Genomic DNA, 72089 nt, shown 5'->3' on the forward strand with positions numbered 1-72089 from the left:
AATTGAACCACTAAGTAAAGCCTCGAAGACCCACTTCAGTTCAAACAATGAAAAAACCGAGGCATCTCATTGGTGGGGAACAGTGGCACAGGTTCATGGGTAGTGAATTCTCCATCATCAATACTGCCTTTAATGATGGGGAAACTCATTAGAAAATACTGCCAGAGGTCTCCTGGGAAACTCATCAGAAGTGAAGAATGAGTCAGGCATGATGTGCGGCCTCAACATGGAAGGAACATTTTGTTTCCAACTAATAGTATTATGTTAGCATGGAGTTCATCGGATACCAGTCACTGCTTGCCTAACTAAGTTGTACCTCTGAGAGGAAACATGTAGGACTGAGCAAAGCTTACTAACCATGTTAGAAGTCTTTAAGATTTAGCTTAAAGAATCCCTCCTTGTAAAGTTAAAAACAAAGTTTGTTTTCATTTCTTTCATCAATTATGTGGATCCCTGACCATGAAGAGGGGTGATATTTATAACAGCTTCTTCTGGCATTGGGCACCCCAGCATCATGATACAGAGATGGAGTTCCATATAGCAGTAGCCTTCAAAACAATTGCAGCTTGAAGTAGGACCACTGTGAAGCTGGTCTTGACTCAGTCTTAAAGCTTGATTGATCCCACAGTGAGAGAGAGCAGGGCTGATTAGTTAATGAGTGTAATATTTCTGGTGATATCCAATAAATGCCATGATGGAATCTATGAGATTGGCTTTCTGCAGACAGGTAATACTGTGAGAGTCAGTGTAGCTTGGAGAATCCCCTGTCTTTCTGTCATTCAGGTCTGTGTGATTGTGATCTTATCCAAGCTGAGTTTCCATAGCTTCAATACCAGTTTGTTTCCGCAGCCTCATGAGCAGCCTCAGTTGGGTTTATATTGCAGTTCTCTGGGAACAGTGGGTAGAAGTTTCCATTTGAAAAGCTAATGACTTAGATGCTTGGAAAGATTGGGAAGGGGTGTGTGTGTGTGTGTGTGTGTGTGTGTGTGTGTGTGTGTTAGAGGGCCTTCTCTCCACTATAGAGAAATGCTTCTATTTGTGTTTTGCATATTAGAATTTTAAGGTAATTACTTCCCTTTTGCACAGTGGGCCTATCGTTGATCACCAGGTTTGTAAGGCTCTTTCCCTGGGACAGCGATAACATTCTGACAGACCGAAGCACCATGATCCATTCTTATCCTTGATGTGTGTGTGATATGTTGTCTTCATTATCAAAATGCAAACTCTGAAGTGAGTTTTACCTGCTTGCGTTTGGATCGGGGACTAACACAGTGTTAATGCAATACAGGTTTTGATGGAGGTGCGACGTTCTAAGGGAATGGCGGTAGTGACATGATCACATATCAATCTTGACTTTTATATAGTATATGCTACTCGTAGAGACCACTGATCCCTCCCATGTAATTTCAGTAGCATTTATGGAGGGACCATACTTAGCAATGACAGACATTTGGAAAATGCACATGCAAACACACACACACACACACACACACACACAAGGAGAGAGAGAGATATTTCTAGCAACACATTACTCTCTCTTCATAACTCTGTATGTGTGTGTGTGTGTGTATGAGAGAGAGAGAGAGAGAGAGAGAGAGAGAGAGAGAGAGAGAATGCCCTGTGCTTGAAGCCCTGTGCTGGGCAGCTGTGAAATGATTAAGGGCCTGTTTGTCTCATACTGACTTTGGCCCAGCTCTTTTGAGTCCAGTCTTTTCATCCTTCCCTAGCCAAACTCTATTTCTTGGAAAGCCTTCACATGCTCTGGATTAGGTGGCAGAAAAGATTAAATGACAGCATTGCTTATACAAAGCTGTTTATAGTTTTAAAAGGAACAAAGCTTCTGCTCATTGTGAACTGAAGGACTAGGACTCTACTTGTGTCATGTCACATTAAAGAAGTCAGAAAGGTGACAAGAAACTATAGCCACAGACCACAGAGTGACTCGCAGAGGAGGCTGAGATCAGAGAGCCATGCCCAGTTCCGGGCAGGTATAAAAAGCATGTTCAAGGAATCACTAAACTCAGACCGGTCTAGCATATGCCCTAGTGACAAGAAACTATACAGGGTGCACCTGCACAGAATTCAGTATTCTGGTGGGAACTTTGGAATTACCCATGAAACTCAAGAGAAGACAGTGAGAGCTTGCTGGCTCTTGAGGAAGCAGTTTGAAAGCAAATATTGTTCAAATGAGTGCTTCTCTCACTGAACATGTGCACACTTGGTGAACTACACTGTATGAACAGAGATAAACAAAGAGAATGTACTTTGGGGGTGGGGGTGTCGCTTGTCAGCTGTTTGAAATTTAAAATGGGGAGAAGTATGAATTTATGCCCAATCCCTTGAATTCTCCCACCATGAGGAAAGATTCTATTATTTCAACATGAAGATACTTGCATGATCTCCAACGTTGGGGAACTTCTCTGGAAGCTATTGATGTTTCCAAAAACTGGGGCAGTCTGCAGCGCTCTGTACAGAAGGCATATTGTGAATGGCGAGAGATCTCGGAATCTCCCTGGAGAATGGAAAGGCTGACGTGCTGTGTTCTCGAACCCTCAATACTTCATTTCCTCATTCCTGTGGTCCGCCTGATGAGCCCCCAAGCAGTGCTGATGGATTAGCAAGTCTCTTCTCCTGACTTCAATGGTCCATCATGGTTAGCTATGCTCAGCCTTACTGTCTTTTTAGTGACTGTGTGTTTGCTTCCCTTTCCCCCCATCTTTTATGCATGCCTCCATGTGACACTTATTGATATCACTGTTGCTGAATTTGGGCAAGCTTCCAGAGAAGCTTGGAGTCGCTCTTACTTTTTCGTCCAATAAATTCATCTGTTAAGCATTGGGAGAAGAATTCTGGAAACTCCATCACTCGCTGGCAACCCTCACATTTCTTAGGAGAAGAAAAATCTTCAATCTAGTTGAAACCATATTTCTAATGTTGGAATGGGTTTAGGATAAAAATACATTGCACATTTGGGCACAGACCTTGATTTTTCAACATACATCTTTTGTGTGTTAGAGACTGGTGATGCACATTGCCCCTCCTGGGGATCCACCTTTTTTTAAGGCATTAAATTGCCTGCTCAGATGAATAACATATCCCACCTTGAATGGATGAGCTCATTAGCAATGACAAAATTTATGTGTGTGACATGGAGAAGGAAGGGGAAATTAAAACCTTATTTCACGCATATATTTTATGTTTACAAAAAGGAAAGAGAGACTCCCTTTGTTTGTCTAGCTGATAATTCAGAGAGGAAAGGGAGGTGAACTCTGGTTTGGGGCAGGTACAGCTCCATGCCATGTATTCCACACTGACAGTTCTTGCACCATTCAGTGTATAAGCCGCTGAGAAATTTCATGGTTTGTCTTGGTTCTTTCTTGGGTCTTTTAACTTTCCTGTGCCCACTGCTAGTCTCATTTATCTTGGAAGTTATTATCACCAGGCAATTCTTTAGCTTGAGGAACTCCAATTACTGTCTGTTCTTTTAACATTTCCCTTTCCTAGCTTGAGGGTCCTTAAAATGAAATCCCTACACCAGCATCGGTGCTGGAGCCTGTTCAAGATGCACAGGTATGGGGGGGGGGGCACTGTACAGCTAATGGGTGAAACAGTCTGGGATGAGCCAGCAATGTGTTTTAAACAGCACTCAGGGGGTTCTGACAGACACCCTGCTAGAAAAAAGACCCGAGGCTGTTCTTTGCCCTTGTTCAAAATAGTGAAGAAGAAACCACAGAACAGATCCAACCAGCCAACTAGAGATGGTGCCTCCATCCCAAAGGTCAACAATCAACAGTTTCTCTCCAGAAACTGCTCCAGGACACCAGCCAGTCACCAAACACTCCCACTCTGCTGCCACCAAACACCGTCTCCCCTCATTCTCCTTATGCCACCACATCTTGCTTTAATCAGAAAATTTCCTGAGGTTTGTAACAGGAACTCTTCATTGCTTTGAAAGCTATGAATTTCAGGTATTTTTTCATATATATGATTAAATTTTCAGTAGAATGATCATCATAAACTTGGGGCAGGTCAGCCTTTTTTTATTAAGAGAAGCTTTGCCTGTGTTGTCAATGCTTCTGTGGGAGAGAACTTTGAGGGTCAAAGTCTGTCCTATCCAAGATAAGAACCAAATATGGTTTAGAGTATTTATTTTATACTAAAATGGTAAAAAGAATTAAAAAGCACTTATCTATTAGAGTACATCAGTAGCTAGACTTTAACTATAAAGAGTTGTTGTCTGGTACTATCAAAAGAATATGGAGAGAACTGAAGGCATGGTATGGCATCCTTGCTAAATCATAGTCTTCTACAGAGGAATCAAGGGGACAAAAACAAGATGGAATTGAAAATAAAGATTCATGGGGCCCCAATGGACATTGGTTAGCTTTTAATGAAACTGAAGAAGGACTTGCTTGAGCACACAGCTTGTGATTGCAAATGTTATTGATGAAGAGTTCAAGCCCCATCAGAAAAGATTGGACGTTATTTCATTACAGTTCCAAAGAGAAGGGAACTAATTGTGACAATGATGGTGGTGGTGAGAAAATGTTGCAAAGAATCATGGGACTCAAACCATCTAAGGGTAAGCAGTCGTCTCTTAGACTAAAAAGAAAGGAGATCTCATAGCATATAATACATAGACAGGTTGAAGAGGGAAAGGAATTGGGAAAATACTTTTGGGGAACTTGTCAGAGTGAAAATAATTTGGAGTTGGGATCTTTAATACCATGACCAGGAGGTTAGATGGATTCCCAAGGATCCAGTGTTGGCTTCAGTGTCCTGGTGTAAGTCTTAGATACAAGAACCTACCTTTGTTGGTCCTAAGAGTAACAAACTGGGTACTAACTTGTGCCCACTTTTTCAATTCATAATATATAAGGCTCTTAGACTCACTGTTACCACATCTGAACTAAAGAATCAGCCAGGTGAAGGAGACTGTGAGGTGAGACTATTGTTTTGCTAAGGAGAACCACAGGTCTTCCTTCCTCTCTCTGGCCACTGATGACAGAGAAGCCCACCATCTGTGAGGCAGAAAGCAAGCCCCAACCAGAAGCAGAACCCTGAATGAACTTTGAGCTTAGATTTCCCAGCCTTCAGGACAGAGAGAAAATAAGTTCCTGTTATTTCCGATAGCCAGACTAAGGTACTTTGCTATGATAGCCTGAGAATTCAAGCAGTGTTGGTAGCATCTGGGTTGGAACAACCATTTGTCATGAGGGTCCCATAAACTGCAGGTTACTTCGTGTGGCTTATTTACAATTAAGAAATGCCAGTAAGATCATTCTGTCATATGTTAACCATTTTCTCTCATTTCTCTAAATGTGTCTTAAGGTGAACAAGTTCTTTCTGTCTCAGTAGAAGGTGCAAAATAAGCCGGTAAGCAGACAATTCCCTGTTGTTTCTGGTATCCTAGTGACTGTTGGGGATGGTTTATACTTGCTGTGGGTCAGGAATGTTCTACAACAACAATCTCAATCTTCTTGCCAAGAAACCACAGCATTGGAATAGGGTCTTTGTAGGAAGCGAAATCCCTTGTCTTGTCACCAATTGACTATGGCACTGTGTGTCATTGAGAAGAGCAAGAAGCACCATGATGGTGGCACACACAGTGAGTTCAAAGGCTGCCTGAGCTGCACAGTCAGAAACTCTCCCAAATGCCAGGGGCTAGTATCTGGCTCAGTGGGACAGACCTTGCTCAGCGTGCACAAGGATGTGGGTTCTATCCTAGAGGGCTTGCATCCTGAGATAAAACAAAACAAAACACAAGGAAAGTCACTAAAGGGACATTTTGGTTAGTACTTGTCAAATCAATAGAGCCCTTTTATTTCTGATGTTGCTAACTACTTAGGAAAAATAATCCCTACATTTTACTATTATGAGTGTGGCAGATTTATGATGAACCCTCATATGTGTTATTTTCTAAGGGAGCTGTTTTTCTCACCTTGGAAGGGCTGTGTTAAAGCCCCGGACACTTAATGGAGCTTCCCTGACCCGCAAATGGAAGCTGCATTCTTTATTTTGTTGCTCTGGAGAATCTACATCTTTGCTTTGTACTGTCAGACTTTAATTTTACCCACTTTAAGTGGTTTCCGTATGTAATCCCTGGCAATGGGTACATTTATACATTTATTCACTTAGTAACCTGTATTTTTTTTTCTGTTTTATGATTTGTGTCACTTTTTGTAAATTGTACTTTCTTAAAGGAATTGGTCCAGTTGATGTAATTGACTACCTCTCCCAAGATCTCTTTTTGCGAGATGTTTGTTGTTTGATCTGTCTGGCACAGAAGGAATGTTTATTTGCTGTTTGGGATAATGAAGGCACAGCCCCCTCTGCAGAGGCAAAGGCCCGGAAGGTTGGTTTGAAGTGCCTAGGGTCTCTTAGGCCTAAACTCAACTCTGATACAACAGGCGCCTGCCCAGATGTCACCATGGAACATGAAGATTCACAGGAGATGAGTGCCACAGAAGCCTTGTGTAATCTGCCTAGCACACATGGGGCAGGCAGATGAGCTTGTGAGCCTAACTGGTCAGACCCTCCACAGTTCCTAAGAACCAGCAGAAGGTGCTGCCAAAACAGAAATGACACCTGCACCCGCAGATGTCCTGATGTGGATGGAGTGGGACTGGAGCTCGTGGGACCTCATGTAGATAAAGAACTACAGACAACAAGGGGTGCTGAGAGCTGGGCAAACAGTCTTCCTCAAGACCACATCAACTGGTCATCCAGTACAAAATCGTCAGTCTTGAAACATACATATAAGTAATGTCATAGGTACTGAGCACATTGCATTTGTATAATAGACCACACACACACACACACACACACACACACACACACACACACACATGTGCGTAGCAACAATTGGGGAAAGGAGTTTGAAAGAAAGCAAGTGAATACACAGGAAAGTTTAGGGGGAGGAAAGAGAAGGGGAAAATAATGTAATCAATTTATAACCTCCAAAAATCAAAAGAATGGAAACAAGAAATCAATGCCTTTGAGTGAACATTTTTTAAAAAGTTGCAGCTAGAATCCCTCTATCTTTTACACTTGTAGAGCTGAAGTGACATATCTTGCCACACCCCTGTCCATCCCCCTCCTCCATCCCCTCCCACTCTATCCTCCTCTCCTCTCTTTGATCAGTCATTTTTTAAAAATTACTTTATTGTAATGAACTCACAAATTAAATCATGACAGGGCTAGATCAAGGTAGCCACTCAACCAAACACACATTTGTTCCTGGACTCTGAATTTCAATGAACTTGTGTCCACCCAGGATGGCCATCCTAAAGCCATGGGTTTCACACTTGCACTTTCAAGTACATTTTCATACATTTGTCCACCACAGGTGGTGGAGCCATTGACAAAGTTGTAACAACAACAACAACAACAAAAGCCGCATGCTTATTTCCTCCTTCAGGGCTCATGAATCCTTTCCTTGCATCCCTCCCATTATCATCTAATGTTAGCCCTTTCTTGTTATAGCAAGCCCACACTCACAACTGTTTGCATGTAAGCATGCTCATTACAGGCTAGGGCTGGCACAAGAGGTCTCTCTTAGTCTTCATTGCCTCCCCTAATGCTATATATTCTTCGGTCTGATGTGCTGAGTATTGGTAAATTGTAATGATTCTCTTTTAAATGATAGCTATTGACTATTGATCTTTTAGCTGCCTGTTTCTGGCGTCTGGAGTCACTCATTCTGCTCTGATATTACTTCTATCTTTTGCTCTGGATTTTTTGTTTCCTCTTCTTATCCCGGCTTCTTCAGCATATCCTATGTCACCACAGCTGGTGTGCTTCTGGCTTCTGGAAAGCAAGTCAGATTATTGATGGATCACACCATTCTCATTTCCTAACAGAGATATTATTGTTTTTTTTTTTTTAAGGTTCTCTCTCCTTTTAAAAACTATTTATTTATTTCACATAGGAGTCCTCTATCTGCATGTACACCTACATACCAGAAGAGGGCATCAGATCACACTATAGATGGTTATGAGCCACCATGTGATCGCTGGGGATTGAACTCAGGACCTCTGGATGAGCAGACAGTGCTCTTAACCGCTGAGCCATCTCTCCAGCCCCTAATAGAGATATTAAAGCAATGAATTGCACTCAGGCACACACTGCTATCACATTCCTCTCAATGCTTGATATTATGTTTTCATTACTATTCACTTCATATTTTTAATGTTCTCTTTGACCCCTTGACTGTTTTGATGTATGGAGTTAATTTCCAAGTATTTGAAGATTTCTAACATGTTTTGCTATGACCCACATTTAATCTTATATTATTATAGTCTGAGAACATATATCTTATATCCACCTTGGCAAGTGCTTACACATTTGAAAATAATCCATGTGTTTGATGTTGTAGACATTGGATATTTTTCTGAAAGGCCAACTAGTGATGTCATTAATAATATTCACACTTTTTGATATCATTTCTGATTTCTCTGTGTTATCAATTACTCAGACAGGTGCCAAACTTATCAAATTTCTGGCTTTTAAGATATTTTTCTTTTATTTGTTTGGTTCTTGCCTTTCTAATTTTGAAATACTCTCTTTTTTATTTTATGTGTTTTCATTTATTTTTAATCTATTCTTCTCTTATATGTTGAGCCACGATCTCAGTTTCCCCTCCCTCCATGCTTTCCAAGCCATCTCCCCCAGAATCCACTGCTCCTCTGTTTCCCTTCAGAAAAGAGCAGGCCTCCCAGGGATATCAACTGGACATGGAAAAACAAGATGCAATAAAATAAAACTAAGCACATGCCCTCATGTCAATGCTGGATGAGACCACCCAGAAAGAGAACATGGGTCTCAAGAGCAGGCAAAAGAGTCAGAAATACCCCCTCTCCGTCTGTTAGGAGGTCCCACACTCTCATACCAGGCGTACACCCAGGAGAAACCTATTACGCATTCTGGATAATGATCTTTTATCACTTTTTATAACTCTTGATCTCCAAATATTATTTGAGTGATATTACTCTAGCCATACAACCTTTGTATCTCTAGTGCTTAAATGTTTTATCTTCCTGTATGTGTTTCTGTGCTATTATCTGTCCAGTCTACTTCCAGATCTCTCTAAGATGGGGGAGGCAGGAAAGTGAAGAGATTAGAAAATGGCTCTCTTGACCAACAGTATTTGTATTTGGTATTTGTGTTCCCTTTCAAGTGCATGAGTGCCTGCATGCCTACTGTGCTTTGTGTGTATGTGCACATGTGTATGTATTCTGATTACATCAGAGTTCTTTCAAGGATTTGTTTACATTACCCTGACTGTCAGTGAATCTCTGACTTCTGCATGAAGATAGACCCATCTCTATGATGAATGGCCTCTATGCTGCCTTTAGCACTTACCCATCTGCTGGTGTCTGCTGCCTCAGCCTTTCCAAGATGGGTTCTTCCATCCTTTCCTTTTAAGGAGAAATTAAAAGACATTTTATACATTTTGCTTGGGATTCTCACCCAAAGCCAAAGAAATACTTATTTACATCTCCTTTGTTCTAACAATGCTGAAAGAGTTAATTTTCAAGGAACTGCCTCTAGTTACCTTCAGTGCAGCTAAGCAAATATGCCCCCACCATTCAGCTTTCTAGATGGGCTTAATGGATTCCAAATTCCAATGGAACATTACAAAACCTTCAAGAATATTTATGTTGAGGTCTCTTTCTTTGTCATGACACAGAGGTTATGGACACTCAGTGCTCCCTATAGAGAGATGGGGTTCACTGATGCTCCAAATGTTCCTATCTCCAGATCCCACCCTGATGATATCTAAAGAATCAACCGCATGGCAAGCCTTGCATTCCCTTTGTACAATACCTGATTATTCATCTCGCTTTGAGATGAACCGTTCTCAGTTATGTAATCACACACACAGAAAGAGAGAGAGAGAGAGAGAGAGAGAGAGAGAGAGAGAGAGAGAGAGAGAGAGAGAGAGAGTCAGAGACATAGAGAGACGAAAATCCCGAGTTTTAGGGCATAATGATGCAATAGCCTGCCTCTCTTCTCTACAAAAAACAATAAGATTATCCATAATTTACTGATGTGAAATGATCTGTCCTATAATACCAAGAGGAAAGAACAGATGTTGCTAATTTTCAAAAGATGGACATAGAAAAAGCATTTTTTTTCTTCATGTGTATGTGTGTGTGAAGGCCAGAAGTTAACATTGGGTGTCTTCCTCAATCACTTTGCTTAATGAAGCAGGGTTTCTTTCTCTTGTTGAACCCAGAGTTTGCAGACATAGCTACTATAGTCATATTGCCCTAAGAGTTCCCCTGTCTCTGCCTGCAGAGCATTGAGATTACACGTGGGCTGCCACACCCATCTGGCTTTTACATAGGTGCTGGAAATCTCAACTCTGGTCCTCACATATGCTTAGCAAGTACTCTATCCACTGACAGGTCTCCCCAGCTCCTCCCATATACTTTTGTTTGTATTCAGTAAAACACAGGAACTGGTTGGCTGCTTTTGAAGATAGCCAGGGATAGATTATGGTACATTTTTTGTATTTATGAGTGCACTGTAACTGTCTTCAGACACTCCAGAAGAGGGAATCAGAGGGTTGTAAGCCACTATGTGGTTGCTGGAAATTAAACTCAGGACCTTTGGAAGAGCAGTTGGTGCTCTTAACCACTGAGCCATCTCTCCAGGCCTGGTACATTTTTAATTTACAACTATACTTCCAAAGAAGACTTAAACACACACACACACACACACACACACACACACACACACACATACACACACACACATGGGAGGGAAAGCAGATGAAAGCTCTGCTTTCACAGAGCTTGAAGAGAGAAAAGACGAGCGATTGGTTGCTGTTCTGGATTCAAGATGGAGGGAGATGCTTCATGGTCTTTCTGTCAGGGTCGTGGCTATTCCATATTTTGGCTGAGATACCCTTCTCACTCTAGATTTTTATTGACACCCACAGATTTGTTTACAAGAGGCTGAGGACCTGCCTTAGAAACTTTGAGCTGTAGCCACAAATGGGTTCAGACATAGGACATGACTACTTGGTGAGATTTGTAAAGACCAAGGATTGCCTCTGACATAGCATGGAGAGGTTGTGTGTGGGGAGATGTGTGTGTGTGTGTGTGTGTGTGTGTGTGAAAGAGAGAGAGAGAGAGAGAAAAGTATTTGTGTTTGGTGTGTTTTTCATGCAGAAAATCGTGTGTGCCATATTCCCTGGGTTTGTGCCAAGCGTGAGGCTTGCTGAGGCCATGTTTGCTGTAGGGTTTTTTAATGAAGAGAAAAGCAGGGGAAAAGAGCCCTGACTTTCTCCTCTGTCTGCACTGCTCAGTTTTCCAGGCACACAAAGGTGGAGATCAATGGACAGTCCAGCAGGAGATGGGGAGTACTGGTGGCCAGTCATCAGCATGACTCTCCTGACAAAGCCTGGAGCCCTAGCTTAGTTAGAGAGAAGCAGCCCATGAGGACTGCTCCACTGGGATCTTCACAGGCAAGAGTGCAAGTGGTGAACGATGGACCCGCACCGTGGGGCACAGAGGACTAGTGTGGCCTGGAAGAGGCTGGTGGCTAGGGAGGCACCTGTAGCAAGCAGCCATCTTAGGTTTTTCCATGAACACATGGCCCACTTTCCTTTGGGAATCCCAGATAATTAGATGCAGGTGTGGGTGTGGGTTGAGTCAGAACCTACAATGTTCAGGATAACATTTGTAATCTCTTGTGTTATCAGTCATCATTATTATTACTTAACATGGAAGCTAATGGAGCCTGGAAATCTAATTACTTGCATGTTTTATTGTTGTTTTTTTTGTTTTGTTTTTAGTTGGCTTTGTTTTGTTTTGTTTGTATGAGAGAAATTTATATCTTAGCAGAGTAGTTAAGAGGAAAAAGTTTTAAGAAGTTGTGGAGAAAACAAGGACAGGTTGTGAAGTTCCTGGTCCCAAATGAGCAACAGGGACCAGGTGGGGAGACAGAATGCAAAGAAAGGTAACTTTCTTCTGAGGGAAGGGGCTGAAATGAAGAGCGATTCTCACGTATGGACTAGGCTCCTTCACTATAGTCGGAGGCTGTCCTCAGCTAAGAGACAATTAGGATAAATGAAAACAATGTGAGCAGTGGTCTAAGGAGGCCAATGGTGTGTCCATCCTTTTGGAGCTGACTCCAGAGCTACAAAGGGCTTATTGAATCATGCAAAGGGCTTCACTGACATTGAAGACCATGACTGATGAAGTAGCAGAGTCTTCCATGGCTTCCTAAGTCCTGATCTCAGGAGCCCTCCATTGGACTTCCTTGGCACTCAGTGCTCCCCCTCTAATTATTTTAATCATGTTGTGGTCCATTTTTGAATTCTATTCTTCCTACCACCAGTCAATCTCTGGGCCCTGAGAAGACGCTGCTCTCACTCATGTTGGTTAGGGTTAGGGCGAATTGGAAACTTAAGGGTTCTTTGGGAAGTCGGTTGGATGGTGTTTCGCTGGAGCAAACACATGAAGGAACATTTAGCTGAAGTAGATACAGGTGAAAGGATGTTCTGCAAAAGCAAGCATGTGAAAGGACACTTGATGAAGGATTCTTTTCTAACAACACACATGTATTGGTCTGCCTTACATTGTGTAATTGAGCTGCATTAGTCAGGACTCCATAGACAGAAGCATGTCTATGGAGTGTGCTGCAGTTTCTTGCTGCATTCTCAGACTCAGGCTGACTAGCAGTAATGTCAGCTGAGGCAGATACATGCTGAGGCAAGACATGTGGAGAACACGTGATGTTTGGCAAATATAAATAGGACTCCAGACAGTGACAGGGGCTGAGCTTGGCTTGCTGATACAGCTAACTGTGCAATGCTTGTGGGTCTCAAGTCTTTAATGATCTTCACTTCTCTAAGAGAGGCACAGCCAGGAACTTCTCTTGACATTCTTCTTGGTCCCTCCTGCTAACTTGAGCCAAGGCTGAGGCCTGGCTGTCTCTGCTAGGTAGTGCCACCACTGCTGATCTGTGTTTGCTATCCTGACTCTATTGAACTGTACTGCTGGTATATCCATGAAGTTTGTGAGTGAATCCAACTGTCACTGCTGACCTGTGAAAAGAACTGCTGATTTCCAGACACTACAGATAGGAGTTGTTCCAAAGGACCTATCTAAACAGGTTCATTTTCCCTGTATCCTTTCTTTCCCACTACCACTGGTGGGTGGTGGGATAAAAGGGAAGGTAAAGAGTTTAAGAACCATCATTAACAATAGGCATTGAAAAAATTAGTTCCATTAGGGTCCTTTCAAGTTAAGACGTGCTGTCCAAGGAAGGAGAGAGGCTCATGAGATGCAGTAGTCTCACACACTTCATAAGCCCAGGAAGTTCCTGAAGCAAGACTCATAGGCCACTGCAGGGTTGGGTAACAGTAAGTGAGAAGAAGAGAGTCTTGAATTCAGCTAACTGCAAAGCATGCAGGAAACTCTGGGGTGCAGCTTTTGTAAGTTGTCACTATAATGGGGAGAGCTTTTCAGTGAGGAACTGCCTTTGGGCCATCCACACTGCTTTAAGTAACCCAGATAAACTCAGTGGTTCACCAAACTGGTCTGGTAGAATTGTTGTTGGCTCTTTTGTTGGTTCCCCATCTAGGGTTGACAGACATGGCTCAGATCTCCCTGAGAGAAGTTTCTTGAGCACCAACGATGTCCTTCTGGGTTTGTTTCTTCTATTATTTATAGTCCAAAGTATATTGGGTACTCTGTGAATGCTGGATAGAAATGCATCAAAAACTATTCATGTGGCAGTTGTGAGCTGTCTTCTATGGATCACAGAAGCCCGGGGAGAGAAGCCGAGAGGAGATGATGTAGATGACCCAAGGTTATTTGTGGATTTGCAGGGAGGGTGTGACAGGAGGTGAAGGGTGGGAGCTGTGAAGGGTGTTGACCAGAGCCTGTTGACAAGATGCTCCAGTAGGGCTGGGTTGGGCAGCATGTGAAAGGTGGCCCTAATCCAGGAGGAGCCAGGCTGGGGTGAGGCCTTGGGAGGGAAGGGCTAACAGGAAGTGTTAGGGTTGAAGCAGGGATGAAGTATGACCTCTGGCTGGCCCAGTGTCCCCTGGTCCCTGAGCTCTGCTTCTAATGAATTCCTCACAATCCAATGGGCACTCCCATAGTCCAGGGCGAGGAGAGGAAAGATCTAGATAGTGAATAGATTCTATTTGGAAAACAGTCTTGTAAGACACAAGAAACAGGCATTAGAAATTGGCTGTCAAACTACAACATTGACATTAAAGTTTTACAGAAAACTTTTCTCTAAAGCAGTTGTTGTGGTTTAAATGTAATGTGTTCCCTACAGGTTCTTGTGTCTGAACTGGTCCTCAGCTGGTGCACTCTTTGGGAGAATTGTGGAACATTTTGGCCATGAAGTCTTGGCTTGTAGATAGAGAGCTACAGGATCCGAGCTTACGGGTTATGGTCAGCCCAGCCCCAGTTTCTGGTTCTCCCTTTCCCCCAGTCTTGTGTGTATGTATGTATGTATGTATGTATGTATGTATGTGTGTATGTGTTTATGCACATATGATGTGTACGTGCAAGTGTGTGTGTATGCATTCGCATACATGACACATGTGACAACCATGTGCATGCATTCGCATACACACACACATGCATGCACATGGTTGTCACATGTGTGTGGAGCCCATATGTAGACAGTGTCTTCCTCAGTCATTACAGCTGGCAAGTTCTGCTTGCCCCAGTATGATGTAACCAGCCACCCTATATACTGCTGCAATGGTGTCCCTGGGGTGAGCTGTTCCAGCCATGCTTTCCCTACCATAATGGACTGTGCTCTCAACCTACAAGCAATGATAAATCTTCCCTTCCTTAAGCCACTTCTTTCAAGTATTTTATCACAGCAATGAGAAAATAACTAACACAGTAGTTGAGAGACATTTACATAATCCTGCGGTTAAACTGTGCAATTCTTATAGCTTTTGCCCACAATCATTATATTGATTTTGAATATAGGTACACACTGAAGTCATCATTGTCAGTCTAGGACTTGGCACACAGAGGTGCTGTCCAGCAGGCTGACAAGTTCCAAATCATTCCCGAGCCTTGAGCTCATTAGTTTAGTAATAATTAGAACTCATTTCCACTGACATCTTAATCAGTGAAATTTATACACTTGCTCTAATGGCTTCCTCATGGTGCAGGTTTTGGGGTACCATTAACTGAATCCACCTCATTCAGATTCCTGAGATGTCTTACGGTGTGTTCATTTAGTTCTCCTATCAATTCCTTCCTGACGAGAATCTATCGTCGTGCTGTAATTCTGATTGCTGCCAGGAAAGACAGTGAGAGGTTGGAAATGGACCACAGAAGCCATGGCATATATGCCACGAGCAAACTAAAACACTGTCTGTTCTCTCTCTCTCTCTCTCTCTCTCTCTCTCTCTCTCTCTCTCTCTCTCTCTGTGTGTGATCATCTTTGATCTATTTCTAAACTGTGCACATTGCAGAAAATAAACAGTAATCCAAATGCTTCTTTGCCATAGAAATACAAATGAAGGGTGCTCAGTGGAATGCACTGGGCTCATTTCGTATCTGTTTGTAAATTCACTTCAAAGCCTCCTATTGCCTATATACATGTGGCTCTTTGATTTCTCCTTTGAAGTGGTTGTAACATCTCCTTGGCTCTTTCACTAATTGATGCAGTAAAGAAAAGCTTTGATCCATGACCATTTTATCTGAGTCTCAAGTTTTCGGTTTTTCTGTCTTTCTTTCTTATTATTTTTTTTAACCTAAGATCCTTTTACAACATCTAATTAAGCTTCACCTAGCACTGGACCAGAGATATAAGGAATGCGTGGCTTGAACATGTGAGGAACAGTTGTAAGCTATGTACGAATCAGGCCAATGGGTAGATATAATACCAGAGAGCCCAGGTGGCCATTGGATCAGAGGGGAAATAAGAGTTGGAATGAATGACAGAGATGATCAACTATAACTCTTGCCAACAAAAGGAAGCATTGAATCTGAGGAAAGCTATGGCGGGAGTCAGCATGACCTGTTTAGAGTTGTTTACTCTCCCAAAGCCTAGATGAGAAAAACTCCATGGTTAAACTTTATTCAGCTCAGTGCGATGAAGCCAGGGGTTCTTATACTCAGCCACCTGTTAAAAACAGCTAAGGAAATATAAGAAATACTGATTTCAGGGACCAACCCCAGGAACTCAGCTAGAATTGGTCTGAGGAGTAGGGAAACAGAGAAAGCTCCTCAAAAGATTCTAAAATGAGACAAGTTAGGGAACTCTCGAGCTGTGGAATGTGTAACCTGGCTTGCTGTAACCCTCCTGCTGGTGTTATGAGAGGAGTTTCACCCTTGTTTTACAGACCAGGGCACAGAGGCGTGGTGGGAACAAATGATTTCTCTAGAAGGGCGTCTGTGACTTGCTGGTGAGAAAATTCAACGGACAGAAAGCTGGATTAGTGCTAAAGGGTTTGTGGGTAATTTCTAACAATGGCATTATGATTATGGAAATAGAGCTAACTCATGCAGCAAATGTTTACCAGGTGCTATGCCAGACTCTGTCGGGGGGGTGGGGGGGACTGAGAAATGAAATGGTGTTCAAGGCAGTCTGTAGCATTGCTCTAATGAACTCAGGCTGGCATGAGGATGGGGGGGGGAACTCTTCTGTTTCCTCAAAGAAAAAATATGTAAATAGGAGAGTCATTTAGTGGTGGAGCCTGGGTTCTGTCCCGAGTCCAAAAAAAAGAAAAGAAAAGAAAAAAAAAAAAAAACAAAACAAGATATAAAGCAGAAGGGCTCCACCCTGAGAGAATAGTGAGTATAGTGATAAAATATATATATTATTATATGTTATATCATATATAATGTATTATATATGAGCTATTATATATGATATTATACATTATATCATATATCATGTATCATATGTCACATATCACATTTATGTTATGTTATATGTTAACTATCCTGTATCCTATATTTTGTATTATATATCATATACCATATACTATATCATATATTGCACATATATGTAGTTTTATATATGAAGGTGTGGTGGTATATGCTTGTAAGCCCAGTGTTAGAAGACAGAGAGAGGAGGAAACCTGGGGACTCAGTGGTCAGCCAGTCTAACCTACTTGGCAAATCCCAGGACAATGAAAAACTCTGTCTCAAAAACACAAGGTATATGGCATTTGAGGAATGTCAGCCGAGGTTGTCCTCTGATCAGTGCATTCATGCAGGTGTGCCTGCACAAACATGCACAAGCCCAGGCATACATGCAAGAATGGACACACAAATGTTAAATCTCAGGATAGAGTCTGATAGTCTACCCAGGACCTGGGGATGCAGAGCTAGTCTACCTATGTATGAATTCTAGAGCTTAGATCTTAACGAGTTGCTTCCCTTATTGCTGTGACAAAGTACCTTGAGCTAGGTAACTTACAGACAACATAAATTTACTGCTCACAGGTTCAGAGGCTGGAAAATTGAAGATCAGAGAGCCAGCAGATTCCACATGTGGGGAGAGATGGAATTCTCTGTTCCAAAGATGGCACCTTCTTCCTGAGTCCACATGTGACAGAAGAGGCAAGCACACCCCCCAACTACTTTTTTATCATATTCCAGAAGGTTTTGCTTCCATGACCCGATCACACCCCTGCCAACTGCCCCATTTCCTAGCACCTTTGCATTGAGGATTTTTAGACTAGGAATTTGGGGGTGGGTGGAGACACAAACAATCAGCCAATTTTGGTAACAGCTCTGCCAGCCTTACTGAGAACTCCACAGCTTATTTTAAGTGAAGGGAGCTCAGGGCGGGGGTGGGGGTGTCAACAGAAACAGGCAGTGCATAGGAAAGAGCAGAGGATGCTCACCCGCCATGCCCAGAAATAGAAGCAGCAAGCTTGTGATATCTGTGTCATCTCAGGGTGTGCAGTTGAACTTCTTGAGTGTGTTTGTGTTTATTATTAAAGCCCATAATGGTTTCGACAGCAGTTATTTTTCTGTGTATAAAATTAATGGGAGTCTCATTTTCTCTCCTTTTATAGAAATCATTTTAGAGATTATAGGGTAAATTTGCAGAAAAGGGAGTATATGAATTACATCAGATTAAGGGTATTTTTATAGAAAAAAGTCAATTATGCTGGAGGGGGCTGTTACTTAATAAACAGAGCTAAGATGAAGTAGAGCATACATGGCTGATTTTAGTAGCTAATGTCTAGCTCATTCCAAATACACACTGCATTTAAAATCTTTCTCTCTCCCTTTCCTTCTCCCCCTGCCTTTTTTCTTTCCCTCCACCCTCTTTCTGTGTTTGCATTGTGAGCATGTGTGTGTGTGTGTGTGTGTGTGTGTGTGTGTGTGTGTGTGCATGCGCGCATGTGTGAGTGTGTTTGGGAGCCCCCAACCATTCTCCCATTTTTAGGAAAAAACAATCTTCAGATGAACACTAAAGTAAGTTCTATAGTGATGAAGAAGAAAGCAGATCCAGCAATCTGCCCTGGGGAGTTTGGTTTTTCCTTTCTGTATTGTGTGGTCTCTTGTTGGAATTACCCTTCGTGGACCCATAATCCAATTGCAGCCCATTGTTATTAGTGTCGGGATAATTATACCATGCACGGCGATGGTTTCCCAGTCTTTGGAGGGCTTTCCCCTGCATTATTCCTTATAATTTACTCCACAAATACAAGTGTGAAGCAAGACAAGAATAATTTCCTTTTCTTTATGAAGGAAGACAGGTGAAACTTGCCACAAATCACATGGCTGATGAGATGGCAGAAGCAGAATGAGAGGCCAGGGCCTGCGATTCCTAACCTGGGGCCTCTCCTTTGTGCTTGCCCTATCTCATACTGTACTGAGATTCTGACCATGCATACCTGTCAAAATCTGTAATGACCCTGCTGCATATATCAACAAAAATAAGACATATGGGACAATAAACCTGGAGCAAAATTAAGAAGAAGGAAGAAAATCTGTAGTTGGGATGTCTTTCTGTTAAGCACCTAAATGATGGACAGAAGCAGAGCCCCGGAATGATAATCTTTATCAAGCTTTCTAAGGGGCAGCATCTTGTGCAGTGAGGCAGAAGTGTTTCATTGGAAAGCTAGGTGGTGGCTGATGCTGACTGAAATACTGTCCAGCTGGGAAAGTGATGGAAATGTGCCCAGTGGCTGATTTCCGGTGATTGCCTTTACTGCTGTTCCATGCCCAGGCAGATTGCTGAGGGGCCTGTAGAACAGCCAACCTCCTCTGGGAATCTCCCCAGCTTCCTGTGCTCCGCCTCTCCATTGTTCTCTTGGGAGTACACACTTCTTCCCTGAAACTCCTTCTTTCTGATGATCCCAAAAGAAGATATTGTCAAGGACCAGGGAAGGACCAAAATCTATCTACACCAAAAGGTCGACGGCTTTGCCCATGCCACATGGAAACTGGAAAAACTAGGGCAAGTGAGAAGTGACTTGGTGAACATTTTTTCTTGTCTTTTCTTGTTTTCCTTTTCTTTCTTAAGCCAACTAGTGTGGTATGCTACTTAGTTAGCATATGACTTTCTGTAGCTCGTTGGCTGTGGTTTGAAAGCCTTGGCCATATCGAATGATCTCAGTTATTTCCAAACTTCAGTTTTATTTCTGCATATAATCATCTACAAAGTCCACAGAGGTTCTTGTAACTCCTGGTGAGTTATATTCATTAATTTTTCCCCTTGTCCTAACCTCTGGCTGGTGTGTTGACTAGATCATGGGAGAGGCGGATGCCAAGAAAGTATTTAACATGGAAAAGACTTATAATGGGTAGGGTGGTTAAAATCATTATAAAAGATGATGAACAGAGAGCTGGAGGAAGGTGGAAAAAGAGAACCTATCTGTAATGCAGATGTGTCAGCTGTGACAGAGAAGAAGAAAAGACAATGGGGTAGTAAGTATCCTGGCTAGTGTTTTTGTTAACTTGATACAAGTTTAGAGCCATCTGGAGAAAGTAACATCAATTAAGAAATGACTTATGCTGGATAGTTTTGTGTCGATTTGACACAAGTTAGAGTCATCAGAGAGGAAGAAGCATCAATTGAGAAAATGCCTCCATAAGATTAAGCTGTATTAAGTCTAGAGGGCTTTTCATTAATTGGTGCTCGATGAAAAAAGTCCCACCCTATTGTGGGTGGTATCATCCCCACCCCTGAGCTGGTGGTCCCGGGTTCTATAAGAAAGCTGGCTGAGCAAGCCATGAGGAGCAAGCCAATAAGTAGCGCCCATCCATGTCCTCTGCACCAGCTCCTGCCTCCAGGTCCCTGTCCTGCTCGAGTTCTTGTACCAACTTCCTTTGTTGATTAACAGTAATATGGAAGTGTAAGCCAATTAAATATTTTTTCCCAAACTTGCTTTTTTGGTCATGGTGTTTCATTGCAGCAATAGAAACCCTAACTAAGATATGCCTCTATTAGACTGGCCTATGGGCAAGTCCATGGCGGGAGGGACCTTTTCTTGATTAATGATGAATATGGGAGGGCCCAGCCCACTGTGGCAATTCCACTCCTGGGAAGGTAATTCTGGATTATATTAAAAAGGTAGCTGAGAAAGCCAGCAAGCAGAGATCTTTTATGGTCTTGATTTTTAGTTCCTGCCTCCAGAATCTTGTCTTGACTTCTCCCTAAGACTTCCCTCAGTGATGGACTGGGACATGGAACTGTAAGATGAAATAAACCCTTTCCTCCCCGAGATGCTTTTGGCTATGGTGTTTATCACTGCAACAGAAATTTAACTAGGACATAAGGTTATTAAGGCCTCCCAGCTGTGGCTTGGCCCCAAGAAGATGGATCCTAGAGCTGTCTGCATTGGTAGCTGCCACGGTGAAGCCCTGTCACACCCTGTGCTCAGTCATCATTTCGGGCTATCCATGCCCTACACATCCTCAGCCTGAATCCTGATTCAGATTCTCAAGACTGCCATAGCCAGAGACCAGAAACAGTTTCTCTCTTGACCATGGATTTGAGTTACACACTGCTTAGCAGTTGGGAGAACAAAATGGACCCTGGTAGCAAGGTAAAAACTCACCTTCATATGTACTCATAGAGGTTCAAGCCTCTCTGACAAGAGCAGAGATACTGATTTCCCCATGCACCTGTCTGTCCATCCATTCTTCTGTTCATTTGATGCTTTAGATAATAGAATCAAACCTATTGAAAGTGAGCTCATCTGTCTGAGCCTGAGCCCCTAACCACAAACAACAGAGAGCCTGCCATAGTTCCTGCTTGATTCTTGCTAGTGCTTTGTGTTACTGTCAAACACATGTTCTAACCTCTTTGATTCCATATTCTGGGCACAGTAAATAATGAGCTTTAGCACAATGTCCTTGTGTTCAGGGTCAAAGATAGCAACTAAGTTGTGGCAGAGGTGGCCAGCTGACTTGGCTATGTGCCTTCTAATTCCTAAGTCACTGAAGCTGTTGGCTTTCAAAATAACCCTGGCCTTTGGTAATAATATTTCATATCAGCTTCTCTCCAACTTATATGGCAACCTGCCATGCATTGTAGAGTTCAAAGAAATCACAGACATTATTTCAAGAGCACATTATTTTGGGGGAATAGAGATGTTGGAAATATTTAGGGTTTGGCAGATAATAAAAATAGTTGGTTTTTATTATTATTTATTATTATTAACAAACATTTCTATCGATTATAATATAGTACTCCCTTAAATCAGGTGTTTGTAAACCCCTTTCATTTCTTTCATTCCATTATTTAGTCAACCAAAGAACACATATCTGCACAGTAGGGACCAATCTTCCCACCACACATATATCCATTCCCCCCAACAGTGTTTGTATTTTGGCAGGCTTTCTCTCGTGAGGCTTAAAGAATCACATGTGTTTGTAGGCATTTTATCAAGTAGTTTAAAGAGCATAAAACTTGCAGTCATAATTTTGGAAGTAAATTTTATTGTTATGGCTTTAAAACACAATCAAATAAAAGCAAGAATTCCATTAGTAGTTGAATATTGTGATAATAGAGTTGAGAATAAATTTTATTGCTATAGGAACTATAAAACAGCAATAATAAAAACACTATTATTGTGAATAAATTGTATTGAGATGACTAACTAGAAAGCTATAAAACACGATGATAAGGGGTAATCTAATCACCAGGAAAGACGTGATAATAATTCACCCTTGTTAGCAAGGAGCCTGAGGTTCCAGCTCATTGGCCTTGAGGCTCTGGGTTACTGCCTGCATTCCATAAGGTTACAGAAAGATAATCTTTGGCCAGTGGGGTTGGCAGGAGACCACATATTACAGTAAAATTGGACATGGGGATTCGGGAAAATCCAATTATCAGTGAGTGTTAGGAAAAGCCTGTGTAGTAATGCCAAATGCCTTCACGAGACATTTGGGGTGGGAGAATGTTTACAGAGTTTTCCTGACAGTTTTTATGTATTATTTGACTGTGTGCTTTCATGTATTTAAAATGTTTTGTTTAGATTATTTCAGAATAACTGAGTAGAATTGCATTTCCATTGAGGGATGTCTGTGAGCTTACCTTTTCTGTGAAATGCCTGTGCACCTCATTGCTAGTTATACATCTGCATTGCATCCCAGTGTGCATCCTCAGTCCTGGACCCATCCATCTGTGGAGGTGAAAGTCCCATTGGCACCTGTATTCCAGCATTCACAACACCAAGGATCCTGCCCCCATCTCTTCCTTCAGGCGAGAGGAAGAGTATTGTGGGTAAAATGTTTTTCACTATTTAAAAAGATATATGAGCCTGTGATGGCATTTATGACATCAGCACTCAAATCTGTTCTTGCTGACATGTCCTCTGATGTACCTTATCTTGACTTTCTAAACCAATATCATAACACACTATCAACAACAATGATAAACTGGATGGACAGGGGCTCTGAATTTTCTTTATCTTCTTGCAGAACAATGGAGCTTCTATTCTGGACCCTTTGCCTTTTGAGTCTGCGGCTCCTGTGACCATGATAGGTGGGTGGGATATGAGAAGATGGACCAACTTGTGGTTTCAGTTGTTTAAATAAAAATATTTAATTTTCTTTATTATCAGTGGAGCTGGTCCCTACCTCCTTCCTATTTATGTGTATCACCTTGAAATGGTAATAGCTGAGGATACTAAAGTTTTATCATTGAAAATTACTCTTGGAATCCTTGAATAAATTTCTAACAAGTATTTCCTCACCACTAGATATGTTATGTTTTATGAGTGGGAAAAGGAAATTATAATAAAACTTTTATCTCTCTTATTTTCATAGTGCCTCAATTAGTAAATCATATTGCTCTAGTTAGTAAGAAAAATGTTTAAAATCATCAAATAATTTCACTTAGAGACAATCACTGTTAATGTTCCTGATAGATAGCTAATTATGTTTAGAATACTATTGCTAAGATTACAGTTAAATCACGGTAATTTTCCTATGATATTCGTGATTCATTTATAACATATTGCAATTGTTAATAATATCCCATCATTTTGGTTAACTTTTATTTTTATAATTTTACAAATAATGTCATGATGATCAGTCAGGCAATTTCTTTCAAATTTTTGAATGGTATACTCTAATGTAAGTTATAGGATGTGCAATTATAGGGTTAGGAAAATACATTTAAGCATCGTACTACAAAATGGCTTGATTAAAGGCTGTACCAGTGCATATATTTAACAGCTACGTAGGAAAGCATTTTATTTAAGCATTTGCCAACTTGATAAGTAAAAACTCCCCACTCTTTACATTTTTTGCATTTCAATGCTTTATGATAAGGTTAAATGCTTTATCTCCCTTATTTCTCACTTTCTGCTTTATGTATTGCCTGCTCATGCCATTTACCTACCTTTCTGTGATCTTTTCTATTCTTAAAGGATCATAACTTCTCTAAACGTATAATATACATCCTACTGTGTGTGATTGTGTACAGTTTTCTTATAAGGTACATCTTAACCTTGTTCATCCATGGCTCATCACTTCCCTCATTGGTGCGTCTTTTGTGAAATATGCTTTAAGGGCTGTTTTTACTTTTGCTTCATGGCTAAAACAAATCTGCTTCTCACTGACTAGAAAGATCCACTTTGAGTTTCACTCCAAGCTGATTGCCTGGCATAGGCCACCCCTTGTCCTTAGAGCCTGATTTTAAGTATATAGAGAGTATCTGTATGTTGTTAAACAACCTGTGTAGAACAGTTTAGAAATTTCTTTCTTATCCTTTCCTTTTGATTGTGTGGTTCAATGAAATGCAAGTAGCTAATTTATCTTCCTTTCTGAGATTCTTGATCCATAAATTAGGGACATAGACACATACATATTTTACAGGTGACATATGGAATAAGGAGGCTGCTGAAAAAAACATTGATAGGACTGGGGAAATGGCTCAGGAGGGTGCTGCTCGAGCTTGAGGACCTGAGTTAGGACTACCCAATGCTCATGTAAAAAGCTGGGTGTGGCAGCGTGTGCATGTGGGTGTGGCAATGTGTGTTTGTGGTCTTGGGGATCACAGGGGGGATCTCTGGATGTCAATAGTTACCAAGCCTAGCTGAATTGGCACACTCCAGGTTCTATGAGAGACTCTGTCTCAAAAACTAAGCAGAGTCCTCACCTGTCATCAAGGAACAGTCTTGATGCATCATAGGAGACCATTACAGAAAATCACAACCAATCAAAAGCAGAGTTGTAGAGACTAGTCCCAATGGATACATTTACAAAACACACTCACATCTAAGGCTTAGTGCACACTGAAGAAAAGGAAGCAGAAAGACTGTAAGAGCCAGAGAAGAGAGTTTGTTGTAAGATTGTGTCTCTTGGTAAAGCTAAAAGCTACACCATAAAATCTCACCAACATGACTACCTAGAAATGAGCTGAACGAGGACAACACCAATGGATATGACAAAGTGGAAGAAGGAAAGCCCACGAGGCCTCAACCCTATACAAAAACCAACCAAACAAAAAACCTATAGACAGCTAAGGGATTCTGAGAGTAGGAAAAAAATCTAGTTTTCCCCAGGTATGAACACACCGATTGGTTATCCAATATCAACTACTCGGCCATGAAATCATGCATGTGAGTAACATTATACAGTCTGAGAACATTATATTTAGAAATACCTGTGTGCATACATATATGCACGTAACAACAATTAATGAAAAAGAGACCATATGTTTGAAAGAGAGGAAGGAAAAGTATATGGTAGGGTTAATAGGGGAAAAGGGAAGGGAGCGGTGATGTAATTATACTATAATCAAAAAAAAGGAAAAATAAGGCGGAGAGAAATAGAAAAAGGCAGTTTATATGAATATCTGACCTCTACACACACATAAACATAGACATGTGCACACATACCTACATGCATATCTTCATACACACATATAAACCCCATATACCCCAAGCAAACATAGATAATGATAGATGATAGATAGATAGATAGATAGATAGATAGATAGATAGATAAATAGATAGATAGATAGAGATACATACATACATACATGCATACATACATGTGATAGATGATAGATAGAGATACATACATACATACATACAAACATACATACATACATACAATACATAGATACATGTGATAGATAGATGATAGGCAAATAAATGACAGATTTAGAGTCTTGGCTCTTACACATCTTTTGACAAAGGATTCCTGCTTCTAGAAAACTATACTGAGAAAATGAAGTGTGGAATTGTTTTATACATTGGAATAATCTTTATTTACAATATAAATGTTATAGCATTGTGAAATCAGTGTTCCATACCAGGTTATATAAATATTCATGTGTAATGAATGATACTTGGATATTGTGATAGTTAATTTTTATTAACTTGCCTGAATTAAAGTCATCATGGAATCATGCCTCTGAGTGTATCTATGTGTTTCTAGAAATGTTTATGGAAGGAAAGGTTACCCTTTGAATGTGTCTGATACCACACCATAGCTGGGGACCTGGAACATATACAGGGAAGAGCCCACTTAAGCACCAGAATATATTTGTTTCTGCTTCCTGAGAGTGGCTGCAATGTGACCAGCCACCTTACTCTCCTACCATCATGCTTTACCCTTCATAATGAACTGTATACACAAACTCTGGGTCAAAATAAAGCTGTCTTTCTTTCACTTGCTTTTTGCCAGGTGTTTTGCCACAACGATAAGAAAAACAAGATATTTACTCATTAAAATAGTAACTATGAAGAAGTTAATTAGGCACAGGTAGCAAACTGTGAGGGTATTTGTGGCCAGTAGTTGGATCTTATGACTGCATTTGAGGAAAGCATTCCAAAGCCTCCTGACCTTATCCTTTAGTGTATCTTTATTTTGATTATTACTTGCTAGTCTGAATTATTATTTGCAAATGGGACATGATGGTGCAGTCCTGCAATACCAACATTCAGAAGACTGATCTTAGAAGATTACATATTTAAGGTCACCCTGGGCTGCACAACCAGACCATCTGGACAAAACGCTTTTCTAACACTTGTATCAAATCTTTGAGACTTTCATAGAATATGTTTTGATCATATTCACCCTCTCCCATACCTATTCTCATTTTACCACCCACCCACCCAACTTTTAGTTGATCTCCCTTTTTTTCCCCCATTGAGTTCAGTTTATGTTGATCAACCAGCATTGGGAGCAAGGCCTACCCTGGCATGTGGTCAACCTATGAGGGCTCATACCATTAAAGAAAACTAACTTTGCAAATGCTATCAAATGCCAATATCTCCTTAGCTAGTAGTATGATTCCATGCCTACCTCCCCCCGTATACTGGGGTTTTTTCTGGATTGAGCTTGCCCAAGCCTTGTGGATGCTATCACAATCATTGTGAATTTATATGGGCAGCTACTGTTTCCTTGAAATTACATACGTCCTCTGTTTCTTACAATGTCCCCTCTTTATGAGATTGCAAAGCTTTTGAAGGTGTAATATATATGCCCCATTAGAGCCAACCATTTTACAATCTCTTATTCCCTGCACAATGACCAACTGAAGGTCCCGTGTTAGTTACCCTCTACTGCAAGAAGGAGCTCCTCTGGATACAGGTAAAAAATACATTGATCTATAGGAGTCATTAGGAGTCATTTTAATACTATGCCAATTTAGCAAGATAATAGTATTAGGAACCATGACCTTACTATCCATAGGTTCTTGGCCCTATTAACTGTGCCAAGAGTGCATTTTATCTCAAGGACTAGATCATCAACTCAACCAGAAAGCGATTGGTTTCTTCCATATTTGCACTACCATTTCACCAGTGGGCATATGGTGTCAGACCAGTCATTACTATAGCTTGCAGTTTTCATAACGGAGGGAGACTATTGTCTTCTTTCTTCTTCAGTGGTGTGAGTTGCACCTCCAGCCCTGTGAAATCTACTCAGAGGGGATGAAGCTTCCAAGTCAATACAAGCCTGATTTCTCCATATTCTTTGATTCAGGTGTGTGGTGTCATCAGCAATAGGCCCAAGTTCTTGGGGGTGACCAAGAACATTGCCAATAGCCTATAACCTTTAGGTGTCTGTGGGACCACACTGGACAACTCAAAATGAGAAAACTCACTCCAGGTACAGGGCTGTGCCTTGTTGTAATCTTCAACTAAATGTGTGTTTTTGTCTGATTTAGGTTGTTTTTTTTGTTTTGTTTTGTTTTGTTTCTAGAAATTTTCTTTTCCAAGAAATTTTTAGAATTTGACTTACTGATTCAAAACATAGACTAGTATAATTTTAAAGCTCTCTTCTCTAGAATACACTAAACATCAGTTTAAAATTCCTAATGTTAAATCTTCAAGCATCACACACACACACACACACGCACGCTTCCTCTCAAAAGTGTGCGTCTATATATATCATTTGGATTTTGGTATTTAAACCAAATGGCTTGAAAGTATTCTTCCTCTTTGACCTCACTCTTCTTCCTGGGATGTGCACAAGGAAATCCTCAGAAATGAGAACAGACATTTACATAAGAAGTTATTCACCATAGAATTACTTACAATAGCTCCCACCCACTCACCACACCCACAAAGAGAAACTGTTCTATCCAGCACAGAAGAATTTCAATAAATAATAGTACATAATAGATACTTATTTTAAAGTATCATATTGCCATTGAAATTACTATTTTAAAAGGTTTTGTTGATATAAAAAAGGTATCTGGTATGATATAGAATATAATGGAGTGACTACAAAAGTTATAATGTTTGTAATGGGTTGAAATAGGTAGAGAGACAAAAGATTGAAAGAAAATGTACCAAAAGGTCAGCACTGGTTAGCTTGGGAGCATTGAGAATTATTCTATCCTTTTAAAAAAATATATTTTTCTGCTCCCTTTTCTCTATACTTTCTAATTTCTCTATTTTAAATATATGTTAATTTTATAAGAAAAAAACCTCTGAAAATACTTTACTGCATGAAATATTCATGCTTACTGTTTCTCCACTAAGTATTTAAAGTATGAAATTTGCCTCAACATTTGTTATTTTTACCTCTTTATACATTCCAGTCAAAACTTCATCAACCTCTCTTTGATCGTCTGCGCTTATTAATAATGTACCCCAAAGGAGCGTTTTCTCTGTTAAGCATTTGGTGAATGTCTGTTCAGAAAGAATACACAAATCATGATTTCATTTGCTCAGTGAGATGAGAGTGGCGATAACTTGGAGGGTTGACCAACCTTCCCCTTCTCTGTTCACACATGTTATGTGTCACCCAAAAAACTCAGAACTTCTAAGTTCATTGTTAACATTCACTTGAACTCCCTGTTAGAGATTTTGAGCTTTAAGTATTGAGTTTTCATTTCTTTCTCATAAAAATCAGAATAGCTATCAATCAGACACTTTCATTGAGATCCAAGACTATTAGGTTTTACATATTAGATAAACCCACCTGTTCAATGCTGGATTCCAGAAGCAATAGATATTTGCTGAACTTGGCTAGTTTGCTGTCAACTTGACACATGTTGAAATTATTTGGAAGAGGGAATCTCAACTGAGAGAATGCTCCCACAGGATTGATCTGTGGCACATTTTCTTGATTGATGATTGATGTTGGAAGGTCCAGGTCACTGTGGCTGGTGCTTCTGCACTGGTGGTCCTGGGTTTGATAGGAAAGCAGGCTGAGCAAGCCATGGGAAGCAAGCCAGTAAGCAGCACCTCTTTATAGCCTTGCCTTAGCTCCTACTTCCAGGTTCCTGCCTGAGCTCCTGTCCTAATATCCCTGGATGATGGACTATAAACTGTTAGATGAGATACGAAATAAACCCTTTTATCCTCAAGTTGCTTTTGGTCACGGTGTTTTCACACCACAATAGAAACCCTACCTTAGGACATCCATAAGAGAAAATTTCCTTTACACTAAACATATCTAAAAAGGAGCAGCACAGTATAAACTTTTTACACTGTATTTGGTGTTGGAGGAAATCTAAAGATGAGTTTAAGTGTTCAGGAGAAGGTGGGTGGGTTATATGAAGGCACAATAGCATCATACAAGATGCTTCTGCAACTAATCTCCATGGATACCCAGGGACAGACTCCTCTCCTACTCCCAAACTGTGACAAGGGAAAGCTCAGACCTTTGTTGAACCATCTGAAGGGAGGCTGGCTAGCCACCACCCATATGCCTGCTGCAGTTGGAAAAGCATCCTCGGGGGGCCTCCTTTCCTGGTGGGGCTTCACACACAGGGTGCACGATGCAAGGAACAAGGGAGAGGAGGCCTGCAAGTACCCCCCTTCACTTGCCTCTCTCCTCCCCATTCTAGACAAGAGTTCCATTTTTTCGATAACTCCCTTGATACCGATATTTACTGTTGATCTCTTTGGTATCCACATCAGCTGCAGCTACTAGAAAATGCCTAATCTATGTAACTAAGTCTTCAGGAAAAATAAGCCATAGGTAGCAATTCTTCCAAAGATCATTGTTATCTCCAGGAAATAAATAGCATGCATATGAATATCGAATTCCCAAAACAGCCCCAGCCTGCATGATTGCTACTGAGGTGTTGATTACTGCTAGTTCAGCCAGGATTGAGTTCAGATTCTCCCTTTCTGGGCTTTAATATACTTTGAATGCCGTTAAGCTGGCAATCAGTCACTAGATTATCACAGCTCACATTTTGTAATTTAAAGGCTCTGTCACTGGACTTTTAATATGTTCCTTTATTAAAGATATTTTTAAGATCAGGAAATAAATCTTTTTATTACTATCATCTATTACTATTATCTATTACTGTGTTGTATAAAGTGGGTGAATAGATATGTAAAATACCACAAGATGATAGCATGGATTGTTCAATAAGGATTAATTAGTGCTGTTACAGATGATATTTGCTGACTTGTTAATAACATCATAGATTGTGTTTCTGAAAATGTATATATATATATAAACACACTAAGGGATATTTGTATTTTTCTTTATAATATGATAATATGTTCCATAAAGCATTCATTCTCCATGTATTACTGGTACCAATATACATTTTATACTGAAAATTTTACTCTGAGACATTACTGTTTATGAAAAATACAATGCACAGTAAATATTCTAAAATAACTTGAAGAAATATATTGGTCCCCATCTATCAGAATTTAAGTAACATTTGTTTCTTCTAGTTACTTCTAAACTTCATTTCCATTGTTTTGGGTAATTCTTTAAATAAACTTCTTTTTTAAAAAATTAGATGTTTTCTTAATTTACATTTCAAATGCTATCCCCTTTTCCAGTTTCCTCTCTGAAAATCCCCTATACTCTCCCTCTTCCCCCTGCTCCCCAACCTACCCACTTCCACTTCCTGGCCCTGGCATTTCCCTATACTGGAGCATAGCATAGAATGTTCCCAAGACCAAGGACCCCTCCTCCCATTGATGGCTGACTAGGCCATCCTCTGCTACATATGCAGCTAGAGACACAAGCTCTGATGGTACTGGTTAGATCATATTGGTGTTCCTCCTATAGGGCTGCAGAGCCCTTCAGCTCCTTGGATGCTTTCTCTAGCTCCTTCATTGGGCACCCTGTGTTCCATCCAATAGATGACTGTGAGCATCCACTTCTGTATTTGGCAGGCACTTGCATAGCCTCACAGGAGACATCTATATCAGGGTCCTGTCAGCAAAATCTTGTTGGCATATGCAATAATGTCTGGTTTGGTGGTTGTTTATGGGATGGATCCCCGGGTGGGGCAGTCTCTGGATGGTCATTCTTTCAGTCTCAGCACCAAACTTTGTCTCTGTAACTCCTCCCACGGGTATTTTGTTTCCCCTTCTAAGAAGGAACAAAGTATCCACACTTTGGTCTTCCTTCTTCTTGAGTTTCATGAGTTTTACAAATTGTATCTTTGGTATTCTAAGTTTCTGGGCTAAAATAGCGAGAAGCTGGAAAGAACCCAGATGTCCCTCAACAGAAGAATGGATACAGAAAATGTGGTACATTTACACAATGGAGTACTACTTGGCTATTAAAAACAATGAATTTATGAAGTTCTTAGGCAAATGGATGGATCTGGAGGATATCATCCTGAGTGAGCTAAGCCAATCACAAAAGAACTCACATGATATGTACTCACTGATAAGTGGATATTAGCCCATAAACAAACTTCTAAGATTCCCACTTGTTCTAAATAAATATGACAAAAATCCAAATCTAATAAAACATTTAAATTTTGAAGTCAAGAAACAATTAAATTCAAATTATTAGTAGTTATAATGTTAATAATTAATGATAACAATGTGACTACATTTTTTAAATAATGTAAGTTGGTCATAAAACTGATTTCTATTTGAGTAGTTGATTGTTAATAGATGATCCGAAATGGATATTAGCTTTATTTGTTTGTTTATTTATCTTTGTTACTTTTTATTTTGATTCAAGCTTTTACTAGATAGCCCATGTTGGCCATGAACTTGTGATCCTCCTGCCTCAGTCTCGTGAGTGCTGAAATCATAGGTGTATGCTTACCAGTTTGGTTCTCAGGACCTAGCTAAAAATGCACCAACTTGAAATTCTTGCTTTAGTTAATCTAGGATCTGTAGTAGGGAGTGGTGGTGAAGATAGGCAGATTTCTATGAGTTTAAGGCCAGCCTGCCCTACACAGTGAGTTCCAGAGCAGCCAGGATCGTTTAGAGAGAACTTGTCTAAAAAAAAAATTTTAAAATTGATTTTGCATTGATTAAGAATACCAGATGAATGCTTAAATTAGTCTTTGTCTTTTAATACTATTGCAACTAAATAAAGTATTTGTTGTGTTTGATTTGAATTGCTGTGCTTTACTGGTGGTTAGGAGTTAACTACAAATAGGAGAGTGTTCTCATTGTTGAGCATGAATTGACTCATTTAATTCTCATAAGGATCCTTTGAAAAGGTGCTATTATTCTACTTCTCACTTTACAAATAAAGAAATGAAGGCTCAAGAAAGAAAATACATAATACCATAGATGTCCAGAAATGTGGGGAAATGATGAAAATCCCTGGAATACTAGTTAATTAGCTGTCCAGCAAGTTTCCATGCTATCTCTGTGCAGAAATTTGCATCACAGCATCTCCTAAAGCTGACACACCCGTGCCATCAACTAAGTATTTCCCCGTGCATATTTATTAGATTAATGGATTATCAGAATGATCTTCAATTGATATTCACACTCCCTATTTTTTGCTAACTAAAGCCTTTTAGCTAGGAACATTTACCAAATGTTTGTGTGGCGCTGAGTACCACTAACTCTATGATTTATGAGCTACATAACTCTTTGCAAGCCACTTTCTTCTCCTGGTATGTTTCTTGTTTGTAGAATATGGATCATATTCTGCAGGATTAAGATGAGAACTGAGTTATAAACTACATGTGTCTGGCTTCTTAGGTATGGGCATAATGCATTAGATAGTATTAGTAAACTCTTTGCTGAAAGATATATCCTAAGTAGATAGTTAAAACAATAGTTTAGCTGTTACAGAAACTGAAGCTATGATCAACCCATGGCAGAAGACAGCAGCCCAGGGGCATCTTACTGGTTTGTATCAAACATTAAAGGCAGAAATTATGCTTGCTCTCCACAGTTCTTTCTAGACATTAGAGAAAGAGAGAATACCCCTAACCCAGCCTACAGCATTTATCTAATACCCAAGTCAGACAAAGACACTACAAAGAAAGAAAATTACAGACTGATAGCCCTCATAAACTCAGAAGAACCCTAAAAATATATTGGCAAATATGGTCTAGCTTTGGAAAAAAAAAAGAACTGTATGTCCTTGGGGTTTATCCCAGGCATACATAACATTCCAACACATTATCTCAGTTTTACATAACATCCCATCACATCCACAGGCCGAAGAAGGGACGCTATAGCATCCTACCAGTAGATCTACGAAAGGATTTCACAGCATCCAACATACAGCTATGGTTAAGAAAAAGAAACTTCCTCAGGGTGATGAATTCGGTGTAAAGCTGCTACAGCTAACATCTTCCTTAGCCACAAGAACCTGGAGGGTTTCCCAGGATGATCACTTACCTCAACACTGTCAGTTTTCAATACAATTCTTGCAGGCCTAGCTAACGCAATAAAACAAGAAAAGATAATAAGCGGCTATAGTTTAGGACTGTATAAACCAAACTGTCTGCCTTTAAAGGGGAAATGAGTATACAGGTAGGAAAACAGAATCAACAACAATCCTGGAACTAAGAATGCATCAGGGCAAACTGGCTGACAGGGGAAAGGCCACTGACTTCCTACACATAGCAAAGAGCGAGTTGAATTTGAAAATAAAAAAAAAATGCTAGTGTGCCTGAAATGAAGTATTTGTAACACATCTCTTCAGGGAAACATATGGAGCACAAATGGAAGACACCAAAAAACTGAATGGCTGGGGAGATATTTCTGTTCACAGACGAAAGACTCAATATTGTCAGGATATCGGCCCTTCTGAAGTTTATTTATAGACACAATGCAACCCCAAACAAAATCCTAGGGAGTTATTTTGTGGTTATTGACAAACTGATTCTAAAGATTTGTGGACAAATAAAAGAAACTGAATAGCCAACACAGTTTTGAAGGAGAATAGGGTCAGAGGAGCGTCATCACCTTATTTCAGATTTACTATAGCCTTACAGTTACCAGACAGTGTGGTATTGGCAAAAGAATAAACAAATAGATCAGTATAAGAGAATATGGGGCCCAGAAATAGGCCCACATGCACATAGTCTATTGATTTGGACAAAGGAGAAAAAATATTCTTTGCAGCAGATAGTGCTGGAATGACTAGAAACTCACAGACAAAACAGAGAAAGCACAGATATTAACTCAAAATCATATATCACTGTGGCACGGGAGGGCTGGCACAGTCTGTAAAGTGCTTATTATGCATGAGGACCTCAGTTTGATCTTCAGAATATAGTCCAAAATACTGGGATGGTGGCAAGTCCCTGTCATCCCAGCTCCGGAAAACAGACACAGACACATCATTGGGCTTGCCTGCCAGCCTATTCGTCCTGGGTGGTAATCTTTAGGCCAATGACAGACCTTTCTCATCTCAGAGGAGGTGGACAGCATTATTGAGGATGACAGCAAGGTTGACCTCTCTGGTATCCATGCACATGTGTCTTAGTTAGGGCTTTACTGCTGTGAACACACACCATGATCAAGGCAACCCTCATAAAGGACAATATTTAATTGGGGCTGGCTTATAGGTTCAGTGGTTCAGTCTGTTATCATCAAGGTGGAAGGATGGCAGCATCCAGGCAGACATGGGGCTGGAAGAACTGAAAGTTGTATATCTTCATCCAAAGGCAGACAGGAGAAAACTGGCTTCCGGGAAGTTAGGAGGAAGCCCTCTCAAAGCACCCCCCTCCACAGTGACACACTTCCTCCAACTATGCCACACCTACTCTAACAAGTCCACACCCACTTCAACAAGGTCACAACTCCTAATAGTGCCACTCTCTGGGCCAAGCATATTCAACCACCACAATATGTATGCACACACACACACACACACACACACACACACACACACACACACAAATTCTCATCTCATCTATAAGAACAAACATGCATGCATTCATACATACATACAAAAGCCCTTTACCCAAATGTTAAATATAAAACTATACAATTCAAGAATATGGGTTAGAAAGCCTAGATGATTCTGAGTATAACATTGACATTTTAGATATACCAGGAAAGGCTCAATCCATTAAAAAAAATGATATGCCAAAATTTAATAAATGTATAAACTTCTAACTCTTTGAAAGAAAACGTCAAGAAAACCAGATAATAGAAACTGAGATAAAATGTTTATGAAAGGCACATCTGAAATAAGAGTGTGATCCAAAATATACAAAGAACCCTGAAACTCAAACATTAATCAAAGGACTTGATAGGTATAATGTGGGCAGAGGACCCAAATGGATGCCTCACCAAAGAAAACACAAGCAGATGCAGAACCTAGGAAAAGGTCACCAGAAAACTGCAAATTAAAACTCCCAGCTGTGCCACAGTCGGCTGCAGCAGCCCACGTCTGGATGATCAACAGCAAAGGCCAATGAGCGGGCAGAGCAACCGGAACTTATTTGTTGCTGGTGGACATGCAGAACTGTCTTGACCAATTTTGGAAAGTGGTTTGTCAATTTATTACGGAACAAAACATGTGTTTATCATATGATTCAACAAAAGCACTCTTTGGTTCTCACCCATATGAACTAGGAACATGTCTGCACGAAATCATTCACATGTGTGCTTGTGACAGTTTAATTTATAACTGCCCATATAGAAAATAACCAAGGTGTCTTTCCACATATGAATGGGTGAGCTTTGGCAGAGCCATTGAACAGAGTATTACCCAGCAATGAAAACAGAGCTGCTGAGCTGTGAGAAGACATGGAAGAAATGTAAACATATTGCGGTGGTTTGAATGAGAGTGGTCCCAGCGTCTCATATATGTGAATGCCTGTTTCCTGGTTGGTGGAATGGTTTGAGAAAGATTAAAGACCACTCCAGTTGGCTCACTTCCTGTCTCATGCTTATTGTTTAAACACGTAAGCTCTCAGTTACTGCTCCAGCACCATGCCTGCCTGCTTGCTTCCATAATGGTCATGGACTCACCCTCTGAAACTGTAAGCAGGTGACCAATTAAATGTTTTCTTTTAAAAGTTGCCTTGGTCACAATAGCTCCTCATAGAAAAAAACCCAAGACACATATTAATAAGTGAAAGAAGCCAACCTGAGAAGGCTGTACAGTGTGACCACAGCTATATAATACTCTGGGAAAGGTCGGACTATGTAGATTGGGTGGTTATTACCATGGGTTTGAAAATGGAAGAACGGATGAGCAGAGCCCAGAGGACAGTTAGGCCACTAAAATTAATACTAGACTGGTTTATATGGACCATCAACTGTCTTTCAAATTCCATAGAATATACATCACTAGGAATGAATCCTACATGACTCTGGGTGACGATGTCTCAATGTGTTGTCATTGTTTGCATCTGCCGCACAGGGATTAGTTCTCACCAGGCGATTACGGTTGTGGTTAATATTAGAGTCTCTTCAGGCAGCTTGCCAGGGTTCAGGTCTAATAACACTTTCCCTGTGATCTGGTTTCTTCATCTCTGAAATAGAGATAAAGAGAATTCTGTCTCAACATTTTAGAGAGGAGTAAATGAGATTTAAATTACGTAGAATAGTGTCTGTCTCGTAAAAAGTTTCAGCTCAATAAATCTTAGCTATTACATCTTTTACAAACTTATACGCACTTTTATCCACAGTGCCTTATTGAGTTATTCTAGCCTCCCTGCTAGGCTGACATGATTGCCTTCATTCTGTAGACAAAGAAATCACATCTCCCAGTGGCTAAATACTTTCCCTCAGTATCATAGTAGGTAAACCACAGAGTTATTTCAAAACTGGCTTTGGGACTTCAAATCCTGTGTGCACTGCCTTCTATGACCTTTGAAATTTTATTTATATTTTAACTGTGTTTAGTGTGTGTGTGTGTGTGTCAAGTGCTCATGGAAACCAGAAGAGAGTATCACATTGTCTAGCAGTGGAGTTACAAGGAAACTCTGAGCTATCTGACATGAGTGCTGGCAACTGAACTCTGGTCTTTTGCAAGAGAATTAAATACTTCTAACCTTATAGCCGTCTCTCCATCCCCTTTGTGACCTTTTAAATCATCCTTCTATTCTTCAGGATGTCCTGATGCCTTCACTATTTTATGTCTTTCTTTCCATTCCAGATCCCCCAGCACAGCACAGACAAGAGCTTGTCAGTCCACAGGGGAGCTTTGAGACCTATTCCTATGACAGATACCATCCCATGGGAGAGGTGAGTTAGGACACACAGTATGAAGGATGGTGTTGCTGGAGGTCACAGCCTGTTTTAGGATATACCAGGGATGGCCATACTGTTAATGTTAATATTCACAAACCAGATTGGCTCAGACTGTGAGGTGAAGGCTTGCTAAGTTGAAGGAGCTTCCAAACACCTCCTCCACCACTAGCACCACCATGGAAACTACAGAACCCGGTAATGTGAAATAAAAAGACAAATTAATAGCACAAAGAAAGGGGAAGAGGGCAGCTTCGTGTGAACTGGGACAGTAATTAACACTTCTTTGGCTTTGTCATATCCTCAGGAAGATTTGAGAAGCACAGGGTTGGTGGTTGTGTGAGTGTGAGGCACAAGGAGTTGTGTTTGGCTGAAAATGTAGGGTTTTGGTTTTTTTCCTTGCTGGATTCATGGGCTCAGCAGTAGTTCTCTGAGGGAAAAGCCTTTTGCAGAGAAGCATTTGTAATGCTATGAAGATGCTCAGTGGCTTCCAAAAGTAGGTAGTGAAAAAATAGCTCTTGTGTGTATGTCTGTGTGATACCAGATACCACACTCGGTTTTTTTTAAGGTGTAAACTTCTAAAACTAGAGTGGCTACGTTCAAGGAGATACACATCTAAATGTCGTAGATAAATGGACAAATTGCCTTGAAAATAGGCGTTACCAATTTGTACTCTCCACACCTGACGATAGAGTATCATTTTTCCAGAATATTTTTTTTTTCAGAATGCCAGGAAGAATTTGAGCCTTCCTCTGTAAAAGTTAACCTCAAAGAACTGTTGGCTCCCTGGCTTTGAAGATGATGTCAGGGGACCCCTGAGAATCTGCTGTAATGGTCAATGTTGACAATTTGACAAGAGCCATGTCACCTGTAAGGGACACCTGTGAGGGACTGTCTTGATTGGGTTATTAAGGTGGGAGGCTCCACTTTAAAGAAAGACTTGGGTACCAGACTGCAGGAAACAGGAAGCTAGTTAAGCCCACACTTTCATCACCCTCTTCTTCCTGATTCTGGACACAGTGTAGCCAGATACCAAGTTCCAACCTTCAGTACTTCTCCATCACAACAGAATGTACTTTCAGACTGTGAGCTGAACTTAGTCCTTTATCCTTCAAACTGCATTTGTCAGAGGATTGTTATCACAGTGGCCTACAGTAATGCAGGCAGCCTGTTTCCATGTAGGAGCACATCTGGCTTGGATATTAGCTGACCATGTGACCTTGATGTAGCCATTTAGCTCCTCCTCCTCCTCTCCCCCTTCTCCCCTCCTCCCCTCCTCCTCCCCTCCCCTTCCTCCTCTTCCTCCTCCTCCTCCCTCTTCCTCCCCCCTCTTCCCCCCTTCCTCCTCCTCCCCTCCTCCCCCCTCCTACCGTGGTAATGATAAGGTTGGCTGCATTATCACTGATTAGGCAATAAGTGAATATACCCCTGCCTCTTCCAGGTGCTGCTATTTATAGCTTTATTTAAACTTAAGCTATCTGCATCACAGGTGTTTATGTTACCTATGTCATTGAAATTGTCTTTTGTTAAGTATTTACTATGGTATTAACAACTTTTCTGCATAGTCTGCATGTCAATACAGACTCAAATTTTAAAAATAATTTGTTTTCTCCAAGTAACTATTATTTCCTGCAATTCAACAGCTACATAGAAATTCAGGTGTCTTGAGGCCTGAGAGATGTGGATGGCTACCTGAATATGTCTTAATTTTTTTCACTACATTTCCTCTTGTGGAACCCAAGTTATGGATTTATTGGTCACAGTATAATATCCCTTCAAAGACTGATAAATATGATTTATAATTAAATCAGCATCTACTCAGGTCTATTAAGTTAAATCAAAATTATTATCATGTGCTTGACTTAGAAACTTCAGTAAGCATATTCTGGGAAGGGCATACATGGGTGTTAACTAATCTTATAACATTAACAATGGATGCTTTGGTGTACTAGTCTCCTTTTCATTACTGTAATGAAATACCCTAAGCAGGTGAACTATATAAAGAAAGGGGGTTTAACTAACTTGCAGTGTGGGAAGCTGAAAGTCCAAACAGTATGTGTCAGCCTCTGGTGAGGACCATCCACCTCAGCTACATCATCTCCTGGTGAATGGCAATGATATCATCAATCAGGAAGCCAAAGGGAACTGCAGGGACCAGGCTTAAAACCTTACCCTATTTCACTCTCAAGAATACTCACTCCAGTAGAACCAATATTCCTTGTGATACAGGAATCCAAATGACCTAAGGACCCACCACCACTACACATGCTTCTTCCAGGCTTTGTATACCCTACATTGCTATACTAGGTAGGGATCAAGTCAAATGAACTGTTAGGACACAGAAAATGTCCAACCAGGGCTCTTTGACTGCTAAGAGAATCCCACAAAACAAGCCTGGCCTAAAACCACTACTGTGTGAAACATGAGGGTTAATTCTGATGGCTGTGTGCAGGACATGCACAGTGCAGTTTCTGACATGTCACTGGTAGATTATCAAAACTATTCATTCTCAACTGCTCGTTTGCAAAGGTCAGTGGGGATGATCTAAGAGTCAGTACCCCAGGAGGTCTTGAAATGAAGTGAGAAGGAGGAGGCAATATGCCATTGCTTTGCTTTTTCTGTTTTGTTTGTCCAAAAGCCTTCTGCAGTCTAGAGCAGAGTCTTAGTGGAAAAAAGCAGCTATCTCAATTGGGGGCAATCAAGCAATCTGCCTAGTGACAGCTCTGTCCTTTGGGTTGTTTCAGATCTATCAGTGGATAAGCCAGGTCAGCGGGAAGCATGCAGGAGTGCTGATGCAGCATTTCCTGGGAATGACCTATGAGACCTGGCCCATGCACTACTTGAAGGTGAGTGCAGAGGCTGAGCCCGACTGTGCTGGCCGAATCTGCCCCAGCAGACTTCGCACAACCCAGAGGCTCTCTAGGAAGAATTCAAAGCTCAGTGTACAAGCCCTTGCCTTTTCTATCCCAAATTAGGTTTTTATACACGTGCCTTCTTCATAAAAGGTTCTGAGGCAACACAGGACCCAAACACAGCAGGAACTTGTCAGTGGAGCACCCTAGTGAGGATGCATTAGAAGCAGCTTGCTTTTCATCTCTTCTGTTCTTCGGTGGTGATGGTGGTAATTTTTCTTCTTCTCCTCCTCCTCCTCTTCTTCCTCCTCCTCTCCGTCCTCTTCCTCCCCCCTCCCCTCCCTCCTCTCCTGTCCTCCCTTCCCTTCTCTCCCCTATCCTCCCTCCCTCTCTCCTGCCCTTCCTTCCTTTTACTTGTGGCTGGATGTACTTGTATAGGTCAGGAGTTGGTTCTCTTCTTCCACTCTAAAAGTGCTGGAGATCAAACTCAGGTTGTCAGGGTTGGAAGCAAGTGTCTTTTCCCACAGAAACATTTTGTTAGCTCAAATGTTTTGTTTTAAAAAGACATCCCCTGCCCCCACCTGTGTTTTAAAAACAGAAAACCTTTGTTTATTATTCTTTGACTTTATCATGAGGAATTAAAACCTCACAGGAGGAGTAAGGTGATTTATACAAGGTCAAGGTCACATAACAAGACAATTGCATAACCAAAGAGGTAGTTAGGGCCCCAATTCTCCTACCTTTTGCATGTAATGTGGTTGTTTTGTTTTGTTTTGTGTTTTAAGGGTCTGAGGTCTGTCACTCTTCCACAGGGTCAGAATTTCTAAGCCTTCAAGTCTGGATCAGGGAGTTTCTACTCTGACGGGACATTAGTATCACCTGTGGAGTCTAGCCAACTAATCCTACTGTCTCAGTGCTTCCCACAGAGATGGTGGCTTGATTGTTCTAAGATGGAACAAGTTCTGACGTCAGCCAAGTCCATGGTCAGACACTAAAAGTGGCCTTTCTCTTTCATCTCCTCCTGTCTTCCCATCCCCTTTTCTGTCATATAGGGGATGAACTACACACTAAGCAAGCTGTCTACCACTAAGCTACATCCTCATCCCTTTTGATTTTTTTAGGTACAGATTCTCACAAGTAGGTCAGAATATATGCCTGTACAAAATAAGTCTTCAAAGGGTGGTCCTTAGTCCCTCACCATCAGCAGCATCTGGGAACTTGCTACAAAGGCACATCCTCGGGTCTCACTGCATCTCTGATAACAAATACTCTGGAGGCATGTGGAGTGCCCAGCCACTTGTGTTTTAACTGGCCTAATCTTGATAATTCTGAAGTCTACGAAAGGTAGTCTTGCCAACAAGCTTCGGGGGACTGTGGTATGGTTGTGTAAGACTGTACACCATGAGCTACTTCTATTATTGTATGCAGTCATGTGGAGGGCAGACGAATCCATGAGTGAGTGAAGTCTGCATATTTTGACCCGGGCATGGCCATGTTGAGGACTGCAAGGCCTATGGAAACAATTCCCCCAAGCTCATATTTATATGGGCCAAGCTCAAGGGCTCCCACAGCTTTCCTCGGGAGGCTAAGTGAGTATTCATGAAGGACTGATGAGTGTATGCAAAGACTCACAACTGCAGCTTCCTCCAGATGTTTACAGCCTGAGACCGCTCACCTACAAAGACCTCCTATAGCGCTTAGTCAACCCTTCCTGCTATGCTGTACCATGCTGAGATTCCAGGTTGCAGTGATTAGAGGCCTGACCCTGGCTTTGCTGTGCAAAAGACTGTCTTTTCCTCATTCCCTTACTGCTGCCCTCGTCAAGGTTCCAGGCAGGTCCCAAACCTTCAGGTACAGGCACAGGCATGGAGGATGTGGTATCCAGGGTAATTTACAAGAACCAAAATCACTGCCTCAGACAGACTTAACTGAGAGATGGACTGATTGGTGGTGTTAAAGAGCTGGCACCAGTCAACCTGAGTTTTGATAGACACTAAAACTCTAAGCTGAATCAACTAAGATGCCTCAACTTCCTTTGCCCAGGGCAAGGATAAGTAAAATAATACAAATATAATAAAGGGGTAATAAAGATAATCACCCAATGAACCCACATATGATCATAAAAGGAGTAATTTTAGAAGAAAATGGGGGCAAGAGGGTGTCAGGAATCATCCTTGAAACCTCGAGAGGCAGGGGAAGCTATGAGAGAAAGGTCCCTTCAATATGACAACCCCAGTCATGCTTTGCTTCAGCTTGTAAGAATCATATGTGAGGGGAAGAGCCTTCATCAGCTCTCTTCCCAAGACTTTTCCAAGTAGCCTGGTCTAGGCCATTAACAAATCCAGGGCAGATACAACTGTGATAGCCTGGGACTGATCGGAGCCCCTTCTCCACCAAAGAGAACACACAATTGTCAGCATGATTCCACGCACTTCTAGGGAGTGAGCAGATTCTTCCTGGTGGAAGTCAACATCAGGAATAGCAAATAGTCAAGGAGGGAAGAAGGCAGATAGATGTCTGTGGAGAGAGGAGTAACTTGGGAATTCAACAAGCACTGCACAGGGGTGTGGACTTTTCATCTAGTCACGGGTTGGGGAGGTTTAAATGAGGGGTTGATCCATTGTGAACTAGCTTTGATTCTTGACCATCACAGCTGATATGCTTTGTCTCTATGGGTGAGCTATGTGTATAAAACCTGTAAGCATGTTATGCATGCATTGTAGCTTGTGGAACAGTTGACTTGAACTTGAGGTAACTTTGCCTCTGTTCTTCTCCAGAGTGTTGGGATTAGAGGTATATGCCACCACTCTCAGGGCTGTCAGATGATTCTATGTGCAATAAAGATTGTCACTGCATAATTTACTTTTATTTGCAACTGTGGACTGATTTTAGAATACAGGGAAACTGATGCTTTGGATGGGTGTTCTGGGGAGTCAGCTGCACTGTCCTGGGGACAGTTATCAAGGTCACGGGCAGGAGAACCAGGTAGCAGAAAAAAGGACTACATTGATGGGTCTCTACCCGTATCCTTGCCACCATCTGGGAACCCCAGAGGGAAGTAAGAAAGGGTACTCTAGGAAATAAAAACCTGGTGACTTTGCTTGGTGGCTTATACTAGTGACTATTTGATTATGGATCCTGAACGTCCTCTCTAGATAAGCTTAGCATCCAGCAATCCCAAGAAGATCATTTGTATGGAGTGTATTGGAATGGATTGCCCCTGCTTTTTGCCAGTGGATTTTGAAAGAGGAAAGTGTCTGTAGTTGCCTCATAATGTTAAATAATGCCACTGAGTACCTGTCCACTGAGCACCTGTCCACTGAGTACCTGTCCACTGAGCACCTGTCCACTGAGTACCTGTCCACTGAGTACCTGCCCACTGAGTACCTGTCCACTGAGCACCTGTCCACTGAGTACCTGTCCACTTCTGGGCTCTATAGAAGCACACTTCTTTCCCTGTAACTGTACTAAATTAACCCCGCACTTTAAGTGAAATGGAATTAGTGAGTAGCCTTGCCAAACACTAAATATCCTGACTTCATTCCATTGCATCCAAAAATCATTTTTTATTGGAAGGAAAACTTGCCTAAATGTAGAAGAATATGCATATTGGAGGTCAGAGATAACATTGAATCTTGTCAAATAGTATTAGGAAACATTTCGAACACTGAGAAATATTTCACCTAGCTTCTCATCTACTGTGAGAGCATAGAAATGACAACCTGTGTGTCTGTTGTGTGGGTTCAGGATATTTCCCATATGGAAAACACTTTCCCCCCTCCTCTTCCCTTTAGGGAGTAAGACAACTTTAAAATAATACATTTTGATTAGTCTTTTTGGAAACACAAATATAAAAGGTAACCCGGGAAGAGTCATTCCTAAGACTCAGAGCAGAAATGCTAACTGGGAGAAGTACAAATTAGCTCCATTTCATACCTACTGAGTTATAAACTCTCAAGGGGCTGGGGACAAGGACAGATACAGCTTCAAAGTCAGTGTTCTGTTATTGTTTTGAGACAAAGTCTTACTACTTAGCCCAGGCTAGTCCCAAACTCACTGTGTAATCATGAACTTGGGGTCTTTTTGCCTTGTTTTGCCTTTGGAGTGCTAGGATGACAGGTGAGTCACCACACTCAGATGGGTGCTTTAACAGATCTGTCAGATGACACTATTTGCAATCAAATTTGAGAGCCACTACTCAAAAGTCCATGGCAGTTAAGGAGGAACTGGTGGCTCTTATAATTAAGTTGAGATTTACAGAAAATGAGAAGAGAAATATTTCTTCATAGAATCATTCCAGATGTTTCTTTTTTAATTCTCAGATTCTGTAGAATGATAAAAGACAATTTATCAGCAATAGAATGATCAGCAGGCTCCTTAAGGAACCAGACTTATTTGTGCTTCCTGTCCTGAACACCAACAGTTATATCTACACTTGGGCAACAGTGTGGACACTGTGGGCCAGGGTTATTTATATTCACACACTGAAGATCTACTTGATTCATTCTTCCTATGTCCACCGTTCTAGATGTGGAAATATTTTCTAGCCATGTAAAGAAAGAAGCCCCATTTGATAGCTTTCATCAAAGTCAATTTTGGATGTGGAAGCCTCACACTTCCTGAGAGTTGGGACCTACTATGGGTCTTATCTAAGGTTTTTCCTCTTCCCAGTTTTCCATTTAGACTTAGTTCTACCATATTCTTGGTGTTATGGCTTGCTTATTACATGATTAATGTTATATTAATATACATCTCATATACTAACCTGCATCTACCTTAGACCTCTTCTAGACACATGAGGGGGAACAGATGACATCTAAATACTAAACTGGCCTGTGGCTTTCAATGTGATCAACCCAGAAGATTGAATGTCCCGGGCTTCTAATGTAGTAAATAGCAGAAAGTGTTTTCCATACAATATGTATAAAGCATGTCACTCCCTAAATGAGAGCCCCTTTTCTAGAGAACACCCTTCTTCCTCTCTTCCATCATTTACCAGAGCTCCCCCTTTCTAGAAAGCACCCCCTCCTTTCCCTCTTCCATCCCTCCTCACAGCTCTCTCTTTGAGCCTCTTCTCTAGAACAGCCATTGTGGCCCTGCGTAAGAACGAAGGGCCCGTGACCTTTCCTGGTGATACTTGCCGTTCTCCTCACTTCTCCTCAGCAGTCTTCTTCCAAACATGGGCAAAAACCAAACAAAAACCAAAACAACAAAACAAAAATAAATCATTTCTAATACACCTGAAATAGCTTTCTTCATTTGTCAAGCTGTTTGCTTTTCATCTTATACAACTCAATCCTAAACAGTACCCAAAGCTGTCCATGCATAAGATCATGGCCGTAGACCCCACTTATCTGCTCTGGAATGAGAGGCCCAGCTAGTTTCAGTTGGATGGCTTACACACCTGTTCACATTGGTTTGTATTGCTGTTCCTAATATTGGGTGTTGCTGGCAAAACTAAAAGACACATATGGGCAAAGTTTACAATGATAAAGGCAAGGGTTTTGTATTTGTGTGTGTGTGAGTGAGTATGTGTGTATGTGTGTGTGTGTCTTGGTTTGGTTTGGTTTTTTTGGTTTGTTTGTTTGTTTATAATTCTAGGAAGTGTTTTTTATGTTCAAGGGCTACCCACCATTATTGACACTGATATATGAAACCTTTGCATATCAACACCCCATGGTTGCTCGGACTCAGGAGCAATCATAGTGGCATATGCTTTAGAACAGATCTCAATTGGAATTTCAATGTCCCCTGGTGTACCAAGTACCTGCTCAGCAGACAAACTGATTATCCTCATCATCATCACCGCCGCCACCACCACCACCACCACCACCACCACCAAATAAATAGTAAAAAAAAAGAAGCATGGTGGATTACTAAACATCACTATTTTTGAGGAATCTATACAGTTTCTTGGGCATTCTTATTGCTTTAGTTTCCTTTAAAGAGATGGTATCATCTATACAGTACTCAAGTGCAGAACTCTTTTCAATGAGACTGGCTAAGCAAGGACATAGTAGTCCTCACTAGTGTCTTAGTTGGCGTTTCTATTGCTGTGATGGAACACCATTATTGGATAATGTTTTTGTGCACCATGTAAAGATTGTCTTTGTATTATTTAAAGGTTGATTTCCGTACTGACAGAGAATTGAGTACAGGCCAGACCTTTGTATTGTAATTTTTATGAAGCATCACCTGCCCCAGTGTTTTATAACATTATTTTCCATCACCTTCTGATTGGTTCAATAAAGATATGACGGCCTGTAACTGGGCAGGAAAGGAAAAGCAGACCATCAGGGCAGAGATAGGAACTCTGGGAAATAGTCAGGCCGGGTGATTCACCAGCCTGACATGGAGGGTGTTTGATATATGGAGACTGAAGTAGAGATAATGGGCCATATGGCAAAGATGGATTAGTATAAGTGGGCTATTAGGTTATACGAGCTAGTAGGGAACAAGCCAGAGCTATAAGGCCTAAGCACTTATAAATAAATAGAAGTCTCTGTGTCATTATTGGAAGCTGGCTGGTCAGGACAGTCTGGTGATACAGCATGGCCAAAAATCAAGTTGGGGAGAGAAAGGTTTATTTGGCTTATTCTTCCACATAAGTCTTCATCATGGAAGGAAGTTGACAGGAACTCAAAATGGGCTGGTACCAGGATGCAGGAGCTGATGAAGAAGCCATGGAGGGGTGCTGCTTACTGGCTTGCTCAGCCTGCTTCCTTTCTTTCTCTCTCTCTCTCTTTTAAATTTATTTGTTTTATGTATATGAATACACTGTGGCTGTCTTCAGAAACACAAGAAGAGGGCATCAGATCCCATTACAGATGATTGTGAGCCACTCACTGCGTAGTTGCTGGGAATTGAACTCAGGACCTCTGGAAGAGCAATCAGTGCACTTAACCGCTGAGCCATCTCTGAGGCCCTTCTGCAACCCCTCAGCCTGCTTTCTTATAGAACCTAGGACCAAAGCAGAGGGATAGTAACACCCACAATGGATTGGGCACTCCCCCATCAATCATTAACTATGAAAATGTTCCACAGGCTTGCCTATAGCCTGAGCTCATGGAGGCATTTCCTTAATTGAGGTTCCATTCTCTCAGAGGTTCTCTCTCAGATGATTTTAGCTTGTGTCAAGTTGACATAAAACTAGCCAGCACAAGTAGTCAGAATATGTTTTAAGCCATCACTTGGTTTTAAAATATATAGCTCACCATCAAGAAGATTAAAACCAGAATGCTGGCTTTGGATATTTTTTACAGCAGGAGGCAGACAGCATGCAGAGTAAACATTTATTTCTCCTTCAGACATTTCTGTGTTTCCACATCTTGATATGCTTGAAGCATTGGAAGCAAATGAAGAATTAGGGGTGAGTAAGAACACTGCCACTCATCATATGCAAAGGTTAAGATGCACTCTCCATAGCTTGGTGGTCTTGGAAAATTGCTTCATCTTTCTGTTTCTTTCTTTTTTCTTTCACTTTATTTTGAACATTGGCCACATAATCCCACCTTGTCCAAAGTCCATTATGCATGTTAAATGTGATGTCACATAGGAGGTGCACTGACCTAGCATATAGGGGACTTTGTTATTACTAACATGGGTCCTTTCAAAATAGCTCTGATGGGACTCAGGCTTGTCCTTGGCTGATGATATAGTCGATTAACTTACAGGACTGACTTGACAGCCAAGGACAAGTCTGAGGACCGTGAGCAACCAGGTTTGCTACTCACCCTGACTCATTTGTAAACTGAGATCATGACGTTCTGTCTGAGACCTTCTGTATTTTCCAGGTATCGGCATGTCCTTAAACTGCCAAGATGTAACATTCTGTGGGATAGAACTAATGTCAGAACCAGAGACTAACTCCATCTCAAGCCTAATAGAAAGCAAAGAAAAAGAAAAAAAGAAAGAAAGACATCCTGTGCTTCCTGACCACGTGCTGTTATGGGCAGCTCATTCTCACACCATATGGCTACACCAAAAATAAACCAAGTAAATACGAACATATAGTGACTCCACAGTGCCAAGGCCTCTGGACAAACCTCCACAGGGTCACTTACCTGCCATCATTTAATTGTCATTTCCAAGAGATTCTGGATCTATTCTCCACCCCCCTCCCCACGTCCCAATCCTTATTTTCTTTTTCTTGCTTTTTGTACCTTGCCAGATGCCTGCCAGGAAGACTCGGGGTTAAATGCTGCTTTACCTACGTTAATTAACTACCTGTTTCATGAAGTGTCAAGTTGGGAGACATCTTAGGTGTTCGACTCTAATATAAATGAGATGATTATGTTAATAATCTTCAGAAATGCACTCTCCTTTCTGCACATTCTCTCGAAGCTCCATTCAGCTATTACAGCTTTTGAACCATGTTTTTAAAATGGCCAGCTGTTTGCAGAATATGGCACATCTAAAATAACATGGCTAAGTAATATCTGTTCTCTCTTCTAAGTACAATGCTTTCTTTTCTTCTAGACTTCTTGCAGCATTTGTCCAGGAACATTTGTAAGAGGAAGCGCCAGGGAAATGCAAGCCAGGGCAGGGAGCCTGTGTTTTGTTTTTTTCAGGTCCTTCTCTAAAGCTGTGCTTGTCCAAGCTCTAGTGGGTAGACTTGCTGGAAAGAGCTGGGCTCTTTGCCCTTTTGTGAATCCTCAGACAATAGTCATGAATCAAACAGAGGGCAAAGGCAGAATGTTGTAATGTATCATTATTTTTTAACTGAGTCTTTTCCATTTTAATTGTGGCAAAATACACTTAGCATAAACGAACAGAAGCAACCATCTTTAGGTGTATAGTTCAGAATATTCAGTGTTGTGAACCAACCCCCAGAACAGACTCACTGAGAGTACCTGGTACCCATCACATGACACCTCCCCATTTTCCTCTATGCTCAGCTGTGGCAAACCCCAGTTTTCTTTCTGCACCTATGGGTTGTCTAGATACCTTACATCAACGGATTATGACTGGCTTATTCAACATAGCATAATATCCTCTGTACATCTTTTGAAGGGTGTGTCACAATTTCCTCTTTTGACTTTTGATTGTGAGTCTTAGCTGTTAATGGCCAAACTGTTTCCCCAGATCTGGATTTCTTTCCTTTCAAAGAGCAATTAATATTCCAGTGTGTGTATAAATAATGTTTTGTTTCTTTACCCATCATTGGATATTTGGGTTTATTCTACCTTTCATGAATTGTTAATAACACCACTAAGAATATTTCCATGCAGACATCTCTCCAAGACTCCATTTTACTTCCTTTGGACATATAGATGTCCAAATGGCCTAGGTGGTAATTCTACTTTTGATTTTTTTTTAATTTGATCTGCTGTTTTCCATTTTGGTTGTACAATTTAAAGCATCTATCTACAGTACATCAGCTTATGCTTTTCCATAGTCTTGACAATGCTTGTTATTGTTTAAATTAAAAAAAAAAAAGAAGTTCCTTGTTGTGTGCAGGTGATAGTGAAGATGACAGCAAGTCTTACACTGCTGTTGGTATCCAAGAGGCCAGGTGATCTCTCTCGGTTATTTTTCCTCCTGCCCTTTTCCCACTGAGGTATGACCCATAATGAATAGGCAGAAGCTAAATGCTAATCCACTAAAGACCTTTGCTGAAGGAAGCCTTCCCCAGAAATCAAAAGAATCCCCCAAATATCTTTCTTGAGGCCACTTTTTCCTTTCATAGTTACAAGATTTATACTATATGATCATTTTGAAATATGTACAAGTAACTAAAATTTTCTTGGATTATTACAACTTGCAAAGGGATTTTAAAGCCATTATCTCGCTTGACTCTTGTGATGACGCAATAAAATCCTTTTGGGAATATATAAAGAGAGCTTAAGCTAGCTACATTCCCAGAATCCCTGCAGGAAGAAGATGGTAGAGACCAATCCCTCTGGGTTAGTCCTCTGCATGTTTAATCACCTGTATCATCCTCACAAAGACCCTCTGCTTAGAAAGGATTTTTGACTTTTTGAAACCACTAATCAATTTAGATCTCCAGTCAGTCATGGGCTCCTTTACCCTCACTTATAATCCCTGGCACTTTTTCCTTTAATAGAGAAATTCATGGAAATACAGTTACTAGTTATGAAGCTTAGAACTAGACCCATTCCCCAGTTTCCATGATAGTTACTATAGATTTCTCTTTGAGAGAACTGAAACAAAGTCAGATAGATCGCCAGAGACATTGTAGATCTTCAATGGAAAGGTGTCTTTGACCAACAGAAAGGTCTTCATGGGCAGATTATAATTTTTCAATGTAATATCTCAATATCTTTTCATAGGAATGCCACTCCTTTTGGTTCAGAAGTAGAGATATGATACGATCTATATTCAAAAGTCAGAGGGTGTCTTGTTGTTGATTGCTTTTCTTGTTTGAGCACTGTGGCCACAGGGAGTGACTTAGATCAAGAACTACTGGAAAGTAATCGTAAAATGAAAATATTGGTAAATCATTGGTTCCATATGGAGGAACCAGTCAACTTTTCTGTGTCTTTCACAGTCTTGAGTGTTGAACAGTAAGCATAATTTTGATAGGAAGTATAAGAAATTTGTACTATGTGTCAACCTTATTAATTCATGGCAGCATTTTTGGGTTCCTACGGAAAAGCTATAGCAATATGAACAATTGTATATATACATATATACATATACATCAGAATTTTATTGTTTTATGTGCTGGAACTATTTATAATTGAACTCTGCACATCAGTGTCTGTACTCTGTCTCAAGCAGCTTCTTCTGACACATCAGAGCCTTTAACTGAAGCATCTGTACATCTGCTTGTAAATATGTCCTTACAGCCCAGCGCAAGAGCTGCTGAGCAGGCTAGAGAGCTTTAGCAATATATCATGTTCCACTGGAAAGGAGGTTTTATCATTTTTTTTACTAGGAAGCACTTTCAAGTAGAAAAGATGGCTACAGATAACATCTCTATATAGTCACACAGTATAGTTCAGGGGAAAAGTCTACTCAGGAATTCTGCCCTAAGATGAATTAAGTGTTTGGCCTGATGTGGGGCCAGAGCAAGTGGATCTCTGTGAGTTTAAGGCCAGCTTGGTTTACAAAGCAAGTCCCAAGCCAACTAGAGCTACACAGTGAGACCCTATCTCAAAAATTAAAACAAAACAAAACAAAAACAAACAACCCCCAAACCCCAAACAAAACACAAATTAAACAAAACAACAAAAAGCTATCTATGGAATCTTTATTTCATCTTCTCAGAAAGGGACAAATCTAACTGTAGGCTAGAATTCTCAGAAAGGGACAAATCTATCTGTAGACTAGAATCACAATTCTCTTTTTTCTACTTCCTCATAGTAATTAATAATAGAAAAAAAATCCTAAGAGTCTTTTGCCAACAAAGAAGGGAAAACGAGTTTGCTATCCCACCCCTAAGATGTAAAGAACGTGAACTTCAGAGAATAAAATAAATATAGGCTGGCTATGGAGTAGTTGTTTTGCGTGAGCTTCAGAAATGAAAAAAAAAAAAAACCCAAACAAACTTAACAAACAAAAAAATACCACACACACATACACAATCAAGAAATAATTTGGACTAAAAAATGTGGCTTGGGGCTGATTCATGTGACACAAATAGAGATAAGGACCCACTCAGACCAGCTGGCAGGGAATTTTATTCAGAGAAGCAGAGGGACACACGTGAGTTACGCTGATTAGGAACAATCCTTTTCTTTGCCAGACGACGCGTGAGTGTAGTTGGTGAATCGTTGTCCACTGACTCCAGAACTGCTCTGCGTTTCACGGATGACACACCACAGCTCCCTGCAGCCTTTCTCTGGCCTATTCTCTTTTTCTTACCAGAGTTTTTCTCCTCCCCGACTCTCCCTTTCTCTCACAATATCCTCTTCCCAGAGTGAATGATGTGACTGCTTTATTCCCAGCATTTCCTTGGCTTTCTCTACCCCATTTCTCTGCTTTGGACAACACAACCCCAGGAACTGAGACAGACTCAGAATTGTTTTGGGTGAAAAGAGAAAGAATAGGTGAATGAGCAGAGATGGAGGGATTCCCAGCAGAGAGGGGAGAGAAGTAAGAAGCGCTTGCAAAGGTGTTTGTATGTGTGTGTGTGAGAGTCTGTGTATGAGTGTGTAAGTCTATGTGTGTATGAGTGAATGTGAGTGTATGTGTGAGTGTGTATGTGTGTGAGTATGTGTGTATATATGTGTGAGTGTGTGTTTGTGTGTGTGCATGAGTGAGTGTGTGAGTCTGTGTATGAGTGTGTGAGTCTGTATGAGTCTGTGTGTGTGAGTGAGTGTGTGTGTGTATATGTGTGTGTGTATATGTGTGTGTGTATGTGTGTGTCTGTGCATCTGGAGGCCACGTGGGATCAACTGGCATAAAGATAGATGGGAAGACAAGGAATGTATTAGAAGATGCAACAGACTAATTTTGGGGTAATGAGTCTGAGATAGAGTAATAGCAATGGAAATCAACATTGGTTGACTTTGAAGGGGAGAAAAAAGAAGCTAAGGAAATCTATAGAGTTTTACACATGTGCTGTAGTGCCATTATGCAGGACCAGTAATAGGAAAGTCAGAACAGTCTCATTGGTGAAAGACATATGAAAAGAAAGGTGGGTGTGGTTAGTGTGGGGTACCAACAGGCTACCTAGACATAAATGCATACAGAATGTCCCAAGTACCTAAAGGATGCTGCTGCCCTACCCCCTTACTACCACCACTACTTAATTCTTCCTTTGGAATTTCTCTAGTCTCCTCCCAGCCCTACCCAAGCACCACTGGATCACATTTTAGCACTCATCCGTGAATTTCAGAAAAGGAAAGGAGAAAGGGTTCTAAAACTAAGCCATTCCTAAGGGAGAGAGTGGGGGGAACTGATACATGTTCAAGTTCAGCCTGGATGCCTGTGACCAACACCTCTGAACATCACAGTGCAGGCAGGAATGACAAGTGGTTTTAGTGATGTCTGTGTAGAATCTAAGCATCTGGTGGATTGGCTATAATGTTGGGATGTCTGGAATCAGAAACTCTTAGAAGGTCTGTCAACCTTATGTGAAAAGTTTTATCGGGAGGTCAGTAAGAAGAGAACTTACCAGAAGTCTGACAAGTGATGAACTTTAGTCATGACTGATCTTGGGAGAGAATCTGCAGAAAGGAAGGTTGATACTTAACAGATCATCTAGTTCTGAGAGATTTCGTGTAGAATCAGGAAACGTGGAAGGAGAGGGATGTATCAAACATCTGTAAGAAAAAGTGAGTGGGTGAAACCACAACAGACTATGAACTAAGTGATGTGAAAGAGACAACATGGGAAGAAAGAGAAGCCAGTGGGGAGAGCAGGAAGAGATGTATGGAGAAGCTGTCATTTGAGAAAGTCCCTCAAGGTTGGGTAAATTCTGGTAGGTAGGGATTCTAGGTCCAGGCAGTAGCCTAAGAAAAGAAGGAGAAGCTAAGGGACAGCAAGGAAGTTTGTCTACAATGTGGGGTAAGTGTATAAAATATATTATACTGGAATGGTGGGTTAGGAACACATTATAGAAGAACTCAAAATCTAGGCTAGGTAGTTTGTGTTTATTTCAGTGGGCATTGAGCAATTACTGGAAGCTTTCAGCAGGATCAAGAACATGGATATGTGCATCTGGAGGCCACGTGGGATCAACTGGCATAAAGATAGATGGGAAGACAAGGAATGTATTAGAAGATGCAACAGACTAATTTTGGGGTAATGAGTCTGAGATAGAGTAATAGCAATGGAAATCAACATTGGTTGACTTTGAAGGGGAGAAAAAAGAAGCTAAGGAAATCTACAGAGTTTTACACATGTGCTGTAGTGCCATTATGCAGGACCAGAAATAGGAAAGTCAGAACAGTCTCATTGGTGAAAGACATATGAAAAGAAAGGTGGGTGTGGTTAGTGTGGGGTACCAACAGGCTACCTAGACATAAATGCTCAACAGGAGGTAAGAGAGAAAGTCTAAAACCTCAGGGGTAGATCTGTACAAAATATAAAACTCTTGGATTGTCGGATTTATTTTTAACAGCAACTCTCTCGGCATTTCCCACCTACAGATTCAAGTTGGACAGAAGGCGGCAAGCACACTGAAAGCAAAGCACGGAACCAATTATAGAGTTGGATCGAGCGCAGATATTTTATGTAAGAATACGCTTTCTCTTCTCCTCCTCCTTCTTCTTTAATGGTATCCAAGGCACGGGAGAAATCAATGAAGTTTAGAATGTGAGACGGGCCAAAGAGTAGGAGTTCCTAGGACCCACAGAGAGCTGGACGAATCAAAAATGACCAAAGATAAAAGCAAGTCTGTGGGATTCAGGATTATGCTCTCTGAGGTGGGTGCAAAGGAAAAACAACGATATTTCTGGCTCAAACCAGAATTTTCCCTGGCTTGAATTTAAAAGAGCTGGCAAGTCAGAAGGCACAGGAGTTAACAGGAAGGGAATTGTCCTTTGAGCCTTGGTCAGTTGGTGGCAGTCCCAGAGGATCCACCTGCCAGGAAAGCAGATTAGGGTTAAGGCTGGGGAAATAGTCAAAAGAGAGATTTCAGCTGACAGTGCATGCTCCTTCTCCAAATCTAAAGTACACTCTCACACCCACCTCCTAATCCCCACAACTACCCACCTTGTGGTCCCCATACTACCCCCATCTACAACCCTGCCTTTAGCTCCTGGGGCCCACCTAGCTAATATTTGTGTCATAATTGTCCTGTGATTCATTTGTCTGTCTGTTTTTTACATTCCTTTGTGAGAATTAGTCCGTTCCATTCTTGCCTTGCAATTTGATGCTGCCTCGTTTTTTGATCAACTGAGAAATTTTAACCAAGTCTCTGCTATGTTCCAGACACAAGGAAGAGCAAGGAGCCAAATAAAAATGCAGGCTCCATAGGGGCTTTTAACCAAGGATGAAGTGGTCCTAGTCAGAAACAGCTCCATCATTTTACTGGAGAAGCCTTTATTCGATGGCATGATGATGGAACTCTACCTTTCGAAGTCTGATTTCTACATTTTATCTTCCTGGTTTCATTTATATATAATGCTGTCAGGATCCTCAAAAGACTGGGATGGAGACCCTGGGATCCCCTTCTCATACACACTTGAGCTAATGGACAGTGGTACCCATGGGTTTGCTCTGATATAGTGCGTATGTGAAGAAACCAAGGTTGCCAGTCTCTTAGTCCTTGATGATGTTTATGAGAATTTCTGGTCCACCAACAGTGCCAGGAAGGGGGCAATCACAGTCTCAGCACTGACCATGCTGTACTTCTTCACATCTCTCCTTTAAGTGTGTCCTACCCTGTCCCACTTAGCCCCCAGTGATGGGAATGTGGTTGGGGTGAATGTGTGTGTTGTACAGAAACCAAACCCTGGAACTAAAACCGCTCTATATTCTAATAAAGAGTCATGCTAGCATTTTAAACATTTGTTTTGCTGGTAATTAATTTTTATTGCTCCATGAGACTGTTGTATTACTTAGCTATTAACAACTATAAAGCTATAAACTAAACCCTTCTAAAATTCAGTGGAGCGTGCACCTGTACACCAGTGAGAAAATTCTGCTGATCTTGGTGCTGCTTGCTGATGCAGCTGAGCTAAGTGGTAGGCAGGTTGACCAGGCTCAGGCTGAACTGAGCTGAGGGGTGATATTGATGCTCCCTGGACATTTTTCCCCCAGTGGGTTTGGCCTGACATGTAGGAAGGGACCAAGTCCCAACCTACAGGCACTATTCAAATCTCTGCTTGTATCATTTTTATTTACATCCCATTTGTGCTGGCTAGTTTTTATGTGAACTCGACACAAAGTAGGGTCATCTGGAAAGATGGACGCTTAATCAAGAAAATGACTCTGTATGATTTATAGGCAAATCTGTAGGGTATTTTCTTGATTAATGATTAAGGTGGGAAGGCCCAACACATTGTGAACAGTACTGCCCTGGGGCATGTGGTCTTGGGGTGTATAAGAAAACAAACTGAGCAAGCCAGTAGGCAACACTCCTACAAGGTCTCTCTGCTCAATTTCTTGCCTCCAAATTCCTGCCCTGAGTTCCTGCTCTGTCTTCCTTTAGTGATGGACTATGATACAGAAATATAAGAGAAATAAATCCTTTCCTCCCCAAGTTGCTTAGGGTCATGTGTTTTACTACAGCAATAGAAACCCAGCCACGGCATCACTGGCTGAAGGAAGTCACTTGTCCAAGTCAAGGGTCAAAGGGTGGCAAAGTACCGCGTGAGACATCTGTAAAGACTGCGGTCTTCACCTAAGTCACTTTACTTGGCGTCGAATGCCAGGCCTTGAACGTCACTGTTTAGCTTTGGAGATGAGACAGCGCAGCGGGAACATGCTAAGCTCTGGTTGTTTTTACTCTATGTGTGTGCAGTAGAATCCCACTGTGCTTGGAATCTAATTAGAACCTAGGTGATGAGGTTCTGTGTTCTATTTATTACTTTGAATGTATGATCCCAATATTCACTAAGGAAAAGAAGTACACATATGTTCCTTGGGTCTAGTTTTAGTTGTTAACAGTCCAAGTCTTTAGAAATTTGCTTGTATGTTGGTCCTTTTCAGTCATGGGTTAGTAGCAGCGTTTAGAAAACAGGTTATATATTTTATCTATAAAGTTGCCACTAGCTTTAAATATTTACCTACTTTTTCTGTTAACAATAATAATAATAATAATAATTTTGGCATCACCTAAGTATCTTTTAAATTGCTAGGCATTCACAATGGTGCGCAGACATAGAGCATATGTACTTGGATCTTCTATTACAGTGAGTGAAATTCCAAATAGCCGTCATGAGTAACTGGAACAGACACACTGTCTTACCCAGGCCCAATCCCAGCTTAGTGAAAGCCATATAGCAAGAGCACAAAGAAATAAACTAAATAATCCAACTGCTATGAAGGAACAGAGTACAGAGCTGAACAGGGCCCGCTCGGATGGTTGTGGCTCTCTAGGCACTTAGCTGCACTATCTTGTCTGTTAAATTTCAAGTGCTCTTCAAGCAGCCTCCAAGGCTGTCATTTCCTATGTATCTCCATGTGACACCTTGAAATGGTGCTAAGCACTTGACAGGCTTTCAACAAATGCCTCTGTGACTGGCTGACAGGGTCTCCCTAGTGTTTAGTCACCCGTTTCTAAATTTCCTTGTTGGCCATGGTCACAATACACTTCCTGGTTGTAACCCTTTTATTGTCCTCCTTTTGTCCTCTCTCTTTCTCCATGTTTTCCTAGTGTGTGGCTGATAAGGGTCAGAAAGGAAATGTCAGGGGCAGTGGCATTTAATGAATCAAGGGACAGAGATTTACATAAAAATGCCAACTCCTCAATTGCAGTATTGTTGGGGGGAAAACCAGTTAGTTTTCATCAATGGCTGTTGGCCTTGAGAAGAAGAAAGCTGCTGTTACCTACTCAATACCACACTGAAGAAGCATGCAGGTCACCATGTTTGTAATCTCAGGTCATTGCTATCCAGGTAGCCAGGGTGTTAGTTCCAGGGCTTTTACAAAGAAAAAGATTTGACTGCCTGCATACTACAGGATCCTTTGCTTAGAAAATTGATATGGTATTTAAGAGGGAACCCAGCAGGTCATGACCTGTTTCTAGCTTCTCCCGGAAGCTTTCCCTTCTTATGAAAGGGTCCTAAGAATAAGGTTTGAAAGACTATAAATGAAAAGTTCTTTTCAGATTCCTGGTATAAAATGGCCATTGTTTGAGAGCTCTATACAATCATGCAATGCTTATAATCTGTAATCTTGAGACTACGCTATACTGTTTTTTGTTTTTTTTTGGTTTTTTTTGTTTTTTGTTTTTTTTTTTGAGGCTGGGATTTGATTTTTACCCTCCTTTAAAGTCAAGAATTGATTTTGTTATTTTCATGGGTATTAGAGGTCATGAAATTCCTGGGTCAAAGTCAAGGCCATTTTTTTTTCTCAAAGCAAGCTAATGTACACAAACACCAGTATATTTACATCCATGTGCCGCACACCCAAGTCTCAAGGGGAGGATGCAGTGAATTCCAGGACTACATGCAGAGATTTGCTAGGGGAGAGACACACTGAGCTTGGGTTGAAGCAGCCAGCAAGTCTGCTCTCCATCCATGAGACACTTCCTCTTCATGCTGACGGCTGGGTTGCTTGCTTGCTGCAGACAAGACAACTGACCTGAGGGTTTGTCCTTCCAGAAACCTTAGCACCATCAGCAGAATGTCACAGAGAAAGAGGTCAGCAAAGGACTCTCCCGCAAGAGCTTCACGTATCAAGTTGACTCACAGGAAATTACTGCTTTCAAAGGTTTTTAAAAGCTTAAGCATTGGTAATTTTATACAGTTCAACCTAATATCACATCCGTGCTAATAAAAACATATGAAGGGTTTCTTTCATCCTTTCTCTTGCCGTTTTTGGGATGTTTGACTGTACTGCATTGCCTGATTCCATTCCTTCCCATCAAACTGTCAGGAAGGAAGGTTTGCATTTACAAAGAATTGAATTTTCAAAGTGTTGTGATAAGGTTCTGTGTGAAAATGACGGTCACAAAAAAACAATTTTCTAGTCTCCTGAAATTGGGATTGTGAGGTATTTCCTTACTATTCTGAAAAAGGAATGTTATTTCTAAGGATTAATTCATTTAAAATAATGCAAATAAATAGAGAAATCTACAACGACAGATGTGTTTGCTGCCTTTTTGTCAGTGTGTGCCTTTCCCATACAATCCCACTCCCCCACCAGGATCTTTTTTTTCTGGTTTCACCCCCTAATCATCTTCTCATCCTCCTTCCTCACACTCAATGCGCTCAAGTTACTCTTCTCAACAAGTCCCCTCCTGCCTTCATGTTTTTCTGTCTTCAAATGTTACTTTTTATGATCCACCGAGTTTAATTAGGGTTGCTTCCATATGATGGGTAAGGGGAGGGTAGAGTTATTTCCTGGACTGCTTACCAGCAGTTACACCACTAAAGAAAATGGCACCTTCTTCTCCTAGCAACCTGTAACCACCAACGTCCCAGGGCACATGAGGACCTTCCTCCAAGCCTGATTCAATGGCGACAGGCCCAGTCTTGTGCAGGTAAGCACAGTTCTGGTGAGTTCGTGACTGCCAGGGCCATGTCCTGTCTAGAAACCATCATTTGCAGCACTTTCTCTGTCCTCTCGCTCTTACGTGTTATCTGTTCTCTGCTCTCTCTTCCCCATTGTTCCCTTCAGCTTGAAAGGAGTGACTGAGATAGATGTATCACTTAGAGCTGAGCCTTCAGTAGTGACTTATTCTCTGTACACTGACCACTTAATCAGTGTTTGCATTAACCAATGCCGGTAAAAAAAAAAAAGACTCTGAACAACACCAAGAACAGCACTAATCTATGGATACAGACACAGTACCATTAGCAAATGTACAATTCAGCACACCATCATCTAAGACCAATGTTATTGGTCCATGGCCCATAAGGTAATCCCTGTAGTCACAGGCTCTTGACCAGGTCTAGAGTATGAACCATGGCTTCCCTCCCATGGAGTGAGCCTCTAATCCAATCATAGAGTGGCCGTTAAACCTCATAATGGTCGCACTACTATTACACCAGTGAGTGCTTTTGCTTGGAAGGTAGATTTTGTATTTGCAGGGATCACAGCTGGGTAAGCCTATTGGTGACTTTTCCCTAGAAGCTGACAGAGTTCTTGCACTAGGAAAACTAGCCTGGAGAACAGAGTCTTCCAGTTCAGTTCCAGCCAGACCTCTTTGTTTCCAAAAACCAAGTGTGAGATGGTTTGAGCAATAGGGACTTAGCTTCTACTAATCAAGACCAATGGCATTCACCTTGTTGAGAGGAAGCTCTGCAGCCTCTGGGAACTCCATGACCAATAACTCCTAGTGAGGTATCTCCTATCTGGCACTGGGTTTTTTGTTCTGTTGCTATGGCTTCAGATAGGGATTCATTCACCTATTTAGGGGGGTATCTCCATTCAAACTCTATATGCATGTAATATATTATAATATACAATATAATAATTTAATATTTATGAATACTATATATAATGCACACAATATTTGATATATATATATATATACATACACACATATATATTTATTCATCAAATAATAGGTTTCCATATGGCATTTTCAAGTATACTTTTGGCTAAGCCTTCACCTACCCCTTCCTACTCCTTCTTCTCCTCTAGTCTTCCACCTCAATTTCCACATAAACCTCTACACCCTTAATACTTTCCCCCTCCTTTCTTTTCTTTTCTTTTCTTTTCTTTTCTTTTCTCTTCTCTTCTCTTCTCTTCTCTTCTCTTCTCTTGTTTTCTTTTCTTTTTTTTTTTTTGAGACAGGGTTTCTCTGTGTAGCCTTGGCTGTCCTGGAACTCACTTTGTAAACCAGGCTGGCCTCGAACTCAGAAATCCACCTGCCTCTGCCTCCCAAGTACTGGGATTAAAGGCATGAGCCACCACGCCCGGCTTCCCCCTACTTTCATATTACATATATTGTACTGTGTTCCTTCATTAGGCCTCTTTTTTTCCTTCTTCCCCTAGCAGTCTCTTCCTAGCTTCCTGGATACAAGAACTCCAAGTTAAACACAATGATCTAAGGATTTGAAGCCAAGATCTGCATATGAAAGAGAACATGTTGTGTTTGATTTTCCAGGTCTGAGTTACTTCACTCAGTATAATAGTCTCCAGTTCCATCCATTTTCTGGCAAATGTCATGATTTTATTTGTCTTTAAAGCTAAATAAAATTGCTCTGGATATATATACCACAGTTTCATTCTCCATTTATTAGTTAGTGATATCTAGGCAGGTTCTGCTTCCAAGCTATTGTGAGCACAACATCAGTGAACATGCATATGGAAATATTTCTGCAGTGGTATAGATTCTTTTGGGTATTATACATGGGTCACATGGAAATTCTATTTTTCCTTTCTAAGGAACCTCTGCATTGATTTCCACAGTGGCTATACCAGTTCAGACTCCCACCAACCATGAAAAGGGGTCCCCTTTCCCTCACAACCTTGCCAACATTTGTTGTCATTTGTTTTCTTGATGATAAATACTCTGACAATGATAAAAATGGAATCTCTTAGTAGTTTTAGCTTGCTAAATGGCTAAGGGTGTTGAACACTTAAAAAAAATTTAGCCATTTCTATATTTTTCTTTTGAGAACTCTCTTTAGTATTCAAGCCCATTGTTTTTAGATTGGTTGCTGTTATTCTTTTAGTTCTCTGTGTGTGTTACCTATTAATCCTCTGTTAGATGTGTAGCTCTTGAAGATTTTCTCCCTTTATTCTAGTGGCCTTTTCACCCAACTAACACTTTCCTTTGTAAGACAGGAAAGGTCCCATTTGAAAATTGTTGGTCTTATTTTCTGCTAACTGAAGTCCAATTCAGAAAGCCTGTACTGATATTCAAATCTTGATATGTATTACCTAACTTTTTCCTCTAGTATTACAGGTCTTATGTTGAGGTCTTTGATTCATTTGCAGTTGTTTCCTAATATTTTATTGAGAATTCTTGCATCTATGTATATCAGGGAGATCCATCTACAGTTTTCTTTTGTTTCTTTTTGTTTAGAGGATGGGATGTGTTCTTGTTTATTTCTGTTTTCAGAGTTTTGCTATTTTCATAGAATGACTTTGGTAGTTGCACTGACTAACTTTATGTCAATTTGACACAGCTAGTATCATTAATTAGAAGAGAGAGCTTTAGTTGCCAAAATGCCTTCATTAAGATAAGGCTATAGGTAGGCCTGTAGGGTAATCTAATTAGTGATTGATGGAGAAGGGCCCAGCCCATTGTGGGTGGTACCATCCTTGGGTTGGCAGTTCTGAGTTTTATAAGAAAGCAGGCTGGCAAGCCATGGAGAGCAAGCCAGTAAGCAGCATCCCTTGATCCCCTCCTGCCTCCAGATTCCTGCCCTGCTTGAGTTCCTATCCTGACTTCATCCAGTGATGAGCAGTAATATGGAAGTGTAAGCCAAATAAGCCCTTTCCTCCCCAACTTGCTTTTTGGTTATGGCGTTTCATCACAGCAATAAAAACCCTAACTAAAACAATAGTGTTTCTTTTCTTTTTCAGAACAGTTTAAGAAATTGTATTTGAGCTCTCCTAAAAGTTTGATAGCATCCAATAATGAATCCCTCTAGTCCTGCACTTGTGTTTATGAGGAGTCCTTTAATCAACTCTTGGACATTGCTGCTTGTTCTCGAAATTGGCCATAGCCTCTTGATTTAATTCAGTGGGTTACATGTGTTTAGAAGTCTCTCTGTTTCCTCCAGGTTTTCCACCTTTGGGGGATAGAAGTTTCTGAAGTATCCCTAATGATTTTCTGGATTTCATCTCAGTCTGTTGTAGCAACTCCTTTTTCATCTCTAAGTTTCTATTTTAATTTGGATCTTCGTTTGGGTTAGTTCTAGTGAATCTAGGAATGTGTCAACCTTGTTTATATTTTCAAAGAACTAGCTCTTTGTTTAATTTATGCGATGGATTGTTCTTTTAGCCTTTGTTTCAGTTAATGCCCTGAATTTAAGGAGTCTTCTGCCAAGTACTGCATTTGGATTTGGCTTCATCTTGTTTTCCAAGAGCCTCAAGGTGCACCATTAGACCACTTACTTGTAATCACTATGATGTTTTGATTTAAGCATATATGGCTATAAATCCTCGTCCTCAAACTGCCGTAGCTGTGTTCCAGAGGCTCTTGTAAGTTGTACTATTATTTCCATTTTATACTAGGAAATTTTGAAATGTCCTTCCTGATTTCTTAAACCACTCACTATTCATACAGAAGTGTACTGTTGAGTCTCTGAGTATTTATTCAGTTTCTGTCATTTCTCTTGCTGATTCCCAGTTTTATTCTGCTAAGGTCTGAAAAGATAAAACAGTTATTGCAATTATTTTGTGGTCTATGATGTGATCAAGTTTACAGAAGTTTCCATGAGCCACTGAAGAGAATGTGTAGTCAGTATGTGTTGTGTGGTTGTTGGATAAAATCTTCTGTATGCATCTGTTAAATCTAACTGGACTCTGGTTTCTTTGCTTATATCTAGCTTAGAAGACCTATCTAAAGATGCCGGTGAGGACCTGAAGAGATGGCTTAGTCAGCAAAGTGCTTACCATGCAAAGTCAAAGACCTGGGTTTAGATCCCCAGAACCCGGGTAAAAATAATTTGGCGTGGCTATACATGTCCGTAATAGAGGGGCAGAGGCAAGTGGATTCTTGGAACTCATAGGTTTTATTAGCTGTATTTAGTGAGAGGTTGCATTTCAAAAAATAAGGTAGAGCGCAGTTGAGGAAGAGAACTGGCATTAACCACTGGCTTTTATATATACTTGCATATATATGTGTGAGCACTACATATTCATTTGCATACATGCACATGAACATTTCCATATACCACACATTCACACACTGTATAAATAAATGAATAACTAAGTAAACAAAGAGAAGGGACCATTGGAGTGAGCCTTCCATCATTGTTACATCAGAAACTCTCTGACCTTTTGCTTTTATGTCTTTTAGTATTCGTTTTATAAATTTGGAAGCACCAACATTTTGTGCACAAATGTCATAGTTCTTGCTGAATTTCTCTTTTTTATTAATATATAGTGGTCTTTTTTTGTTTCTTCTGACTAGTTTTCATTTGAAGTTCACTTAGCCAGGCATGAGAATCTCTTCCTAAGGCTGTTTATGGCTTGTGATTTAGTTTGCAGTTTGATTTCTGTCCATTGACTCAATTTCTGAATGTCTTTGTTTAGTAAGATGCGTTCTTGGACATAACAGATGGTTTGGTCTTATTTTTTATATCTAGTCATTTAGTCTGTATCTTTAATTGGTAAATTGAGGCCATTTGAATTTGAGGTTATTATTGAGAGGGCTTTCCGAATTTGCATAGTCTTGTTAGTGTTGTTCTGCTCGGTTGGATTAATGGTAGTCCTTTTCTTCCTCCCCTTGCTGGTTTTCTGTGTTGACCATGTGTCTCCTTCATTCATCTGATCCTCTCATAAAATGCAAAATTTCCTATGATCTCACAAAGAGATAGTCTTTCTAATTTTTTTTTTGTGTGTAGTGTTTTATTTTGTGTTCTCAGCAGTGCTAAGTTCACATTAATGTCTTTTTTGCTGTTATCTTGTTTTTTGTTTTAAGAGATAATTTACTAGGCTTAGCTAGTTAAAAATAAACTATTCTTTTAGTTTGAAAAATAATAAGCAATTAAATGGAGTAGAAGATGTTGTGACCTCAGTATTTCTCCCTCCTTTGGATTATGTTGTGTATCCATCTTCACAAGTTAGGAGAGGGCTGCTGGTCTCAGAACTCAAACAAGTCAGTGTATCCTGACAGGTGGGGAAGAATTTTATGGCTGGACTATATTTTTGCCAGAATGCCTCAGTCTGAATCTCCCTCCTTAGAACAAAACTGCCATTTTCTCTCTGGTGTTTGGGGATTGCTCTTCATACATGCAAGAATTTTTGTGGCTAAGGCTCTGAGGAGCTCTGCAAGACCAGGTCACTAGTGTTTATCTTTGTTACCTCTGCCAGGACTCTGTACCAAGTTTTGCCCCACCCTTCCCTTATCCTGTGGAACTTGCCCAGGCAATGACAAGGGACAGAATCACCTTTTACTCTAACTAGCTCTTGCTGTCAGTTCCAGACTTTTGTATCATACACCTGCTTCTATCTGCAAAGCCTGTTCTACCCCAGTCCTCTTCTTCGTGAGTACCATGTTGTGGGGCATTGGGCTATGCACAGACAGGCTGGTCTCCAGTAGAGCTGAGATGCTGAACCCTGGGACCCGGTGGTCATAATTTACCTACATGGGACAAAAGGAGTTCTCTCATGTCTCCTGGAACTCTGGCTTCTGTCTAAGTTACCACCCCCCCCCCAGCCCCCACAAGAGAAGCATGGCTAGAAGTCACTTAGGCAATGTCCCAAGCTTCTGACCTTCAGACTAAACTCCTCCCCAGTTACCTAGCAACAGAAAAGATAGCAGCTCACTTTAAAAGGGGCTGTTTGGCCCCTCCTCACTCTCTCATTCCTTTGTTCTCTTACCTCTCACTTCTCTCACTACTCTCTCCTCTCTCTTTGTCTTCTCCTCTCCTCTCTTCCTCTCCTCTCTTCCTCTTCCTCTCTTTCTCTCTAACCCTCCCTCTCTCTCCCTCTCCCTCTCTCTCTCTCTCTCTCTCCTTTCCTCCTTTGTCTCCTCTTGGCCATGGCCAATCTCTCCCTCTCTTTCCACCTTCTCTCTTTCCACCTTCTCTCTCTCCCCCTGCCTTTCTACAATAAAGCTCTAAAACCATAGACAGTCTCTGCTCATCAAGATCCACTGCACTCACTCTCACTGGTGTGGGAACCTCTCTTCCCTCTTCCCTCTCTCCCATAACCCCGGGGCTACAGGATGTGGCCCCGGGGGCCCCCAGGTTGAGCTGCCTCTTGTCCACTGGCCTCCCCGCTCCCCCATCAAGTGGGTCAGAGGCTTGGATGCCCATCCAGGGCTGAGTGGAAAGTGTCTGGCAGCCTTCCCGTGTCTGCCTGTCCAGAGCATAGGTAGAACTCTGGTGGGACGTGGGTCCTTCCTCCCTGATCTTTCCCCAGGCCCCTTTTTAGTTCCCACACCGTGTACAGCTTCTGCTTGCATTTCCATAGTCCAGAACTGTAGGCTTTAAAGATGCCTCTGATGAGAGCCCTTCCCTGTCAGATGTGGCAGGAACCAGTCATGGTATGACTTGGCTTGGATGTTTCTTTGTAGAGATATTATCAACTCAATTTATTTCTGTTTTCTTTACTTCTTTTTCTTATAAGATTAGGACTTATTATTTTTACATTCTAACATTTTTATTTATCTAATCTCACAGACACATCTTCTAATCTGCCATTTTCCTGGAAATCATTGTTTTTTTTTTTTTTTTATTTTTACTCCCCCCACCCTTTTTGAAAGAAGAGTTGAAAAAGTCAGATCCAAAATAATCAATACAACCAAAAATGAATTTAAACCACAGAAATGTAGAAGAGGTAAAGAGTACTGTGCACTGCGTATCCAGCTCATGGGTTCAACTCCACAACAACCCAGCTGACCAGGAAGGACCCCTGAGAAGGGGAAGTAGAAAGATACTCTGGGGTTAGGTGGCTTCATGTCATGAATTCCAGGCAAGAATTTCCACATTCCTAAAGGCTATGGAGACTACCACCACACTGGAAAAGAGTTCAGGTGTGTGTATATGCATATGTGAGTTTGTGCTTGTGTGTGTGTGTGTGTGTGTGAGTGTGTGTGTGTGTGTGTGTGTGTGTGTGTGTGTGTGTGTGTGGTGATATGTTGTTGCAGAGATTAGCCTGGAAAGATGAACTAAAGTCAAATATTTGTGAGGGAAAAGGGACTCCAAAAAGTTAAATGATATATACTTTGTATACATAAACTGAGTAAGATATAAGTTAAATGGATTGTCATAAAAATAAAAACAAAGGGAAACCATAAGTACTATTCATAAAGGTAGACTGTGACATCCATCTGAAAAGGGAGATGTGAAAGAGAGGCCAATGTTTCTAGGACAAGTGTGCTATTGTAGGATCAAGAGACTTTCATCTCTGCCTGGGAAAATATTACATTGCATAAACTGGCCTTATAAATGCATAGAGGCCAGAAGAAGAGATGTATGTAAACGTGGGGAGCCCTTTGGCATGAGACAGGAAGTAGGAAGCAGAGAATTATCCATGGGAAGTGTCAGTTGACACACAGCGTTGCTTTCCCTTTAGAAATCAGGTGTCAAGGTCATAAGTGACTTTCATTTCAACCTCCTTTTCCAAATTTTATTCAATATAGAGACTTGGCAAAAACCTTTTTTAAAAAAATAACAACTACACTCACCACCAGCTTCCTCTTCCACCCACGCTAATTTACCCTATAACATTTACTTTATAATTAGGTTTGCCAGTCTATCACTTTAAAGGTTGACTACTTTCTCTAAGGCTGTTACTTAAAAGATTTGTTTGGTAGAGAATTCTTATTTGAAATATATCCTTACCTTGAAGCACAGCATCTAAGTCAGAGAACACGGCTGTCCTGTCTGACTTGGGGGGGAAGCTGGATGGTGACTGTGCGGTAACCCACCTTCCTTCGTTTTTCTACAAGCCTGGGGATTCACACTCCCTCCCTCACTGTGTGGTGTGTGGACAGACAGCACTGGTCTTAACTGATAGTGTGTTGGATTCTTCACTGTTTTAAAAAAGAAGAAAAGAAGATTCCTAGGTAATTTGGTGATCTTGGCACCAAATTCCTTCTTCTATAGACAGCCCTAGTGGATTTCAGAGTACATAAATAATCTGAAAAAAACTTGTTAAAACATAGATTCTTTGCCACATCAATAGGTCAGTGGTGAAGTCTGGATTTTTGTGTGTTTGACAAGCGCCTAAGGAAGCCTGATGGTGGTGGTCCCTAGACCCCTAGATATCAAGAAGCAAGAAGCTAGATCAATGGATTTCCACATTAGCAGGCACCAGAATCATCTGGAAGGTTTGTTCATACTATGCCCCATCTCAAAAGTTCTTAGGTCAGGCCAATACAATTTCCCCAGGGAATGTGGTGTTGGAGCTAGAGAAACAGGCTCATAATTAGGATGAAACTACCACTAGTTATGCTGGGGAGCATTTATTATTTATGTATTCGTTAAGTAAAAAGAAAAAAAAAAAGGATGAAATCCAAGAGGAAAAGACTCTCATCTTAGAATCTAGCCCAAAATAAAGAAAAGAATACGCTGGGCAGTGGTGGTGCACACCTTTAATCCCAGCACTTGTGAGACAGAGGCAGGCAGATTTCTGAGTTCAAGGCCAGCCTGGTCTACAGAGTGAGTTCCAGGACAACCAAAGCTATACAGAGAAACCCTGTCTGGAAAAACCAGAAAGAAAGAAAGAAAGAAAGAAAGAAAGAAAGAAAGAAAGAAAGAAAGAAGGAAGGAAGGAAGGAAGGAAGGAAGGAAGGAAGGAAGGAAGGAAGGAAGGAAGGAAGGAAGGAAGGAAGGAAGGAAAGAAAGAAAGAAAGAAAGAAAGAAAGAAAGAAAGAAAGAAAGAAAGAAAGAGAAGAAAGAAAGAAAGAAAGAAAGAAAGAAAGAAAGAAAGAAAGAAAGAAAGAAAGAAAGAGAGAAAGAAAGAAAGAGAAGAGAGAAAGGAATACAACATAATGATACATGCTGAAATCAAGGCCAACTGTAACTGAGGAGAGCCATTGAGTTATCTGAGTGGGCTGAGTCAGAGAGGAACATAGAAAGGGACTCTCCTTGTATTAAAACATCAGCAGAATTTTAAAATGGTCTGCATGCCAATGTGACTTTTGATTATGCAAGAATCCAGAGTTTGGGATTCTGTTAATAGCCTTGGGTTCTCTGCTCAATGTAAAAAAAAAAAATATATATATATATATATAGTATATGTTATATATTATAGATATATTGTTACAGACATATATAATATATTATATATTACATTCTAATTTCAAATAAGCTGAAGTAAGTAGGAGGGGGAAGAGTTAAAGGTCCAGGACATTGTCAGGAGAGCATGGGAGGAAAAGATGAGCCTGGAATTACTCTTCTTTTCCTTGGGGACTTACAGCTTCATCCAGAAAGACAGGGTTGTCTTGGGCTCTTTGCTTCTGATAAAATCAAGTAGGTGTTTGTCCCCGTGAGAGGCAGAAATCTTCACACCCCTGCTCTTAGAGCAGCTGGGTTCTTAAGCCCAGCATTGAGAAATGTTCCTTCTCCTATGGACCTACAAATGTAACTAGATAGCTTTTTCAGAAATAATGGTTTGGAACCCAAAACAACTTGGTTTAAAGAGAAAAAGAATGAACTTGGTTCATTTAAATAAAACAAGCCTAGAGGAAATTCCAGACCAGAAAGATCCATAAATTCTAGAGATTTTATAAGGGTTTAGTAGATTTTTATACTTAATTTTGCAATGGCTTTTTGTCTGCTGAAGCTTTTATCTAAGAGTGTTCTGTCTTTGTGGAGACAAGATAATAACCCCTTCTGCAACTTTGGGCCTTGGGCTCATCCTCAGTATGACCTAGGGAAGAAGGTGATTCTCTTTCTCTGTTACAAATACAGTCCTTAAAGATGAACTGCTCTGTCTTCCAGGGTTTAAATACAAAGTTTGAATATGCAACTGCCTGGTCTTGGTCACATGCTCACTCATAGACTAGCTCCCCAACCCAAAGAGTGACACAGGAAATGATATCAGGGTGTTCCTATTGGAAGAAGAGTGAGAATATACTGGCCAATCAAAACTCAACAGAAAAAGAACAGGGCTTTCCACGCCTCTGAATCCACACTTCCAGAGTTAGAATATCACACTTTTCTCCAAGGAAAAGAGCTAATTTGCATTTCAATATGGGCTGAGCCTACATCCAAAAGGAGAGTCTCCTAAAGGAAAGACAGGGTCCTCTGTTCATGGTGTACCCTGACTGTTACATGGACCATGTTTGTGGGAGATACTTTCAAGAAGTGTAAAGAACAGCCTCCACTTTCCATCTCTGCCTGTAGCAGATCCTCTGCCACAGGGCTCCATACTGAAAGAGTGCCAGGAGGGAGTATGAACAGGCCTATGAGTGCAGGTAGGATCACCACTGCTTCTCAGAGGAGCCTGCCCAGATCCCTCAGGACACAGGGGCAGCCTGGGACAGAGTCTTCCTGTCTCTGTCTGCTGATCTTGTGCCTGAGAGCTACATGCAAAAATACCACCAGGAAAGAGCTGGTCTCCAAGGAGTGCCTACAAACCTCTGAGCACAGGTAAGACCACCACTTCTCTTCAAATTCCTGGCCTAAGAGGGACCCTCACAGAGCTATCAGGACACAGGAACAAAAGATCAACTGGAAACAGGATCCTTCTGATCTCTGTCTGCACCACAGACCTGACCCTGTACTACTGCTTTCCATACCCAAATTCCTCCTGGAGAGAACTGGTCTCCCAGGAGTACTGACACACAGGCTTGCAGGAGGGATAAGCCAAAGTCAGAGACAGCAAGACTAGCTAACACCAGAGATAACAAGATGGCAAAAGGCAAACACAAGAACATAAGCAACAGAAACCAAGACTGTTTGGCATCATCAGAACCCAGTTCTCCCACCACAGCGAACCCTGGTTACACCAACACACCAGAAAAGCAAGACTCTGGTTTAAAAATCACATTTCATGATGATGAATTTAAGAAGGACATAAATAACTCCCTTAAAGAAATACAAGAGAACACAGGTAAACAGGTAGAAGACCTAAAAGAGGAAATAAAAAAATCCCTTAAAGAATTACAGGAAAACATAACCAAACAGGTGAAGGAACTGAACAAAACCATCCAGGAACTAAAAATGGAAATAGAAACAATAAAGAAAGTACAAAGGGAGACAACACTGGAGATAGAAAACCTAGGAAAGAGACCAGGAGTCATAGATGCAAGCATCACCAACAGATTACAAGAGATAGAAGAGAGAATCTCAGGTGCAGAAGATACCATAGAAAACATTGACATGACAGTCAAAGAAAATGCAAAATGCAAAATGCAAAAGGCTCCTAACCCAAAACATCCAGGAAATCCAGGACACAATGAGAAGACCAAACCTAAGGATATTAGGTATGGAAGAGAGTGAAGATACCCAACTTAAAGGGCCAGTAAATATCTTCAACAAAATTATAAAAGAAAACCTCCCTAACCTAAAGAAAGAGATGCCCATGAACATACAAGTAGCCTACAGAACTCCAAATAGATTCGACCAGAAAAGAAATTCCTCCTATCACATAATAATCAAAACACCAAACACACTGAACGAAGAAAGAATATTAAAAGCAGTAAGGGAAAGGGGTCAAGTAGCATATAAAGGCAAGCCTATCAGAATTACACCAGACTTCTCACTAGAGACTATGAAAGCTAGAAGATCCTGATTCAGATGTCATACAGACTCTAAGAGAACACAAATGCCATCCCAGACTACTATACCCAGCAAAACTCTCAATTACCATTGATAGAGAAACCAAGATATTCCATGACGAAGCCAAATTTTGATAATATCTTTCCACAAATCTAGCTCTACAAAGGATAATAGATGGAAAAATGCCAACACAAGCAGGGAAACTACACCCTAGAAAAAGCAAGAAAGTAATCTTCTTTAAACAAACCCAATAGATGCAAATCAAAACAACCCTGAGATTCCACCTCACACCTGTCAGGATGACTAAGATCAAAAACTCGGGTGACAACAAATGTTGGTGAGGATGTAGAGAAAGAGGAACACTCCTCTATTGCTGGTGGGGTTGCAAGCTGGCACAACCACTCTGGAAATTAGTTTGGTGGTTCCTCAGAAAATTGGACATAGTATTACCTGAGAACCCAGCTATACCACTACTGGGCATATACCCAGAAGATATTCCAACAAGCAATAGGGACACATGCTCCACTATGTTTATAGCAGCCTTATTTATAATAGCCAGAAGCTGGAAAGAACCCAGATGTCCCTTAACAGAGGAATGGATACAGAAAATGTGGTACATTTACACAATGGAGTTCTACTTAGCTATTAAAACAATGAATTTATGAAATTCTTAGGCAATGGATGGAACTAGAAAACATCATCCTGAGTTAGGAAACTCAATCACAAAAGAACATACATGATATGCACTCACTGATAAGTGGATATTAGCCCAGAAGCTTGGAATAACCAAGATACAATTCACAGACCTCATGAAGCTCAAGAAGAAGGAAGACCAAAGTGTGGATACTTCGATCCTTCTTAGAAGGGGGAACAAAATACCCATGGGAGGAGTTACAGAGACAAAGTGTGGAGCAAAGACTGAAAGAAAGGCCATCCAGAGACTTTCCCACCTGGGGAATCCATCCCATATACAGTCACCAAACTCAGACACTATTGAGAATGCCAACAAGTCCTTGCTGACAGGAGCCTGATATAGCTGTCTCAATGAGAGGCTCTACCAGTGCCTGACAAACACAG

General features: G+C 40.9%; 1 protein-coding gene across 1 annotated transcript; it reads left to right on the forward strand.

The window, feature by feature from the left end:
• The first annotated feature begins 22276 nt into the window (after positions 1 to 22276).
• Positions 22277 to 55272, forward strand: Cpo (carboxypeptidase O). The gene is given in 11 exon segments (XM_085832764.1): positions 22277 to 22304; positions 37188 to 37276; positions 40024 to 40125; positions 43287 to 43333; positions 43335 to 43386; positions 44463 to 44587; positions 45826 to 45887; positions 47925 to 48025; positions 48027 to 48143; positions 54192 to 54284; positions 55174 to 55272. Coding segments are annotated over 11 exon segments (915 nt in total).
• Positions 55273 to 72089: the final 16817 nt, after the last annotated feature.

The sequence above is a fragment of the Mus caroli genome, unplaced genomic scaffold, assembly GCF_978045245.1.
Source record: "Mus caroli unplaced genomic scaffold, Mus_caroli_1 scaffold_1, whole genome shotgun sequence".
In the NCBI taxonomy this organism is placed as follows: domain Eukaryota; kingdom Metazoa; phylum Chordata; class Mammalia; order Rodentia; family Muridae; genus Mus; species Mus caroli.